Source organism: Trachurus japonicus, chromosome 14, assembly GCF_045865225.1.
Source record: "Trachurus japonicus isolate A0001 chromosome 14, Traja_1.0".
NCBI classification, from domain to species: Eukaryota; Metazoa; Chordata; class Actinopteri; order Carangiformes; family Carangidae; genus Trachurus; species Trachurus japonicus.
The window spans coordinates 17,415,313-17,475,260 of record NC_140920.1 but is presented as its reverse complement, the minus strand read 5'-3'; the positions used below and the strand labels follow the sequence as shown (position 1 = coordinate 17,475,260).

Genomic DNA, 59,948 nt, shown 5'->3' with positions numbered 1-59,948 from the left:
CGAGAAACAAGTTTTGTGGAGGACGGTCTGGAGATGCTCTGTAGCAAGTTTGGTGACAATTGAGCAAAAATTGTGGGAGGAGATACATTTTAAAAGTTTTACAGTTATTGAAAAAAACAGAGTGATGGACTTCATAATTTGTAATAAGTTTAAGTGGACAAAAGTTTCAGCAGTATTGAGGCGACATTGTGGTGAAGTTTCAACACTGTAGCATCTACCGTTGGTTTGGTAGGAATTTTTAAAGTTTTTAAATTTAAACGCTTATTGTGCCCCCCCTAGGAGGGGGGGGCACATGTCCTTGGAGTTGAGTGAATCTGGCATGGGGTCGGATGTTTCTGTGAAGTTTGGTGAGTTTTCGCCCATGGGAAGTATGACTTCCTTGGAAGAAGAAAGAAAGAAAGAAAGAAAGAAGAAGAATTCCTAGGAATACAATAGTGTCCCGGCAGCTTAGCTGCCCGGACCCTAAAAAGGGGAAAACAAGAAAAGAAATAAGAAACTCCATAACAAAGGTGTTAAATGTGAACAATCCAGACTTTAAACTAGAATTCGTCTCAGAGAAATTAAACCACATTTCTAAAAGCTTCTTGATGAGACAAACAGTGCTAAATGGTGTGGAGAACATAGAAAATGTATAAATAATCAAATAAAAAAATGGCTCAGGATTAATTTAGGGGGCAGGCTTAAAGAATGCATCAAAATAACAACAGTTTAACCTGTTTGTAGGAAGTTTCTTGTTCTTTTCTTGATAACTCTCATTTAATAACATTCGAAAATAACACACTACAGTTTTGGTTTTCTTTGTCAATACTGTGAAATAGGAAAATGGTCTCAGACTTTTGGAAACACTGTACCCGTGAAATTTTATTCAATTTCATAATTTTTACTTCCTTTGTCGAAAAAACACAAGTTCTCAAAATGACCAATAGACCAATATTGAGTTTTATCAGTTGCAAAGAATTATATAAATGTTTTCTTGTTATTCAAACTACTTTGAAGAAGACTCATCCTTTCAGCATGGACACACACACACACACACACACACACACACACACTGTAAATTTGCAGTACCCCATTGTTGTTTTATGCAAACAGTCTGAAGCTGGATAGGACGCACAGAGTCATATGCAAATCAGCCTATCAGCCAGTGTGGGGTGAACTGCAGAGGTGAATGTTTCTCCACTTAGGAAAATGCCGATGGGCAGCTGTGGATTTCCAAAAGTTTTTATCCTGACACCAACTTCTTTGTGAATAATCAGGGAGAGCGACAGGAGCTGCAGCAGCACAGACTGTTTACCTGAGGTGAGTCACTCCTCCAAGTCTGAGTTTTTACAGGTGTCACTCTTTCATGTCAGGCTGAGTTTTAATAAGAGCTGCTCATGTGTTGCACCTGACAGAGGCGACTGTGCTGGAGCTTTATGGGACTATCTGCTTCAGCTTATGAATATTACAACTAGGGATTGGGCAGGAGTGTGTATCCAGTTTGTGTGGTGGTGTGTGAAGGGGAGGGCGCATTAGAATAAACTCAAGATCATTTTCCTGGGTGGCCTGAGTGCTTCATTGTCCCGCTAAAGTTACAATCCAGTAGGAAAATCAGCTATATTTATCATTACAGATATTAAGATGAGCGCAGACACGGTGGAACAGTCGGAGGCTCCAGCTGAACAGGCAGGTAAGGATGATCCACCTTCGCTACGATGCACCTTAACGCCGCTGAATAATCTGAACAAGCAGATAAAGTTCAGTGGATGTGAATCAGGAAAAGTGTCTGTGTTTATTCTGCTGTGTTGATTCTGTCGCTGCCACCGATGCCACAGTTTCACAGAGAGTTTGTTGACGTCTTTAAAATCGGAAAAAGGAAGAAGAGTTACATTTATTAGTTTTTATTTTATTAATTGCTTTCTTTATAGAGTCAAAACTTATCACCTTTAACATTAAGGATAACATAGGAAACTTACATGTGTGTCAGTTTATAAAGGATGTTTGGAAAAGTCTGAATTAAAATTGGAAAAAGGAAGAAGCGTTACATTTCTTAGTTTTTATTTGATTAATTGCTTTCTTTATAGAGTCATAACTTGTCAGTTTTAAGGGTAACAGGAAACTTACATATGTGTCAGTTTATAAAGGATGTTTGGAAAAGTCTGAATTATATTTTATAGTCTGGATTATCAGAGGATATTTGGTGATATTTGGTGCAAGTGCTAGTGAAATGAATTAGGAAGGCAATTTTGACAAATGAACGCAGACTGAATTTATGGCAACAGATCATATGAGTGCTCATTGATCTTTATTGTTGTTGTTCACATCAGGTTTTAGAAACATTTTGCACTTTATTCAAATGCAACGTTACACAGATGCTCCATGCAGCATGACTCAGACATTATTCACATCATTCATCACAGTGAGGCCTGATGATGTGGTGCAAATTAAAGATAAAACTGCAGCAGTTCAACTTGCTCCTGCTTCATAGGCAGCCATATGTGTGAGTGTGTGTGTCTGCATGTGTGAGTGTAGACACTCTGGCAGTTGGCTGCTATACCAGGATGCACCTGAGGCTGTTTGCCTGCTGCCCGGGGGCTGAGGACGTAACCAGCAACAAAACAAAACCAGGAACCAGCAACAGAAAATGTGGAACTTTTATTGAGACAATGTGTGAGTGAGAGAAGTGAGCGGCTCCGTTGCATGGAAGTGCTGAATGTCAGTTTTTTGTCAACACGATCGTCAAAAGTTGTTTTGTTAGTTACGTTACACGATCAGGTGGACTGGTACCTGCCACAGGTGCATTTTGCCCGCCATGTATCTTATCATCTTATCAACAACAGTCATGGCATAACCAAGTCTCAGGAGGCCTGTCTGTGTTATTTTAAAGGGTTGAGTCACTCAAATTAAACATATTATTACATTTTTTACCTTACATCTGCAGGTTCAGTTTTATTCTCCCTGTTTGCCACAGACTAATGTAATGGGATATAAACTGTGACATCCCCAAGAATGAAGAATAACATTAAAAGCAATGAATTAATGAAATTCAGCTCCAGAGTTGCAGGTAGAAATCTGCATGGAGCAAAAATCATTAGTGGGAACTGATCCTTTAAAAACACTTTGAAATCAGCAGGGGAAATACTTTCTCTGTCATTGTGTGATAGTTTTTGTTCTGAACATGCCTCATATTACACACAGCTGTGCTCCAGTGTAGACGATCTCAAAATGATTGATTTACATACGTTTTGGAGGTTAAACTCGAATCTATCTTCATTGCGCTGAGTGGTGACTCTTTATATTTCTGTCTCACCACATGGACGTCGCTCAGACACGAGGTGGATGATGGACGGTGACTGTGAACAGAGCAGGACAGTCTGAGTCCTGAGTGTGGACAGATTCAGACAGCAGAAGCACTTTGGGAGGGAAAGTTCATGGTTAAAATTTACACATAATAATAACAATGATAATATTACAGTAATTGTGCTTTAATTCACCTTTCACCTTTTCGGTATTAAATCAAGAAACCATAAACAAGCTGATGCATGTTAAAGTTGGGGGGAACATTTTGCAGATACTGTACATCCATTTTTTTTTTTTTATGTTTCCTGACAACGTTGATAAAAACAGATTAAATTCTCATTTAAATCTGCTATTTGCTGTTGCAAATTAGTCTGATTTAAATATAATTTCTAGGAGGCAGAGTAATATTCATATTCAGGTTAACACCTGTCACATTTTAAATCATCAGCTGAGTTGAGTTGAGTTAAATTCACTGAAAAACAAACAACAAATAGACCAGAGTGGCAGAGTAAATGATCATTACAGACTGAACTGAACTGAACTGAACAATGTAAAGCTAAACCTCTGGTTCTGTTCTTGTGATGTGTTCAGACTTGAATATGGACAAAATTAACTACACTCTGATTTAAAGTTGCTGTTAATGTTCACTAGTGCATGAAGGAATCAAGAGCAGCACATGAAACAGATCATACAGAATCAGATCTCAGAAAACAAAACAAAACAAAAGTATTAAACCTTTACAGAGACTTTGTTTGTTTGTAATGTCTGTTCATTTCACCTGAAAAGACCAAAACCAACACTGTATTGATCCAACTGATTATTACTGTTTATTCCTCTGAGCCACACAACATTAAAAACACATACAGTGGTTTATTTTTGATTCAAGTGTCATCTCCACCTTGTATTGATCCCCTTCTCTTTAGGAAATGACCAAGTCTTTTTGTTTTTAATGAAACAAACATAACTCAGTGTTGAAGCTTATTCTTCCCTGAGCTGATGCCACAGATGTAAATTAAGTCAGAAGTTAATGCATTGTTTATTGAAAATAACAATTTACAGTGATTTTTTTTAATAGCATAACTCCAAAAATAGTAGGCTACTTTTAATAATAATAGTACAGAATTGGAAAACAGCGTCAGTGACTGTTCACAGCAGAAAAGTCACATTGAGCCTTGAAGAAGACGAACTAAAGTCGTAAAGAGATGTTTGACTCAGAGCGATGATGTCACTCAGTGCACTTTACTTGTATTTTGTTCACTTATAGAAAATCTACAGACAGCGTGCATGATGAAATCACTGGTTTGAGAATTTGAATGAAATGCTGTAAACGACTTTTCTTTTTGTGTGTGTGTGTGTGTTTGCTTGTGGCCGTCATTTCCAGTACATGTGCGTGTCAGTGTGTGAGTGTGTTTGCAGCCAGAGCTCTAACACCGGCTTCCTGCACTCTGAGCTGATTTGCATGACTTGGTCATTTCCATACTGGAAGTTTTGGCTGTGAAGCTGGTTGTACTGGGAGAGAAGTACCACAGTGTTGTGGTGGTGGTGATGAGCAGTGTGTGTGTGTGTGTGTGTGTGTGTGTCCAGGTGGGGGTGGGAATGAGGTGGAGTGTGTGGAGGTTATAGGTATATTTGCATTGTGTGTCTCCAGCAGCTCGCTGCCTCTCTCTCATACACACTCTGTCCAAAAAGCCCAATTTGACATTCAAATGATGTGAGCTTTATCCAGCTTTATGAGCTCTCCTCCTCCTCCTCCTCCTCCTCCGTCCTCTGTCCTCCACACACCCCGCACCCGCACCGATACCGTGTCCTGCATTTCAGAGGAAAAACGTCCCCTCTTAAAAAGATGATTGCACACCGTTCTGTGTGAACAAGCTGCTGTGCACGATGAAAACTCCTGTTACTACACTACATATGTTATAATTGTTCATGCATGATAAACAGCCACCCTGACTATCAGGCCAGATCATTATAACAAATGCATTAATATGTAATAAACATTTTACTGCTGGTATTGAGGTTTATCCGGTTTTTTAAATAGCCCTTTTTCATTTATGTTTGTAGTTAATGGCTGTTTTCATTTGGTTATTAAGTTGATTTTCTTTCTGTAATTTTAATTCAACTTTATTGCCACAAGACAAGTTAACATCTTCAAATAGCTAATTTTTTGTCTGATGTCTTAACTTGAGATAAATTAGGCATAAATGCACTTACTGTTATATGTTATCATTTGCCTGCTGCGTTTTGTGAATTTATATAAATAAAGCAAATCAAATGAAGAACATACTGCACATTCAAATAATTTTCAAATGAAGTTAAATGACAATCCACTGATTTCATTGCAGCTTAACCAACAGTATGAACACATGTAGCGAACAGCTGATGCAAACTGACTGAATGTGATCTTTGGATAATTTTCTGAATCTCTTCCTCTTTTTCCACATTTAGACCAAAACGGAATCGACTTCAATCGACAAGTGAGTAACAGAGTTCATTATAACTTCCTTCACTTCCTGTGTTCAAATTCCTGTGAACGAGACTTTCCATGAACAGGAGGTTTTCTGTCATCAGCAGGATTTGGATCTCTCTGTGTAGCAAGTACTGATCTTTTCCTGTTATAGTTACCGCCACATGTGTCTCAGGTGACTATTTGAGATCAGACCTCATTTTCCCGCTTCAAATGCAAATGAAAGCGTGTTGTGCAGATAAAAAGAAGGTTGTGCATCATGTCTGTTTGGAAAAACAGAAATAAAAAGAACAAGAAGCAACATTAATCTCATTGGGCTTTTAATTTTCAGCCAAGTTAGTGAGTATGAATCAGATCACACAAGATGCACATTAATGTCAGATGTGAACAGGACCTTAGACATCATGGATGTCAGGTTCATTTAAATACATTAGATAATAATTAAACCCATGGTGATGTTGCATCGTCTGCCTCACTCAGTTCTTGCATATTTGGCTTTTATTCAGTATAAGAAAGACTCAGTCGCTTATTCCAACAGCTGGATCCTGCTGTTTTTTTTGGACATTTTAATAGTGTCAGTGGCAGATCCATATATATTTGGTGTTTTAGTGTAGCGGTTTCCAAGCCTTTGTTTCATTCGCAGCCAGTTTAACCAAAGGGAGGTATTAATGTGTCGGATTTATTCACTTTTACTAAGCGCTAAAACTGTGCAAGAAATTCATTTTGAAAAACATTTAGGCTCATTGCAACTGTCTCACTTGGCTCATGGGATTTTGTTTCCTCGTGGGATTTATTGAAGATAAGAAAAATGTTGACTATCATGAGACGTTAAGTCTATATTCTTTGGACTTAATAACGAGGCTCAGTTGGAGTATAAACAGCCCAGAGCCATTTGAATGATACTAAACGTACCTTCACCCGAGACGTGAGGTTCAACCGACTTCAGATAACTAACATCCTGAGGATAAACTACCTGCTCGCCCCACAGACTGTCAATAACGACTGCCATCTCTTAACTTAATGAACATCTCAAATAGTTTGCAGCTATTTGGATTCTTCTCCAAACATTGTTCCTGCACCTTTTACTCTCTTCCAGGAAGTGCCCTGGCTGTCGGGGGCTGGGGTGGTGGTGGGAGGGGCGGGAGGGGCAGGGGGAGCGGCAGTGAGGGGGTTGAGTGGGATTTGCATACCGGCTTGCCCAAGGGGAGGGAAGGAGTCATCTCTCTTTGTCGCTCTTTGTATAATGTTTAGTGACCAAACTGGTCCTGGAGCTACTGCATGAGTGAGTGTGTGTGTGTGTGTGCGTGTGTGCGTGTGTGTGTGTGTGTGTGTGGGAGGGTGGGGGTGGCGGGGTCGCAGGATGAGACACGATTTATTGCTAAAAGTTGAACATGAATGTGTATTTGTGTGAGTTTAGTACAAATCAACCACACACACACACACACACACACACACACACTGAACTCTATTGTTTATTGTTTTGATCACTTCCACATGTTATGTTGTTTTATTCTAAGTATGTTTGTGTAATTTTCCATCAGGTTGTCATACAGTACTATTATAATGATGTAGAAAAGTAAAACTACACTCGTTTGTGGAGGCCTGTGTGGTTTTATTGAAGCCTGCACGGTGTTGTTATCAAGTGATTTAATGAAGGTGAATAATAGTGAACTGGACTGTGTGTAATGGCAACTTTTTAAAGACATATGTGTATTTAGCAAAAGTACAAAGTACCAGAAACATTTTGAAGCTAAAAGAAGCCAAAAAAGAAATCATAGAGGTTACAATACACAAATGTCCCATTAAAACCCACTAGGTTTGTACAGTTTCTCTTCCATAAGAAGGAGTTCATGCAGATGGTTGACTGTGCTCTCGATGTCTTAGATAAAGACCGAGGACATCAACGATTCACCTCACACAGCTTCCTCACTGAAGACATGTCACCTGACACAGAGTGCGCAGGTCCACGGTCAGCTGACTGGGGTAAGACTCACTTAACTCTGGGTGTTTGACATCTGAACACAGGAGGGACACAGTCTGAAAGTCGATTATCTTTTACATTTAAAAAAAAAATCTGTCTCTTTTAATCCCTGAAACTTTTTGTGGACATTCAGGACAAAATCTGAAACAAAGACACATGAACACATTATCGGTCATTTGGACGCCATTGTTTCCCTATCCAATAAGATTTAATAATGTGCAAGACATTTGTTGAAATTGTTAAGTATCCTGTATGTGATCTGCTTAACGCAGCATGGCCCTTTCCTTATGTATTGTATATATATTAGATCATAAAGTTGTTATTATTACAGATACATCTTTGTCATCTGTGGTAAAGTTTGATTCACCTCTGCTCCACCCTGAGTCTTCGTCTCCCTGTGCAGGTGAGTTGAGACTAAATGTTGTGTTGCTGTGTGTTGTGTTTCTGCTGCAGGAGCTCACCTCTCTACACACCTTGCAGCAGCTGGTCCTGATGCCTCCGTCTCACCTGTCCTCCCCCTCCTCCTTCCTGCTCTCACAGACCCCCACCAGTCACCAAGGTGGGCTCCTTAAAACAACTGTGTGAATGATTGATCTTTGCAGATATAAAGATAATCTTCTGTTGAAACACACTAGCTTGTTTTCCTGCATTAGGAGGTTGTTAACTAAGCTTAGCATAAAGACTGGACCCATAAAGAAATAGCTTATAATTGTCTAAAGTTAAAGGGATAGTTCAACATTTTGGCAAATTCTCCTATTACCATAATCCCTATAGTCATAGGGGAAGGTTCATTACCTTTAATTGTCAGCGCATGTTGTTTTGAGAGGTGAATGGTACAGGGTCCCCTGTCCCTCAAAACTCATCAAATATACAATCCAACAACTCCAAAACGCTCTTGTGGACAAGTTGCACTTTCACCACGCTATGAAATAATAATGTAACATTATGAGACGGAGTTGTTTTCAAGGCAAATGCAGCTTGTGTCTCTTCCCCATGGATCTCAAAACAACATGCAAAACAAATGAACCTGCTCCTATGACTATAGAGATTATGGCAATAGGCGAATTTGCCAAAATCTTGAACTATCCCTTTAAAAATAAACCTCCACTGACTCTAAACAAAGCTCTGTGTTTTTCAGGCTGTATCTCATTAATTGAATCAATGCAGTCATGAAAACTTTGATGATGCGTCTAAAAAAACAACAACAGGTAACTGATCTGAAACCTGCTGTTTTTCCCTTGGCAGCTCTTCTGCAGCAGAACCTACTGTCTCTTCCCAGCCAGAGCCAAACGAGTCTCCTTCAGCATCAACCTGGCCTCGCTCTCACTCCACAGGTACTGATATTGATTATTGATTATTGACATTATCTGATGTGTCTCTGGCACCTCACCACCAAACAGCAGAATAAAACTGAGTGTTTCTTGTGTTTCCTCTGTGATGTTTGTCCGATCCAGGCCATGAGTCGCTCTGGTCTGGCGGGACCGTCCATGGAGAACCACATGGACATGTCTCATCTGCAGATGCCCAAACACATGTCAGTACCACCGCAGGAGGAACCCAGTGATCTGGAGGAACTGGAACAATTTGCAAAAGCGTTCAAACAAAGACGCATCAAACTGGGCTTCACTCAGGTAATGAGGAGAAAAAAAAAACTCATCTGGTTTTTCTTTTAAAGACTAGTCTGAATACAATCAGCTTTTTAGTGAATGAGGTTTTGTGTTCTCAAATTGGTTTGAGATAGACAGAGCTCAGTGGGGAAATGATGACGTCCATACAGCGATCAGGAAGTGAAAATTTAAAGACAGTCGTGTGGTTTCTGTCTGACGTTGAGAGCGCTGCTAATAAAATATGATCAGACTACATCCACACAGTCCTCATGAAGCAGATGTATGTTCAGACCTTTTATTATCCATACAGTGTGTCCATGGTGGTTCCCTCAGGTTTCAATAAGACCTGGTTTTCTTTACTGAAGAAAGGAAAAAAAGACAATTTAAGAACAAAGAGAATCCTGTAAAATGAATTTTTTTTTTTACATTTTTAAAGATTTTCTTTCTAAAATTAGGCTACATTAGATTTATCAATAAACAGCTTAATCTTATAAATGATTATTCTGTCAGCTTCAGATACAAGGTAAAAATGGTAAATCAACTGTAAAAAGCAAACAAAACAAAACAAACAGTGTATGCCCTATTACATACTGCCAGATTCTTCTCAATTTGTAGTTTTTACATTGCACCACCACAGAATTATTAAAAAAGGTATACTTACAGCATTCATTAACTTTAAACTCTGCCAGATGTCAGACTGATGTTAATCAGGTTTTATAATATACTAAATACTTGTTACCTACATGTGTTTTAAGGATCGACCCCTTTACTCCCCAAATCCACCAATTGTTCCTCTCTCAGTACCGACCGACTGTTGCTACCAGACATGAGAGAGTCAACTGATAAGATAAATGGGGGTCATAAAACGCTTCACTTTATTTATTGCTTTGCTCTTATTTTCATATTTGCCATCATGTGTGAGCCGCGTGCAGATGGTGGTTGCGTTCATGAACACAAGACCATTCCAAAGAAAAATGGTTCAAATTACATGGAAAAAATCGAAATGACTTCATGTTTGCATGAGATTTTAGGATCTATTTAGGGTTTAATTTTTATTCACAAATTTTTGACTGAGTTCAGTCTTGACTCCATCCACAAATGATTGGAAGATGTGGTTATGCTTGTAAATTAACTTTGACTTAATAATTTTATATATTTTTATCGGATTGATCAAATAGGCTTCATTTTGTGATAAGAGGATGATGATGATGGTAAATGTGTGTGTGTGTGTGTGTGTGTGTCCCACCACAGGGAGACGTCGGCCTGGCGATGGGAAAACTCTATGGGAATGATTTCAGTCAGACCACGATCTCTCGCTTCGAGGCTCTGAACCTCAGCTTCAAAAACATGTGCAAGCTCAAACCTCTGCTGGAGAAGTGGCTGAGTGACGCAGGTGCATTTTTACTTACTACTTACTAACCCTCTTCAGGTGAAATGACCTCCTTATCTAAATGAGAACATACGCAAACCTCTCACTGATTTTCAGCGTTATCAATCAGAATGAGGGCATATTATTAGATGTTATTTGATAAAACAGGTCTGGGACAATTTAATTTCTGTCCACACTGTTAAAAATGTGTCTGTTAAAAGTAAGTAGTAAAAAGTATTTGTTATTGCCATCTGGTAAAATTATTTATTCGATGGATTGTGAAGGAATCAATATGATAAGAGAGCCAAAACAAGACACATCATAACTGGACCTATAAATGTCAGATTAATGCAATGAATGGACAGAAAAACAACTTGACACAGATTCTGAGTTAAAGCTGCAACAACAAAGACACTAACTGTGCAGAACAAAAATGATTGCTGTTGAACACTAATGGTTAACATGTGTGTCACATTTATTTCTGCATTAGAGAACTCACCTTCTGACGCCATGACCAACCCCACCACTCTGCCGCCGCTGTTGGAGGGCTACGGCCGCAAACGGAAAAAGAGGACGAGCATCGAAACGAACATCAAACTGACTCTGGAGAAACGTTTCCTCGACGTGAGTTCAAGATGTTTAACAGTGATGCTGCTCTTTTCTTTATAAATTTAATGGACACTAATGATGAAAAACTGGCTGTGTATGTAAATAAATGGAATATCATTAATATCACACAACCACACCTGAAAAACCTTGTTCATAACTAACAAAAAACTTACTGAAAGTGAAACCACTGAATGTGGACTTGTAACATTATAAAGAATATGTTTTAGCCTGTAAAATGGTGAGAAATTATGATTTACTATCAGACTGTTATTAAAATAAAGACTACAAATTTAAAATAAATGCAAATATAACCAAATTATTAGGTGTCCAGTAATCTACACTTATCCTATGAATGAACACATATATTTTATATTATTACAACTATGTTTTACCAGATTGTAATTCAAAGATTCTGTTTACATATCAGCCCCCTCTTAAGTGTGTCCTTATATGACAAATGAATTAACAATTACATCTTATTGATGCAACTTAAAGATGTATTTGAAACCATTTTTACAATGTTAATACACTGTAAATTCTTAATAGAAGGAAATAGAGCACCAATGTTAGAAAATTTTTAATTACAGTAGGCTACTAGTGTTGTCAGCATCTTATTCATGTGTCCATGTCCAAACATGAAGAGGGCTGAGTCGTGAACGTTGTTGTTTTTCCAGAACCCTAAACCCAACTCTGAGGAGATAACGCTGATCTCAGAGCAGCTGGCCATGGAGAAGGAAGTAGTTCGAGTCTGGTTCTGTAATCGACGTCAGAAAGAGAAGAGGATCTACTGTCCTGTGGCCAGTTTACCTGTCAAATCACACAGCTACAACTCCAGAATGGTTTGTTTATCCGACACAGACGCCTCATTCACACAAACTCACAAACACTCACCACCGCTGTTCGACTGTGGCAGGTGTGTGAACGACATAATGTCACATTCATGCATCACTTTGTGTAATTTTACTAATATGCTAATATAAAACTGTAGTGACCTAGAGAGAGATGATGAAAAACAACGATGGAAGAATCAATCCTCCATGAGCTGACATTATGAACATGAAAATTGTTGGTTATCAAGCTTAATATGTTTTGAAGTTTAATTTAATCTCATGTATTTTCACACTGTTTCAGGCCTCAGCATCCAGATCTTACAGTCCCCTGGCTTCAGGCGGAGGTTAGTTCTTTTTCCTGTATTGATTATGATCCTTTAATTATAAGCTGATCAACTTGATTCGATTAACTTCTCTGTGACAGGTACTGGGAGTAACGTATGTGATGAAATGCTTCTCTATATTGAAACAACTTATTTTTACCCTTCAGGGTCAATTTGCACATTAATCCAAATGCATTCGAAAAGTAACTCCGTGTGCTTCACTGCAGAAATATTACGTAAATCAACACAAATATATCATAAAACAAACAACACATAGTAACAAACTAAGCAGATGAATGTATCTGTACATTAATACATGATGCTGAATGCAGCTACACCTGTTTTGGATATAAATATGTATATGTTCTGTTTGTGTGCATATTCAGTAATTTTTTTTTTTACCTTTTCCTTCCAGTTTCTTCAAATTCCTCTCCAAACAGTGTCAGCCGTGAAGCTTCCCCCAACAACCTGTCCTCAGCTGCCGCCTCCTTAACGTCTCAGGCCAACGTGGCTTCCTACAGCACGTCAGGGTAAGAAACGTTCAATCAACTACATCAATCCTCTCTCTTACTGTCAGCAGATTTACCACAGCATGGAGCCTCTCATTTCTGAAGGAATAGTTCAATATCGTTAAATTCATTTCTGTTCTGGGAAAAGTAGTATTGATCTGGTGATCACCTTTTTTTTATACTTAGGTTTCAGTTAACACACGTCAGGTTTCCTGAGCAGATGTGATCCTCTGAAGCAAAAACTACAGTGGAGGACAAAATAGTAAAAATAAAATAGAGTAACAACAATAGAGTCAGTGAGTGAAGCATTAAAACAGGACACAGGCCCAGTGAGAACAGTTGCAGGCAGACAGATTGACATTGCAAGTAATTTCAGTGCATCGCTGCACTAAATAATAATGATAATTTATTTGGTATAGCAAAAAAATTCAAAAATTGCCTCACAACAATAGTCAACATCCTCATCATTGGCCACAAGATAAAACTGTGGAAAGACCACTACAACATTTGTCCATTAGTCTTCACAATGGTGATGACTAATGGCACAATACACAATAAACACAGACAAGACATAATCCACTAATGGAAAAATAGAAAGAGACCCTTAAAACAAATGCCAAATGAATAAATGAGTCTTCAGTTGCTTTTAAAAAGTTTCTAGGGAGACTGCCGACCGTAGACATAAAGGAAGAGAGCTCCAGAGAGTTGGAGCCACTACCTCAAATACATGTACAGTGCAATACAGATACATTATGTAAGGTAAATACAGTCAGCAGCTAGTTATCTTAGCTCTTAGCAGATCTGAAGACTGGAAAAACATCAGACCTGGGTGCAAAAACACCTGATGCAACAGTTTTCATTCATGTTGAAAGAAAAGTGTGGAAATGAGCCAATTAGTGGTTTTACAGGGAGCTTAGTGCCAAACCACATTAGCACATTAGTTTCCAAAAATGTTGCAGTGCTACTTAAGGCCATTTTATCAGGTGTTGACTTTTCTCTCTTTATTATTTTTACTGGGTAAATAATCTGTGACACTCCCTTTTCAGCTCCTGGTACCGCACATGGAATCCTGCAGCGTATCACTGATATAAAAACATGAACTGTATCATATGAAGCTTGTCAAGATTGTTTTTTGTTTGTTTGTTTATTTTTCTTTTTGAGAAGGATGTACACTAAAGATGTGACAGAGTAACACAATGTCCCTGTTAAGAACGGGGGAGAGGAGGTGGGGAGGGGGGGGTACGACCTACGACCACAGGCTCAAACCTTAAATGGACCCGTGAGACAAACCAGGAGCACGAGCAGAGGACGACAACACACCACAAATCTGTCAACAGTGAAGCTCTCACAAAACCTGACGGCCTCGAGCTGTTTGACTTACGTCCATGTGACTCGGCTGCAAAGATGAAGAGCACACAGAGGGGCCGCGCAGTGACAGATAACAGAAACACTGGTGGGTGGGAGGTCTCCCCGTTCACGCCCGTTTGCTCCTGGCTTCGGTTTTTAACTGTCGAGGCTCAAATAATCTGTTTGAATGTTGAAGGATCCAGGTCCCAGATCTGCAGTGATCTCTGTTGTTGCTGTTATGATGTGTTTTTATTGTTCATATTATAGTGTTGTGTTAGAAGTTTAACTCGATGTAATCCTACGCTGCGAACTGCGAAGCCTGTCTAAATAAATCTGCAGTTAAAAACAAAAGGGAGTAAACTGAACTTTCATCCGTATGTTGTTGATGGTGCAAAAAGGTCTTTTATTTAATTTACCACTGGAGTGTACCATCAGTGACCAGATTTGATCATTTTTTTGTTCTTTAAATGATAATTCTAGCTTGTTGCAACATTTTAATAAGCCATACGAACCACAGTTCGAAGTAACACTGAAACACTGAACACTGAAATCTGAGATGCAACAACAAAATGCACTGTAGGCTTTACATCTTAAAGTCAAATCAGATGCATGCTGTATGTTCCCAGATCTCACTGAAGACATCTTAACACTGCAAAAACTCAAAATCTTTCCAAGAATATTCTTTCTTGTCAAAATGTCTCATTACTAGTCAAAACTAATCTCTTTCCACTTAAAATAAGACTCATCACCTAAAAACTTGTTTTTAGATAATTTTCAGTTGTTTCAAACTAATTTTCACTTGTATAAGTATAAAAATCTGCCAGTGAAAGCAAGTTTTTTTGTGCTTGTAATAAGGAAGAAAAACTTGCTCCAGATTTTTCTATACTTACTTTAAGTGAAAATATGCTTGAAAGAAGTAAAACGCGTCTAAAAACAAGCTGCTTTTCAATGTGATGAGTCTTATTTTAAGTATAATTAGATTTGTTTTGACTAGAAATTACATTTTGATTAGAAATAAGACAAATATTCTTGGCAAGATATTTGAGTTTTTGCAGTGAAGGACAGAATTATCATTCTTAGAAAAAGAGGGATATTGCGGAGACATGATGGAGTTGAAGCTGTTTTGGGCAACATTTGAATCAAAACGCAATGACGGTTGTGGGGTTGTTTTCTCTCATTCAAATGTGACCAAACCACACCCACAACAGTCTTCAAGTCAACATCAACTTGCTCTCCAAACTTTAAATTTGTTCATGTCTGTTTTTGTCGAGTCCAAGTTGTTTATAAACTCAAAGCCTGATGTCACGGCCTCCGTTTGGCTTTCTGATCTCTTGGTTGATCATGACTCACTGTTTTGTCTCACTCCTCGAAAGTAATCTCGCACTGATTTGTACACACCTGCTGATTGACAGGTGTTCATGTCCCATTCACGCATTCAACTGGAAACACAAAAGGCTGCCTGTTGTCGTGTTACACAGGTCCAACCTTAAAGTTCAAACTGAGACAAGTTCAAATTTGTGTCATGTGCTGAAGCATCAACCCGCAAACCAACAATCCACCATGCTTGTTCTGCTTTCTGTTTGAATTGTTTATTCAATCCCTGTTTTTGCACCTTGTAAAACCTGCTGAATTGATGCATTAAGTCAAAAAAAAAAGGTTCTTCAGTTCCACTTCTGTCACAGAGGAAGTTTCAGCCTCTGATCAACAAACATTTCAAATGACACACTAAAGACGAAGACTTTTAGCCTAATTCTGCCACTCCAGCAGTGTGGCTCTGAGAAAGCACCAGCCTTTTCAGTTTCCTGGTTAAAGGATAAAACTGGAAACATTCTGTACTTTTATTATTGGCCAAACTACGGATGTTTTAATGGCCCCTGCTGACTTTAGTAAACAAAACATTTTTTAAACAGGAGGAACCTGTGCATTTGTTGGGAGGAATAGTTTCTGTTATATTTAGTGAGTATTTCATGCAAATCAGTGTCGGATTGGTTCAAAACAAACAGCTGTGGTCATATTAGTGTTAATGAATGAACATGCACAACTCATGGGCTCCTTCTTTATAACGTTTTGGACAAAAATGGCTAAGTGGGAGACGATATATCTGGCTTTTATGAAGAATATCTTTGACAATCTTCAGATGTTTCCTTCAATCTGGATGTGAGGATGTGAGTAAAGTCATTTTTTACTGTTGAGCTCTCCTGCAGCCGAAGTCTCGGTTTGTCTTTTATTCTGTTTGTTGTCGCTGTTTAATACAGACGCTCATAAAACTGCCTTTCAGAGCTCAGGTCAAGGTCTGACTGCTCCTGTTTGTTTAGTTGTTTAGTTGCCCTTGTTCAATAAATGTCTGTTTTGAGTGTCTTTTATTTTATTTTAGAGAAATGTTTTGCAGTGGAACTCCAGACTCCGTCCATCAAATGACTCCAATTGTAATTGTAATGTTATAATTTAATGTTACAGAAGGTACTTTTTTAAAGCAGAGTAAAGTTTTCACTGATGTATCTGAAGTTACCATGGTAACAGTTTAAAGTGGTTACAATGCCATGACTCTCTGAGCATCACCTCAAACTCCCGGGACCTTTAATAGGTTGTATTTACCGTCATTAAACAAAATGTGTTTGTCCTGAGTTTTACTTTTTTCCCTTGTACCTAAACCAAGGAGATGTTTCATATTTGTTTGTTTGGTGGCAGGATTGCGCAAAAAAAACCCCTACAAAACCAAGAACCAGCCATTAATGGGAGAAAGGTGTGGATCCAGAAAATGTTTAATCTCTTTTTTGAAAATTGTCTGATTCATTGTTGTTTGACACAAGAGACATGTTTGTGGTGTTTGGATCTATGACAGTACAGTTTAGTGCAGATTCAGATATTAAACCAACACTAAGGAACTTTTCAACCATCATATAATATTTTCATAACTTTTGTGATGGTACATCGACTTACAACAGGTTGAATGACACCTCTGTCATGGCCTGAGGGGGTCTGTATCGCCTTCACTGGCACTAAGCAGCTTTGAGGTGCATGGTAGGAACCCGGCTCTCACTTAAGTTTCACTTTCACTTTCGCGAGTCATGACGAGGAGGGAGCAGCAATGCGGCACCTTTCCGTCGGATTGTGCATGTGTGTTTACTGTGAAATGATCCGCTGGTAACAGAAACTTAGTTTGGACATCTTCTGTTAATTTCCATGCACCGGGAGATCAGGATGTTTACGGCGCTACGCGCTAGTGCTCATGGGAAATGGAGTCTTCCTTCAGGCAAAACACTACCGCTTTGGGCCACTGGCGCCGCCAAACTCAACCAAAACTTAAAGTTCTTTAGTACCGCTTTAATCCAGATCCGACAGATCTGCGGGATTGTTTGGTGAGGATTTCAAAACAAGGATGTTTCCTCTGTAGCTATACAGTGAAAAGCTGTTGTATAACTGGGTTAGAGGACTGCGCTCAGCCACTGTAGCCAAACATGTCTAAAAATAATTGTTTTACTAAATAAAACAGTGAGAGGAGAATAGACATAGTAAAATATTTCCTGAGACGATGAGTGTTGTGAAGATGCAGGTAAGATAGAAGAAGACAAAGTTAAGAAAAGGCACAGAATATACATTTTAATGATAAAAGAATAATAAAAGTCAGTGATCAGATTGTTCATAAAAAAATCTGTGTCTCTATAAAGACACATTTCTCGCTGTATTACAATAAGAAGTTTGTCCGAAAGCTTCAGTCATTTGTTCAGTGACTTGAATCTTCCACTGATGGTCCGATGTCCATTCAGACACAATGGAGACACGTCGTCCACTGTATGAGGTCAGTTTGAGCATTGTTTCCCTCTTTCATGTGTTTGTTGCTCAGTTTGAGTGAGTAATTCAGATTTCTTTGTACCTGCAATGAAACATTGAATTAATAAGAAGTTTTTATTGGTTTTAGTAGGACTGATACAATATCACCGCTTCAGATCTTCAGTTTGTGTTTGGATGGCCAGATGGTTTGAGATATTAAGTTAATAAACTTCCTTTTTTCCTCCTTTGAGGAATAATTTGACATTTTAGGGACTTCACTCATTTCTTTTTTAAGTTGTTGAACACAAATAAATCAGATTTCAGGTAAATAAAATCCTGCAAGCCTGGACAGTTGGTCCAGGTGGCCGGGTCTTAGGTCATGGGTGAGGGAGGCGACTCCTTTGTTGTGACATCACAAAGTTACAGAAGTTCTGGCAGCTCTTTTTCTTTTTTTTAACGGCACAGTTTCTGAATACAGACTGTGTGTATTACTCTGTGACCTGAGTGCTTTAGTTTAAAAGTAAAATCAATCCTTTATAATCATACAAGGAGGTTCGAGGACCATTTTTAATTTTATAGGGAGAAGTTTCTCTGTTTCTCCCACCTCCTCCCTTCCCAACTAAGCGAATGAGGTTATTTCATTAATTATTGAAAAGAGTTTGACAAGTTCCAGAAGAATTTATAGCACTTTCCAACAGTGGCTGAAATCTCCTTTCCAAAGGAAAAATGAATGACATCGTGTTTATAATCACACAAATAAAAAATACATTTCTTAACTTGGGTTTTTATTGTATTGTTAAAATCCTCACCAGCTATTTTTAAACATTTGATAAATATGCAGTAAATAAATATGCAGTTTTTGTCATGGTTTTAATGCCCGGCCAGGAAGTAGTTCGAGGGATTCCCTGAAATTAACGTAAGAAAAGTAAACTTTGAAAAAACACACTAAGGCCATTGTTGTGATTAAAACCTTTGGTGATACTCACCCTCTGACTCGACTAGCACGTCCACACCAACCCTGAGCTTCCTTGTAAACAAGCCTGGACAAAAACTGAAGAAAAGCAAACAACAGGTGTCATTACACAACTACAAGAAGTGGTTTTTGTGTTTAAAGTTTTGTAAATAAAGTTTTGTTTCTTACCAGGCAGGCCAAGACGTCAGCGGAGATGAGCATGTAGAAGACGTTGTTCCAGCCAGAGGGAGAAATGACACCAGCTAACAGAGGACCCAGTGCAGCTCCTGCAGAGATTCATATATTTTAATTTAATTAATAAACTGAATCCTGTCTATTCAGTGTTTGAACATAACATCAAAAACCTAAATACATTACATACCCACTGAACCAGTCCCATCAATAATTGCCGTTACCGTCGACAGCGCCCTGGAGTTTCCTCTCAGACTCTCATGTGTTCCCTGTTACAACAAACACGTCATGTAAGTAGAAGCCGGGCTGTTTACAGTTCACATTTCGATCCACTACATGTGAGTAGGATTACAGAAAAGACTTGTTGTGTATGTTGGATGTTTCTTTAAAGCTTAACAGACTGAAAGGACATAAAACAAAAAAAACTATTTCCCATGATGCCTACCAGGTCAGCAGATACAGCAGTAGTGATGAGGGCGTACGGTCCGTTCACAAGGCCTCCACATACCAGCAGCATAGCTACACATGGACAAACACCTCGAGGTTAAAAAGCTTTAACATTCACCACACATTTTTACCTTTTTTAATTATAAACGTCTTTCCATGTTATCTGGAAATAAACCAACTTTCATTTTAATCCTATAACCTGATATCGTTAGCAACTGCCTCATTTATTAGATTTGATTTGCTGTTTTCCCTGTAAGTTAATGATTCATAATATCTTTTTTAATGGTAACAGTCTTTCTTTGTATCTGGCGGTGAGTAATACAATGTGAGAAGTCATTAACATCAAAAGGTAGATACACTCACCAATTGTTGTACCAAGACTCCTCTGTCCAATGTAATTATAGAGGAAAAGCTAGAACACGAAAAGAACAATCAGCAGACATCACACAGCACTGAGAATCTGTGTTTTTTGTTGATGATCATTGTCGCTATTTATTCTGAGGTGAGGCTCACCATGGGGGCCGCGAGAAGCAGCATGATGCAGCAGGTTGTCGCTCTCCCACCGGTGTAGTCGGACACAACGCCTGCCAAAATGCCTCCTGTATGCACAACACGTAGCCAGTTACAGAATAGCTTCACGCAGTGTTATGATTATAATAAATTGAAATTAAAAGTAAACACAAGACTATGAGATTAATTTTAAATAGAGCTGCAGTTAATGAGAGATTTTGATCATCTTGCTGTCAGAGAGTCTGATTGGGTTCATTTGGGTAAGAGATGAGACACCATATCATCCTCCTGGCTGCTGATAAGAGACTTAGTGCAGACGCGATGGGAATCCTACAGACAACTATATAGTTGGGTTGGGAAATTTAATTAATTAATAATTTAACTGATTTCAATATTTTATTTCCAAACTGTCAGTTTCCGAGTTCAGTCATGTCAAGATTGCTGAAATTGGACTGGTGAAATTCAGACACCTGCTGTCAAGATGGAAATGTATTACGGGTGAGCATTCAGGCATGAAGGGAACCAATCTGTCCAAGTCCTGTCCTGTCAGTCAAACCCAGTAACAGACAGATGGCCGTGTAAGCAACTTATTTCAATGTTTGAATGTAAAACTTACCCATAATTCCTCCGACATCAAACAGTGTCGACATGTCTCCTGCTTCTTTTGCCTCAAAATGTGCTGAAAATGAAAATAAAGACATAAACATCTTGATAAAATACTCAAAATAATGTGAATGAAAATGTTAATATGGGATAAGAATAAAGTCTGTGAGTGAACACTGACCAACATTTGAGATGTAGAGAGGCAGCCAGTACAGGAAGGTGTAGCTGACCAGCTTGGCAAACAGCAGACAGAGAGAGAACTCCATCACTCCCTGTGAGACACGAAGCAGCACAAATCCTCATCTCAACATGTTTTCATTGTTACCATGCAACAATTCTCAGTGAGACAAACAGGGAAGAAAGTAACCTCATGGTTTCACACGGCGTCACTAAAGCTGAGTATCATATGTGACATTCTGAACCCAAGTGAAAATTTGAATCCTGGATCTTCTTCATCGATACCTAATCAATACTTTTTTACATGACCTCTCACTCAGAAGTATGGGAATGATTTGTTTTTTTTGTAAGTATATTTTGGGGGGGGGGTTTGCCTTTATTTGATAGGATATGGGGAGGCAGAGAAAGGGGGTACAGTATGACATGCAGTAAAGGGCCACCCGATGCGGGATTCGAACTGGGGTTGACTGCAGCGAGGACTGTAGCCTCTGCACATGGGGTGCCTGTTCAACCCACGGCACCCCTTAATGAGTTTTTTAAAGATATATTTTTACTCAGTTTAATTTACAATCCTGACATTACAGTGTTGTTCCTGATGACACCACCAGAGGGCGCCATAGTAAAGCAGTTTTTTTTTAAAGTTTATCTTTCAACCTGTTTGAACAGTACAAATTCTGAATATTTTTTATCGATTCAATATTAACTGATGAATTCTAATAAATCAGTAATCACCAGTGGTGACAGGGTTAAAGCAGTTGTTTCTACTCACAGGTATACTGAGAGCCCCACAGAAGCTGATGGCCTCTGTGTGGTCCTCCACAATCGCCGGAGGTTCAGTCAGGATGCTGCCGTTGACACCTTGGTCGACACGATCGACAGTCTCTTCTGTCTTTTCCTGTTCACCCTTATGCACAAACACACAGATATGAGTCCAGGCAGTGTTGTTAAGGGTTAATGAGGGTGATGGATGTTTTTGGTGCAACTCACATGGTGCTGAGGAGTGGTGCAGTTAACGTCTTCAGGTTCTGAATAACACAGAGGAAAAGACGGGATCAGAAATGTTTTTCTAGAGCAACTGAGGACTCAAACACATTGTTTAGGTTTAACAGGAAATTAATGACATACAGTTCTATAGTTATAATGTTGACTGATATTAAAGGGACAACGAGGAGTTTTGGAAAAGCAAAGTGTTTTCACACTACATTTATGAGCCTCCGCGCGCACCGTACATTTCTTTGACCGGCGCAAGACGGACTCATGTTTTCATTCATCAATAATTAAAATCAGAAATTCAAAGAGGTTCACATACCGTCGTAGTTCCGACCATAAACGGCGATTCGGCTGCGTTATTCTCATGACTCGCCACGAAGGAAACGCTGGTCGGCTCGACCAGCATTTCCGCCACCACTAATAATAACAAAATAACGATAGAGACAGAACGATATATTTATCGAAAATGGGCCCATTAACAAGTGTGGGTAGCGGAGATTCATCCACATTAACGTGAGACTTTTTTATAACCGAATAGAAACTCCTCGTTGTCCCTTTAACAGGCAACAGATAAACACAAATCAGCCACAACAACAAAAACATTTATTTGTTTTAAAGTTTGGCTTATCAGTATAAATATGACACATTTTTAATCTTCCAGCTGCTTCAGTGTGGACAGACAGAGCTGAAGACAGCTGAGTTTAAACCATTACAATCCCAAACATAAGGTCAAGCAAGATCCTGCAGCGAGTGTGTTGTGTCTATGATTTGCCCCAGTGGAGTTTGGTGTGTGGGTTAGAAACTAACTCTCAACGAGGAAGAAGAAGCAGAGGATGCCGGTGCAGGCGATGATGATCCCCGGGACAATGAAGGACATTCCCCACGCCGAGGAGACGAACGCCCCCGCGATGAGCGAGCCCAAGATGTTCCCAACAGAGGTGTGAGAGTTCCACACACCCATGATGAACCCACGTCTGTTGATCAAAAGACAAGCACTTAAAGAAGGTGAAGGAGGAGACAGACATGGCTTCAGAAATATGTGTTCGGTTTCAAAAAGCCATTTAATGGACTTTTCCCCCTTGTTTTAATGAAGGGCAAGTGCCTGTTTGAATACAGCAAATGTTTATGATGATGATTAATGAAGTGGTTTGAACACAAACTTCCCCAAACCACAAACTGGCTGTTTTGTTTGTATATGGATTAAACAAATGAAATGTTTTAATTATAAGGCTTTGGAGGTGCAGATAGATGTATTTGTGATTGTGATTTCAAAACATTGAACAAGTCTTTGAACGATCAATACCTGACAGTTTGAAACTTCAAGATATGAATGAAAACAAAAAGCCATACACAGGGTAAAGCTGCAACGCAAAATCTGACCTTTGGACTGAGCAGCTTGACGTAAACAAAGACATTACAGTAACTAGGTTATTGCAGTGCAAGTAAACATGTTGTGTGATTTCTCTGAGTAGCCTGGTTTCTTCTGTGCATGTATACACAGCTGTTGACCAGCCAGAAACAGGGCGGGGCCCGTTCAGACAGGCATGGGAAGTCAAGTGTCTGTGTTTGTACTGTTGTTGTACTTTGTTAAGAACCAGTTTAACCAGCTGTTGAGCTCCCTGGTGCTTATTGAGTAGCAGTTTAGATTCAGGGTATGGATCTGGAGTGAATGGGCTGAGTTCAGTCAAACTTGATTTCACTGTGCTTTCAAAACGTGACAAATGTGCACATGTGTCTGTCACTGAGCAACAGAAAAGGCGTCTAATACTGCACAGTCAGCAGGACTATGCTCCAGTACTTACTTCCCCTTTCCAAACCAGTTGCCGACACAAGCCACCACCGCCGGCCAACCAGTGGTCTGCACCAGCCCGTTCAGGACCTGCAGAGTGAAGCCGACAGAGGGAGAAACCAGCCTGTGTTAATCTATGAATGAAGGTGAAGAACCTCATTAATGGTAAATGTCAAAGCCCTGAGACAAATTCAACATGTAAAGGAGGATGGGAGGAGACCAGTGGTGCAGTGCTTGTTCACATTCCCTCACCAGACTCCTATATAAGCCCAGACTGCATGCCTGCAGTCATATGATGCTGTGGTGAGTCATGTGATATCTGAGTAAAACCTGACTAAGCCCCTGTGAGATCTCTAGACGTTTAAAAGGCAAAAGATGACAAACGAGGTCCGTACTAACCACAAGGCTGAGAGTGATCACACCTGTAATTGGGCAAAAAGATTATTAACAGATACATTAGATAAATGATAGCTAAGGTGCTTCAGTCTTAAATGCATTTTTCTTTAAAAACTTTCCAATGACAGCTCTTACCAGTGAAAGTTTGAGTACATATTATATATAGAATGACTAAAATTTATAATTATAGTTTCTCCAGAGGTTGTGAATTTACGTGTGGAATGTGGCGACAAGAAACAGAGAGCGAGGGAGAGAGGGTCATGTGTTGGTGTGAAGCTAAGTAACATACTTTTCTGGCTGTTGTTCTGTGTTAAGTGTAACTGTAAATTGAGTAACTTTGGGTTTTGTGCTGTGGGTTAGAGAAAACAACCAATTTGCAGACATCCCTTTAACCGGGACTAAACTTCGACTAAATGAGTAAAACAGGAAAATTATCATTAGTTGTAACCTTACTACATAAGATGTGAAAGGAGCCTGTGCCAAATAAATTCCTAACTCTTCTAACTTCCCCCTGAGCTCTTCCACGACTGAAATATGACTGTGAGCTCGATTCCCACCATAAAGTAATAATACACCACAACAGTGCACTCTGTTACTCAGTGCACAGATGGGGGGTTTTATTGGTCGAACAGAAATTAAACAAAAACTGAAGTGAAACAACAACACTCATCTGATAGCGCCTGAAGCACTGAGTGTGTAAGCACACAAAGGGAGAAATGGTCATTTCCTCCACATTTGGTGTTGAGTTAGCAATTAACAGCCAAGCTGATCTCTGTGCTTCCTCTGTCTGTGCTAATGGGATGTTTGGTGCCTGCCAAATGGACGAGGTCAAATCATCTGAATTCTGCACATGGTTAAAAAGGGTTAATGCCTTTCTAAACGTAAACATAATGATGATCCAACTGTCACTCACAAACTTACACTAGTCAAAGATGCAATTTACATAATCAAAAAGAAGCTTTGACATTTTTACACAACATTAGATTGGATTTTTAAATGGTGCTGTGAGTATGTGATTTCATACAAAAGTTTATCCATCCATTGGGCATTTTGTGCAGAGTCTCGGGCTACAGTGCAGGCAGATGTAGTTAGGTGTAGTAAGTGCGGTTCTTTGCTTGAAGACTAAACAGCAAGTCAGTTAATGAGATTGCAAGGTGTTGACAGGTTGTTTTCGAAATTCAGAACAGCTGGATAAAGTTTGCTCACACATCAGAGTTTCAGATCTTTAAACACACCGTATTTTTCTCTACAGTCATATTGGTCATGACCAGAACAGAACAGCGCAGCCAATCAAGAGCTGTTGTTGTGTTTACCTGGATGACGGCGTAGTACCCCAGTGAGTGGATGTTCCAGTAGAAGCCGAGGCCAAACAGACATGTGAACAGTCCACTCGACAGCATCCCAAAACTCAAGTAGTATCGTAGAGGCAGGCGCTCTCCAAATATCCCACTGTGAACGCCACGAGAAAATGATTATGAATCAATGTAGCACATGTACGCAGACAAATATGTGGTAAGGTTTGCCAGCAACACAAATACACAAACCTGAAAAACATGCCGATGGCATATGCAACCAGGAAGCAGTTATCCAAGACCCCGAACAGCGTCTGGTAGTTGTCTTGGTCTAGAGAGGTGACAGAGATTAACTCATTGAGTGCCACTGACGTATATATACGTCAATCAAAATACAACGCTTGGGTGCCATTGACATATACGTCAAACACTGTTTTCTGTCAGCTGTCGGCACACTGTGAGTAATTTTGGGGCTTCTGGGATGCATAGAACGAAGAAGACTGTAGATCAGAGCAAGAAATGAAGAAGAAGAAGACGAGTGCGATTGGAACGGAGATTAAAAAATTGGAAAAAGTTTCTATTTCTAGAGAAAAACGACAGGCAGAGCCTGGAACAAGTGATCGGAGGAGGCAGGAAAGGTAAACTGATCTAGATGATCAGTACCAAAATGCCGAAGTGAAAGCGGATCGCAGAGTCGAGGGGTCAGTTTCACCAGCACACACTGGAAGAACTTAAACTTCTGGTAGGAGAGGGTGAGGGGGCAGCAACTGCAGGGAAGTAGGAGAGCAGGCATCACTCTGCAGAGTAGGACTCCTACTTGTATTTTAGTTGTTTTTTTTGTTTTTTTCATTGTACAATGAAAAAAAGTGTGAAATGAAATTTTCAGATGTCTTACATGTTTTTGAAGCCAAAATTTAAACGTTTCTTGAGAGACTCTCTTTCACATAAATGCATTTTTCTCAGCTTTCTAGAAAAAAAGTGGTCTTTTTGGTGCAACCAGGCTCTATTCAGATAAGATAAATCAAGAATGGAACATGGTACAAACAAATGGTTTTTCCCTAATTAAATAGAGAGTCTTCTCTTTCCTTTGAGCTATTTTGTGTTTTCAGAGTCATAGTACAAAATATTCTGTGGGTCTTGAAATATTACTCAAAATGCCCCGAAACGCTGGCACAAGTCACTGACCATTTTATAAAAGGGCTGGCACTCAATGAGTTAAAGTATCATCTTTACTCCTGGCGAATAAGTGTACAAGACTCTTTTATCATCAAAGTTGTAGTTGTCAACAAGAACAGGACATACCGAACGGCGCCCAATCACACCAGGTAGCATTGTTGGTGATGTTGAGGTCAGCTGGTCGAATGACGTTGGAACAGTTTCTGTGCAGCTCACCCTGAGTATCAGAGAGAAAAACATTAAAGAAACCAGATGAAACAATGTAAACAAAACAATGAGAGACGGGTTTCAGACACATAGTGGACAAGCGTCATGTTTTGTTGTGAAAAGTCAGTGGTTGAAGATGTTCAAAATACAAATGATTGCTTTAATTTGAGTGTTAATGGTTTTATTTTTCTATTACGGTGAAAATATCTGAGTGCCTCTGAGTGTCATGCTGAGCTAAGAACAAAGGAGCAACAAAAGGACAAGACAGACATTTTGGCCTTTTTTCATGATTTCCAAAAGGCAGTGTTTGACCCACACTTCATGCTCCCACAGAAATCCAGTGAAAACTGTAGATAAAAAGGAATTGAATTGTCCCAGTTACCTTCACAATGCTGATAGGTTTCCGTGACAGATGGTAGGCTGTGTAGAAGAGGAAGGTGAGTAGAAGAATGAAGCCACGATACCTGCAAAAGAGAGGGAGGAGATGTGACCGTAGAAATCATCATACTCTTTTTTATGATGTACATTGTAAGAACAAAATAAAGAATAGGGACTGTAAATACAAAAAAAGAAAACTACTACCGATACTAAAAAAAAAAAAAACATGATAGTTTGAAAACATACAAAAAGAAAACGCTATATAAAAAAACTGACTACTTAATTTTTTGCAACACAAAAATCAGAAGCTTCATATTTTCATAACTTCCCATTGACGTAGAAAACATGAATGACTCAGAAGACATCAACACAAACATAAGGAACCAGCTGCACGTCATGGATCATAGTTGGTATTAACAGGGAGTCAATAACTTATAATAATAGTCATGTACTGGTGGAGTTCACAGTACAGACTCATTAAATACTGGAGAAATGTTCATGCCTAAATCATACACATTACATATGCAGCACAGGGTGACACATAAGTAATGACACCTTTCTAATAGCACTGCACTATTACAGAGTGGTGACACTTCTCAGTATCGCACAACAGAGTTTCGTCAACGTATAATAATAATAATCTTCATGTATTGGTGGAGTTCATAGTATACTTATTAAATACCGGTGAAATGTTCACACCTAAAAGGGTGAACTGTGAGTAATGACACCTTTCTAATGAGACTGTACTATTACAGTGGTGACACTTCTCAGTATCAGAGTTTACTCAACTCATCTCTGACATCAGAAAGTAATTAACACACTATAGCCTACTTAAATCTAGTTTGAAGGAAGTTAAGTATTCACATTTTATTTTAGGTTTACACTTATACTACATTAATTTAAGATGGAAATTATTGTACCTTTGTCAGCTATAGTTACATTATAAAATATTTATATTAAAAACATATAGCCTAATGAGCCATCAAATGTCCAGAGGTTTCAGTCCTTACAATAGATGTCAAATTTGCGCCTTTGGTGTTTATTATGTGTTTTCAATTTCACTTTATTTAACCTCGGAGTCTGAACTTCCCCAAAAGTTTCAAAAAAAGTTAACTGTTTAAGACCGAAAAAGAAAAAGAACATCTTAAAAATCACAGGAGAGAAAAGTCCACAATGAATTAGGCTACATAAGTGTGAGTGTGACAGTACTTTGTGACCGTAGAGTCATTGAAACTAGCTCCAGAGAACTGAATATACAATATTATCACAGATATGACTTCCTCAAAAACTGTTTTAGGTTGCATTAGATTACAGGGAGTTCAGAGTTGTAATGACTTGACACTGTCAGCTTTCTCTGGCTTTTCATTATGTTTTTTATCACACAGCCTCAAAACATGACTTGGCATGTGAGAAGGAGTTTCACTTGGATAAACGAAACCCATTTCATTCGTTAGACAGATAGGAAAATGCTTTTCAACACATAGACTGCTGCATTACCACAGAATATGTTTTATAGAAATCACAGGTGTATAATGAGTAATTGAGGATTAATTTAACCGATTAATTTAGAAAATGTGACAAAGCATAGCTAGAATTTACTTGGAATTAATCAAACAATCATTAATAATCCAAATTAAAGATATTGTGAGTTATTTTATCAAATTTCTAATTAATCTGTTTACCAGATTGTGACTGACTTATTCCCCCAGTGTCTGCTGCTCCGCCTATTGCTACTTAACAGAGCTCATTAAAATGAAGTGCCCCGTGTCTCTCCAAATTCCTTAAATGCTGCATTTGTCGATGACCCTATCGACTGGTTGAAGATAAAATCTGAGTCGATAAAGGAGGAAGCTCTGAAATGACACATTTTTAAAAGGGCAGTTTAGTGTGGCCGTAACAGCTGAGCCGCGTGCAAACAACCCAGCGAAAACTAACGAGATCGAACCTGTAATAAAATAATAATGAATTAGGCTATAACACCTAAAGTAACAATATAACGTTAATTAACCTAGTCCGCAGAATGTGTGTTTATCGATGTGTCTCTGACAATCATTCACAGAGGGGAGATAAGTTAACAGACAAACACACACACAGCCCGACTGCTCCCTCTCAGCTCCAACTGTCGTAACGACGGTTCCATTACCGAGCCGATGGAACGGTCGGGGAACAATGGGAGCGTTCGGTCATTCATGGAACTCACCAACTGTCCCGAGAAAAGGACGTGATGAGCCGTATGCCGGGGGCCAGGGCCGATTTCATCTTCTGCTTCTTCGTTGTTGTCGTCGTCTGTTGTTAAACTTGATCCAGGAGAGCTCACAGTTTGTTCCCAGCCGGCATGTCCTCCGAGTTATCGAGGAGTAAAAGGCACTGCTGTGGTGGTTTTGTTATCTTCTTTCCAGCGAACTAACTAACCGAGGGCAGCGAACCGGCCGCGTGTGTGTGTGTTACTAACGGCTGATAAGTGCAGAAACCGGAGCACACCGAGTGGTATGTACCGAAAACTAACCTGATAAAATAACACAGCCACAGCCACAGCCGACGCTATGTGCTGGAGGAGTAAAGCAGCCGCCGTTTAGCTTCGTGGTGAGAGATGCAGTTCGTAAACATCCAGCAGTCCTCCATACTGTGAGCGCTGTGCCAGTTTATATGTACCGCCGCGCGCATGAGAGCCAGCCTACCTCCTCCAACAGCCGCGACACGCGCCCGGCCCAAAAAGGTGCCCGTTATGAATGGAAAACAAGAATTATTATTAGACTAAACTCCGCTTATTCCATAGATATTTTTCCAGACGCAGCCTCCCGGTGGACATGTGACCCGCCCCCTGCGTAACGTAACGCCGAACCCGGAAACAGCTGGAGCACCGGCTGTAAAGGTGTTTGCGTTTGGGACGGACCTGGCTGCGGACAGCTGCGGACAGCTGCAGCCGGTGGTCAGTGTGTGGACATGGCAACCACAGCTCACCTTCCCACAGTTAGGGACCATCTGCAAATTACTGTCAACTTTAGGGACTGAAATAGATAAGAGTTAATGTGAAAAATCATGTAAATTTAGTTCTGACTGTTAAACTTTTGACCTTAGTAGTTTGTGTATAAATAGCATTCGAAGTGTAATACTTGTGTTTTTCATAAATTACTATTTTTCAACTGTGAGTGACCTATTGACCTATTGGTTCAAACAAAGTCCATTCTGGGGTGTGTGACCACAAACATGGCCCACATATGGCTCAGGTTCTTCTGTTGAATATTACTAATTTGCTTGTTCATTAATTACATCTTAATGTGGTGCAATATTCTATTTGTATTTAATTTTCATGGACTTTTAATATTTAGGTCACATTCTTGCAAATAAAATCATACATAATTTAATGTATGATCATTTTGGAGGCTGTAGTTAATGATGCTGTCATTTCCATCTATGAAGCCTAACTTCACTTACATATTTTTTTTTTTTAAATACCCAAGTATTCAGTATATAAAATGACAATACTAGACAATCCCAATGTGGCACATGCTGCTAGAGATAAACATCAAGGCTGTTAAGACTTTCACAATTGTTCTTATTAAGAATGGATTAATAACTTCATTAAAGAGCGTGATAATTTAGTTTATTTTTTAGACTACTATGACCATGGCAGGTTATTTTCACACAATGACCAGCAAATCCTCTAATACAAAAAAAAGAACATTCTCAAGTTTACACATGTACACATACTTACTCCCTGATACTTTACTAATCATGTAAACTTGACTTCACTGAGTAAATGTAAGAAGTATCCTCACAATCACATCCCTTTATTATCAATAAATAAACTAAAAATGAATTCATTTGATGCAGCATAAAACAGATTATATTAAATAACTAAAATCACCCGTGCTAGTGGCTCTGTGAGGTTGTACATGAGAACAGTGATGACTCTTTTTCTTCCAAATGTGCAGTTCATAACTTCCTTTAACGTAAATCCAAACTCTGCATTGTTGAATGTAACGCCTGGACGTATGCTGTGGAAGAGACAAATGTGACTTCAGTTTTTTTTTTTTTTATGTTTTCATGTATAGTTCAAATAAAGCAGAGAGTGAGGAGTGTGTGCAGTACCTTTGGGATTGTTGTAGAAGACACAGTTGTTAGCACAGGTGTTGGGGTGGGAGTCCCAGAATGAGGAGCCACAGCAGCAGAGAGGAGGAAGCTCCAGTTTCTCCTGAGACAGTCGCTCTTTCATCTGAGCTCTCAGAGCCTCAATGAACCTGCCCGGAGTTAAAATCATCCTGTTTATCAGGGCAACTTTTGCTTCAGGAGCCATTACACTTATTTTAGTGTGAACCTGTAGTTTGGGCTATTTGGTGTTTGGCAAAAAAAAAATGAAGCACCTTTATATTTTAGCTCTGGTGTGGTTTGTGTTCATACTGACATTAAAAAATGAGAGTACATGTGACTGGTCTGTAATTGTAAACAAGTGCAACATGAGCCCTAATGATGCAAAATGGTCCAAAGCTGACCAAGATGTAGTGATAACAATTATTATTCTGTAAGACCACAATGTGGTTTAATATATCATATGGTTAATAAATATTTACTTTATATATTTAAGTGTAAAGGATAGTTACTTAATATGTCATAAGCTATATTCCAATTAAAATTTCAAATCAATCCAATTACTTTTTATTGAGGATCTACTGAAATCCAAGCAGTGGACAATTCACTGCATCATATTTTGATACTCAGTATAAAGAGTTCTTCCTTCTTACTTTCACTCTCATCTTATTTTTCACAGAGAAACTTGCAGTAGCGACACATTCAAGCTTTGCCAAATGAACCTCCTGTAATTACCTCGTAGTCACTTTCCCCTTCTCCTCCTTTTTTCTCCTCTGCAGCTCCGCAGCTCTCTCCTCCTCCTCCAGCTTCAGACGCTCCAGAATTAGCAGCTCTCTCTCCTCCAGCCTCTGTCTGGCCTCCGCCAGCTGCCGAACTGCCTCCAACTTTCTCTCTTCCTCCAGACGAATCTGTTCTTTCTCTGCTTTGATCCTTCAGTGAGGACAGGAACATTTGGGAGGAGACTTTCACTGAGGCCGAGTGCTCACATGCAATTTTAGTTTGCAGTCTGCTTGTTAAGCATACAGTACTGGGCCATATTTTAGCAAAAATAATAACAAAGCAACACTCATCACCACTGTTGTATGTTAGAAATGATCAAAAGTGAGCCTGTATTCACACATTTGGGCCATAAAAACATTATAACACATAAGAAGAAGTGATACAGATAAAATTGCTGTGGTCACCTTGCTGTTTTCTTCAGGTGTTTCCTGTGCTGCTTGTTCTCCTTCACCAACTCTCTCTCTATGTTCATGAAGTGACGCCGATGCATCAGGAACTGAGACTGACGCTGCGGAAAAGAGCACACAGCATCTGTAACATCTGGTTTGACAGAGTTTGAAGTCAAAGCGTCATGTAGTCGTCTCATAAGTACCTGTCTTTTCAATTCCTCTTGGTCGGTAAGAGGCCACAGGACGTGGGGCTCGCCAAGGTTGGACTTCAAACCAGGACCAGGGTGTGAGTTGTACGTCTCCCACGGTGCATACTCACTCACCTGAAACATGCATACAACCAGAACAGAGTCAGGAGATTTGGACTAAGTGTTGTGAATACACCTAGCTGCTAACTTGAGCCTTTCCCTTTATCTTTAATTTAATGATCAAATTGTTTTTGATGCTTTAAAACACATCAAAATCACATTTGGGTTTGACTCAACTCAACATTCATAACCAGTCAGCATCCAAGTTAAAGTGTAGCTAAATGAAGCCAGGAATAAACTGCACTGTTTATCGTTTTGGTTCCCTTTGACCTGGATCTGTGAATCACAAGATGTTAGAAGGAAAACGGAAGATGCACTTAGCATTAACCTTGAATACTTCCATGATGTCATAACTCACAACTATGTACAATAAACTCAACAATAATAAAACATGCCCTGGTTTTATATTTCTATTTAGACTCTGTCAGCTGTTTAAGGGCAATATCATAATCATCATCATAACTGTAATGTTTTTAACAATTGGGGTTTATGGGCCCAGTGAACCCAGTTGGAGAATATTTGAGTTTTTCAGCTCTGCTGAGGCCAAAGTTATTAATTGTCCACATTAAATGCCATCTTTGGTATAGAGAAACATCACATGGGCAAAAACACAGCACAGAACTTTTATCTTTTAAGACATTCCTTCACTTTAAGCTTGAGCAGATTTCCCACTGACTATCGTGTCACAGGCTTCAGTGAGCCTTGGGAATTTTCTCACTGAAAGACATCAACAGGGAGTGAACCATGATAAGAAAAAAGTGCCACAGCTGCATCCTGCATATTTATCAACCTTCTGCTGAACGAGGGGACATTCATGTTCACTGGTGAGGAAATTATCATCTCCCTCTTCCTCCTCTTCCTCCCCCTGAGTGTCCTCTTCTTCCAGCTCCTGCTCTGCTCGCAGCATGTGAGATGTAGCCGTCTGTTGAGTGCAGATCCAGTGATTTTTTATATACATTGAACGCGCAACAACATCTACACACACAATTATTAGACTTATAAATTGTAAAAAAAAAAGAGGAACTAGTGTGAGACACAGAAGCTCACATGACTGGTTGAAGAGATGTTCCGTTTGCCTGCAGGAAGGTCTGACGTCATTTCCCCATGTGGGATGGTGCGACAGGCGGCCAGCCTGAGTCTGACCTGCCTCATGCCTTCAGTAGTCTGGACAAGGATGGAAATAAATAACTCTCCAGATTAATCACTGTCACATTATTTTATCACTCACACATGGAAAGAATGGGATCATTCTCATGGCAAAAAAAAACAAAAAACACAACACACACTGCAGAGATTTAAAAGGACCACATAAGGCTGACTGTACATCACAAGGGCACAATAGAGGACGTGTGGGACTGCAGCATGATCCTCAGCAGCCTCGCTCAGTCCCTGGGGAGCATTTAATCAATCACATGAAAGAGGCAAGAGACGAGTACTACAAAATTGCTATGTTAAAGTTATAGAAAAACTGATGGCGTATTTTGATTTAGTGCCAAGACATGTACTGCACTCTCTGGTGGATATATTATGCAAAGGTGACACTGTTTTTAATTACCTTAAATATATCATTAACCGTCCTGAGATGCTACTTCAGGTCATTTATCCGCTATACATTACAACTTCTGTCAACAGAATAGTTAAATACAACTTTCTAAAACCACAGCCACTCATTTCCTGCTGTAGCACCTTTCACTGTTGTGGTTTCAGACCTTTGTCTACACTTTTAAACCCTGCTGCAACGATTTGTTCCTATTCAGACACGAAAGCACTAACAAGGTCAGAGAGTGATGTTGGGTGATAAAGTCTGGTTGACAGTTGGAGTTCCAACTCATCCCAGAGGTGTCGAGTGGGGCTGAGGTCAGAGCTTTGTGCTGGCAAGTCAGCTTCTTTCACATCAAGAAGAGAAAACCATTTCTTTCTTTCTGACTTTGTGCACAGGTTCACTGTCATGTTAACAAAGGAAGCGGCTTCCTCAAACTGTAGCCACATAAAAAACAAGACAGCCAGTCGCTACGATTATTTTCACATAGCACTTTTTGTAGCGCTGCTGCTCTCTCTTAGTCACCAACTTAGTCACCAGCAGTGGACACAGAAGCAGGTGAAATAAAGGTTTAAGGGAGCGAAAGACAGCTGTTACTGAACTTTAATCAAAACAGTAAACAAAACATGATGTTATAATGCCACAGCTTCATTTTTCCAACTATGCTCCAGAGTGAAAATCTGCCTCACCTCTTGAGCGCTCCCCTCCATCACCCGCTGTCGTGAAGGCATCACCCTCTCACCGACAGACACAGGGTGGGTCTGGAAATGATACTGTGGTTGTGGGGTTCTCCTGTCAGATTTGACCTGGACAAAGGTAAACACAGTGATATAGGGTCAACAGCAACATGGACAACTGTCATTTTTAATGTATTTTACATCAACCTAAACCAAATATCTTTACATTTTGGATTGTTGGTTAGAGAAAACAATTTTTATAGGAATAGTATGAGAAACTCTATAGACTAAATGTTTCATAAGTTAATCGAAATCAGTCCAAATAACGTTGCCCCCTTACCATTGTTTCTGTCTGAGGCTGCTGTCTCTTCTTGAAGACTTGGGTTCGCTGTGCCACACGGTGGCGCACTTCATCTTGAAATCGCCGCAGGCTCTCTTCAGTCTCCCTCCTCCTTTCTGCCTGGAGCTCCTCAGTTAACAGAGCAAGAGCCTAAAACCAAGACAGGGAAAAACTGTCTTTGTTACTTAGGAATCAACCAGCAGTCTAAATTAATGTGACTTTGTAGAGTTAGCTCCTTCAACCTGCCCCAATCCTCTGCCAACAGTGATTAGAAGAGACAAACAGTGCAACACGTTTCAACTGGCTGTGTAGATAGATACAAGGGGTGTAACACTAATCCTAATTAATACGATATTAATACGACAATGGCAGGGGCTACTGTCCTGTCCTGTACTGACTATTTCACTTCCTCTATGGTAAGGATATGTCTGATAATATACCTTTGAATTCAAGGACATGTCTGAATAACAGTCCTAGGAGCTCCAATAATTACTCAACTGTCTGACATTTTACTTTAATAGGTACTCATTTTGGTATTCTCATTCCAATGTTATAATTTTTGAAGTGGGACATAAAAACAACCCAAACCATAAAACCTTGAAAAAACAATGATAAGCCAGTCTGTCTTAGTATCTAAAACCAGTCCTTCCCAGTCAAGTCTGAACATGTGGTTAGGGGGATGTTAAAATATCCTGTGACCTGACATGGTTAGTATTTTAATACTGTAATGAGAGCACAGGTGGTGTTTGCATAAGTGCCATCAGAAAGTATTGAATGTCTATTGAAAAATCTGCACTTAATTGTATTGTACATTTCATTTTAAGTGGATAAAACTGTTACCTACCAATCTAAATTTAATAAAAACCCATGATGTCAAACTGAACACTTTCTTCAGTAAAATGTCATTCAATATAATAGATAAAATATCCCAATTTGAAAAGTATTGATATCTCCTCCTTTGTAGAAAGTCCCCCTGGGTCACTCAATACAAGCTCTGCACACCACACCTGCTGGATTTTGACAGTAGTTTCCAGTCATATTTTTTAAACATCTGTCAAAATTAGATGGGAATTACACATTATATGCCCCCGTTAGGTCAATCTACTGTCAACAAAATACTTTTAACAGCTAGTTAACCTGAAAACACACTGACAAATCGTCCTAATCTGATCATCTCCACTAACGTAACCGTCTCTGCGGCGCCTGGCAACAACACGACACAAACCAGCTGGTGATTAGCCTTTAAATCCCAAACTTACCGCCGGATGCTCCAGGAAGTCTCGACCGTCCTCCACCCAGGCTCCCACCGCCACCACCGCCTGGTTCCTCCCGGCCAGCACCTTGTTAGCTCCTCCGGGGGCTCGGTGCTCCCTGCTCCGGGGAGCCGAGGTTTTGTTTCTGCCGTTTGTCGACGCTAACACCCGGCTAGCGCTCATAGCTCGCCTCGCTAACCACCAGCCTGACGTAAAGTAAAGTACCGGTTTAAAACGACTCCTCGCTCCGCTTCTTCCACCGTGTTGTTCACGCTATTCGCTGACTATTAAAATGGAAAAGAAACGGAAAAGAAAAGACAAGTGCCAAGTTTGTTCACGTAAACATAAACACCAACAGGTCTGTTTTTTGAGTTTCGCTCATTTCGTCTTCTTTTACTTTCTGGCGTTTGACAGACGGCTCAGTGGCTCGTTACCGCCCCCACGAGGACAGGAGGCGACACTGCGATAAACCATTAAACCCAATAAGAGTCAATTTTAATGGCCAAGTATGATTGTTTGTGAAATATACAGGAAATTTGACTCTAGTGGCTCTAAATGTATTCCAACACACCACAGAGCAAGGATAATTTAACACAAACATATGACTATGATTTACAGGTCAGTAAAAAAAACACTATAATATGAACAAAGCTGAAATATTACAGTGGGTCTGCCTGCTGAAAAAATGCTTTGGATTCTTATGCTGAATTGGTTCCTGAATATCAGCGATGATAACCAAACACACAATTTAAATGTTATATCAGAGGAAGCAACTTCTAAATAAGCTTCATTCTAAAAAGCATAAGGCTTGTTTGATATTCTGTATTTTCGTTTTAGGAAGGCCATTTGAAAAATAAAGGCAATATAGTATTTTTCTAAAATGGCCGTACACTTGATATCAGCAGGCATGACTCAAACAGGAGTGAGTGGTGCACTTGGTGGGGATAGGACTACTTTCAGGTGAAGATGGATACAGATTTTATGCTCTAGTAAGTTTATAGGAGAGAGATGGAGTTTGCAGGGTTGAATGTACTGAAGCATGTCGCCCAATTTAATGGTCTGTCTCAGAGACAGTTTGTGGACAACAATGAAGCTCTAAAACACAAAGCAATGACAAATATGGCATTAGACAGCTGTTAATCTGTTGAAAGCGAGAATGTTAAAACTGAAAGATTAAGAGCCTAGGAAGGTTGTAGGTTTTGCAGATATTTGATGTTAAACCAAAGTTTTGGGTGGTAACAGTACATTATTCTCTTCTCTACTCTTACTGATGGAAGGACAGCAGTATACATTACATAAACCATAAAGCCACTTTCACTTGAAACAAAAGCTTTTGTTTTCTTAATTTCTTTATTAAAAAATGACAGTATTTTTACTACAGGAAAATAGAAGGAAATTGCATCACTCAGTGTACAAACTGGACATTTTCAGATATAAAGATTACTCTGGATGTCAGTGGTTTTGACAAACTTCCGGAGGACTTCTGTGCTTGGAGACGAGCCCAACTGTGGAGAGAGAGAAAAGCACAAGCTTAAAATATTGAACATCCTTTTTAATGTGATAACAATTCAGGTGTGTAATATGAAATCTCAAGTGTACTTCCAAGAGATCTGGTGAACTATGATGTACGGTACATACACCTGTGTATGCTGTGTATTTTAAGAGCGTACATTAGGTAAGTATCACCCACAGTGTTTGATGTTCAAATGATTAATTTGGTGATTATTGAGGACACTGAGGAACTCATCCAGTACATATTTCATAATTTGCTTAAAAAAACACCTCCTTTTGTGATGTGACAGTAAAAGTTGATGAATGAATGGTCGTTTTTATCCCAATAATTAACGGAGCAGTTGGAGAGAGTGATTTATTGGACTCAGATTTAACAGGAAAAAGCTCCTCACCTGTATGGACTTCCCAAGCTTAGCCAGTGCGGGCTTGTAGGTCTCCATGGTGACAGAGTCAGGGCCGATGACATCACTGTAACACTGGTAAACAACAGCGGCGATCCGGAGGACCTGGCAGTGGTTCAGTACTGATGAAACAGCACGAAGTGGAAGAAAACAGGGTTATGGGACGACGGAGAGAAGAGCAGGCGGTTTGACATGAGATGTGTGACCTGTCAGTCGTCGGCGTCCAAGGCTCAGGGTCTTTATCCTGACCATACATCCTTTTAATTGGACTGTCAATGTCTTTAAGTGCACCAGCATGAAAATGACCAAATCAGGATGCAAGACTATGTGTTGTCGGTGAGTGGTGAGGAGCCTAATGGTGCTGCACTTCATTTAGTTGGCAGACGCTTTTGTACAAAGCCACTTACAGTTTTCCCCCGCACACTCACACCAGGAGCAATCTGAGGTTCAAGGACACTTCAGCAGGAGGAGGAGAGAACCTGGCTGAAGCTGGATTTCTAGCCTGCCTTACTTTGGTTCATTAATTCATAGAAAGGCGAGACCACAGCGAGAAGAGGGTCTGAAGTGTAATGTCTTCTACAAAGAATTAACAAGGTCCACTGATCCAACATTTTTTAATTGGTTGTTGAGGTTAAAACCTTGAAGCACAACACGATGTTGTTTTAGGCATCCCACCTTAAAAGCTCTGAACTGAGACTTCCAGGACTCAAAGCTGTGACACAGCTGTTGGTCCTGTTGTGAAGATAATGTTACCTTAAACAGCCACAGGGAGGGTCTGTCTCTGACTTGTCAAAAATGTGTCGTTATTAAGATAATTTGTTGATTATGTAGCTGCTAATCAGTGGATTGAAAGACTAGTGAGTAATGTCAGGTTTGCACTTGATTTTGTTAAATATGAGTTAATTATATTTGTCTGTTCAAGACCCAAAACAAAAAGTATTATTTTCTTATTGTTCTCTTGAATTCATTTAGAAACAAGTTAAAATTGTGGGACAAACATTTGTTGTTTCAAGGGTACAACTGTAAACACTGCAACTTCACATTTAACATTTAAAAAGCAGCACCAGCAAAGTCTGTCTGTCATGTCTTTGTGTGGGTTTTCAAGTGTGATAAAGTAAAGTAAAAGTAAAAACCTGGCCAGGTACTGTGGGCTTGAGAAGTTGAGACATCAGAATTCATGAGAGTGAATGTGTGTAATATTAGTACCTGCAGCTGGAAGTCCAGTAATTATGTTGGGTTGCTCCAGCGCCCTGCAGACGGGTTGACCACTGAAAGTACCAGTATGCAGAGAGCGCAGGAAGGGAGCAGAGCTGGTGCACAGATAGTCTGCCGTCTTGTAGTCAGCCACAGAGCTGTCTGACAACACTGTCACATTCAGCTCTCTGTGCTGCAGACAGCCGAACACCTACGAGACACACAGAGACACACGGTTACATCACAGGACAATGATGTAACTATGGTCAGGTCTAAATGTCTCTATTTCTTCTCATGACATCATTTAATCAGTGTGTGCCATTGATTTTGTTGTATAAACTCACCTTGTCTGTCCACTGAAACTGCTGGTCCTCCGCTACATAGCAGGTCACTTGGCATATCAAAACCTACGGGGGAAACAACGCAAGAGACGCTAAATTCAACATTTGTGGATCAGAGGCTGGTGTCTGTCTGCGTGGTGTAAGTCGGAGACAGAAAGCTCCATTTTCATGGAGGTCACGAACTACACTTTGTTTTTTTTCCCCCCTGAGCTTGACATTCGCTTTGCCTGTCTGTGTGCTGTTTTCATGTTGTGAAGTGCAGCAGCACCCAAAGCTCAGGAGAAGGTGAGAGTTTTATTCAAATATGACAGCTCAGAGGAAGTTGTTGGATTTTGGTGAAAACTGCTCCAGAGTCATTCAGCTGGTGACCTGGTGAGTCTGTCAACCGTGGAAAAATGAACACGCTACAGTGGAACAATGTCTTTATATATAACCTCAATAAAACATTTAAAAAAATATGTTATAAATATATAAAAACAAATTATCACTCTCTAATTGTGAGGCCTAATTTGCTTGGCTGCACACCATACTTGAGATGCAACGAATAGTTTATTTTTCAATTAGTTTCTTTGTGAATTAATTGTTTATTTAACGAATTACAGAAAAAGCTAAAAAAAATTGCCCATTGCTATGGTTGCAACCAACAATCCCCAACAAGACTAAGATATTAAATCATTATATTATAAGACACAAACACACACCAACCTATCGTGCCATGCATTTAAATCAGTCTTAAAAATGGAGACTATGATGACAGGAATTTCAGCAAATCGGTAATTCATCTGTGAAAGAATGTGTGACTGTCACAGTATCTGCTGCTCAGAGCGGCTCTAGTCTGTATGAAAGTCTTCTCCTTCAGCTCATTAAATCTCTGCAACTGCAGGCAACAGGAGAAGGAATGTGTGATAAATGCGAAGCTTCCTCTGCAGCACGGTGCAATCACACACAGCTGTTCACCGTGTTGATTAAACCACATGCAAATGACACCGGGCTGATAGAAAACAAGCACATACACCTCTCTGCGCGCGTCACACCGGTCAGTTATAACTCTGTATTCTGACAGTTTATCAGAGAAACGCTGAGACGGTGGATTAGCATGGCTCATTAATCCTGCGTGTCATGGCCTACTTTCCAACTTTTAGAGCTGAAGTGGGGTTTCATGTTTTATTCCTGAAATACATCACTGTGCAAACGCTTCTCTATCAAATCGGTTACACTCAATGTGACCATTTATAAAATGAGATACAGCAGACCTGAGACTGGAATAGTGTTGATGGATGTTATCATATAAATGGCTTCAGTGAATGTGTTGCTTCTGTCTGCATTCCTTATGTTTCTCCATGGATGTTGGCTGGCTTTTCCACTGATCTGCTGCATGTATGCAGTATGACAATTAGCTTTTCTTTAAGTGAGAATAACGGTTTTAATGTGTTGAGGAGCAAACACATTAGACTGAATGATAATTGAGTTTACAACAAGCTGGTGCTTCATGTGGGATTACTAACAGACAGATTCTGGAGCGATGTACTCAGGTATTATGCTCACTGTGTTACTCACTGATGGGTTTTCCTTGTGTCTGTAGAAAAGACACGCTGACTCCTCGCTGGTTGATCCAGACACAGCCCGGCTCCTCTCATTCCACACAGATGCGTGTCCCACTGAATCCCAGTTTCCAGAGGCGAGAACATATACCGACAGAAACCCTGTGAAGACAAAGCCGAACAGCGGATTTGTGATTTTTTTTCTTTACTTATTAGGCATGGAGACATTATTCCACTTTCAGTTTTAAAGCAGAAGTAAGTGATATATTTGTGTTAATATAAGTCTTAAATAGTTATATCTTCCGACAGCAATCACTTGCATAGAGTGTTTGGACCGAAACACGGGTCTGTCAGTCACTCTGCTCTGCTCTGAGCCGAGGAGAAAACATTTATCGTATCCTACAGTTTTTATCCAATGAGGAGAGAGAATGGCATGCAGGGCTGTGTGTGCAGCCAAGGAACGCCGTGAATGTGGCGACGTAGGGACGAGGACTGTTATGGTGCGTTCAAGGAAACTCGCATTTTTCCGACCTGTGAAGTCGTACCAGTTCGATCTGGTACGAGTTCACGGGTCGGAAGTTACGAGTGGCCGTTATAGTGACTTTCACCGGTAAAACAGGTCGGAAAAACACGAGTGGGTTGCCTGGAACGCTACAAAGTCCTAAGTTGTGACTTGAAGCTGTAATTTACGATTTCAAAAGCCTGCCTGGAACGCAGCATTAGCGAAAACGACCGGACCACTTACTTCTGCTTTAAGGATTGATTGTGTCAAACATGTTATCACATCTGAACTCCCAGGGAGATCTGTATTAAAGTAACAGACCTTGTCACACCTAGACAATAAACAATATATAACAATAAATTAGTTAATCAACACAAAATCTGTAGGAAATTATCCTACAAATTAAAAAAAAAGCCAATTCATTCATTCATTCATTATTGTCAGCCTTATAAACTACATTCTTCAGCTTTTTTCTGCCATTTGTTTTAGTAAAGTGAACATGTTTGGTTTTGGGAGTGTTACCTGAAGTAATGTCTCATCAATTAACTGAGAAAAGAATCAGCAAATGAATCAAATATGTAAATAATTGATAGTTGCATCTCTCGTCTGGCTGCATTACATTTACAGCGTGTGTGGTGCTCCAGGCCCACATCCTGCTGGTTTACTGACAAACCAGATGGGATGGAGTCATCATCAGTATTCAAAATCACAGCTGTGCTTTTCCTGCTGTGAGACGGCGCTGTAATAACTGCATATCAACAAACACAACCTGAACATAAGCAGTAACAGTGCATATTATCATATGAGAAAAAAAGGGCAAATAAATATTCTGACTCATCAACAGTCCCAAATCCAACAATATTCAGTTTATTATCATGTGTGATGAAGCAATGCATCAAATTCTCACATTTGCTGAGATAGAATAAGCATTTATTCCATAATCACAACAGTTGCCAATCGACCTTCTTTCAACTAATTAATCGATTCATGGGCTGAGCAGCTTTATAGTATATCAATCTCATGTCTATGTGTTAAGTGAGAAGTTGGAGACAGGACATGGTTTGCCTAGCTTAGCCTAACACTCAATGTTCTCCATCTACAATAATATAGTCTCATTGTCTTATATACTTTACTTTCTGCTTCTGAGCAAATTAAACAAATGATATACATGGCTTTATCTTAATTAGCTAGTTGCCAGCTTCATCATCATCTTCTGTTGAGCAGGTACAGTACATTGGGTTTATGTGCAGTGTGCGCTTTAGTGTGTGCTTTTGAAAACAGCAACCTTAAGCTTGGAAAAGAGGCGGATCAACCAAAGCATAAAAGCTGCAGGCCATAAAATGTAGATGTAAGCAAACTGTAAGGTACAAAAATGCTTTTGTGTGGGCTTGTCATAAAGAGCAACAGCCTTCACATTACACACGTTCCAATTATTGCATTTTTGATGCCATCTAGGAATTTAAATTTCACCGTTTCACTCCACTGACCTCCAGGGGCACAACTCTACCACCTGCATCCCCATTAAAACCAAAAGTCTGTATTTAAAAAACAAATTAAATCACACTTACATTTACAATCCAACCTTAAGGAAAAAAATACTCAATGATATGTCTTGACTGAGGACAAGTAAATAAAAAAAGGAGGGACAGGTAATCTTTCAGTGTTGTGGGCTTGAACATGCATCATTTACCACAGGCCCTCTGCTTTGTAAAACCTTCATGAATGTTTTTTGAATGTTAGACATAGAGGATAAATGCCAATAGCTGTAGCAGAAGGGGGTTATTTCTGTAGAAGCATGTTTCTTTTTTTCAGAATCACTGATTAAATAAACACTCACAGAGAGATTGAGAAAAAAAAAACAAAGAGAAAGGGCACTACCATCTAAACCATAAATGTTGAAGATGTAAAATCTAAATATTTATTCATTACTTACTGGCAGCGTTGTGTCCAGCAGCGAGGATGAAGTCTGTACACTGCAACTTGTTTCCAGACTTTAGTGCTTCAGAGACTTCAGAGCTCCAGTGCAGACGAACCTCCCTGATGAATAGTGATGTGGGTTAGAGTGGAGGAAAAGATTCAGAAAACATTGTGCAAATAAAATTTCAAGCGTTTTATTGAAGCTTGAGACATTAAGTAACTGCAGTAACTGGGAGGATGGAGGAGCAGCAGGACGGTGGTACAAAATAAACTATACAGGGGACCAAGCAATCAGTTTGTCTCCTACATCACATACTTCAATGCAGGTCTCTCTGCTGCATTTTTCTGCATATTTCTCTATTTATTTGTATCAAAATCATTAGAGATGCTCCCGTGAGAAAAACAGCTAACATTTTAAATCAAACTTGCATTCATTTTGTATTTGTAATAAAACAGATAATTATAAAATCCTATTCAATCCATATGGCCACAAAAACTAGATCCTACCATAACAAGAGGCATAGGCTACAGTTATTTATACTGGACTTTAATTGGCATATTACACTCGATTGTGTTTCCTTTTTTCACTTTAGCTACTTACTGAACTTTTTTGCTCTTTAATTTTATATATAACAACTACAGTCAACCGTAGATTACCCACTGTATCGTTTGTTTTACATTGTCAGCATCAGTTGCCATGATAACGATGTAAAATGTCATGTGTCATGATGGCTGGCAAGAGCCCCGACACGTCTATAATGGTGAGACGTGTGGTACAAACCCGTTTTTTAAAATCGAAAGGTGTGTGCTGCCTCCAATTTCACCACTTAAAGATAAGTTACAGTTCATTTCCCTGTAAGTTTCAGTGATTTATCTCCTATAAACGCTCCCATGCTTTCTGACGCATCGCTTCCTGGTGCTACATGCTAGCTGGCTAGCTGCTATTTACCTCTTTTCCTCCAGCTCTCTGCGGATTTGTTCATCTTCTTCGTTTTCGTCGAGGTCCTCGTCGTCTTCTTCCACGGCCCGAGAATACGTCGACAAAACTTCACCGAAAAACGTCGCCATGAGCACTGTCTTTGCAGACAAAACCGAAAGTTTGGCCAAGGATTCAGAGGGGACTTACAGTCGTGACGTACATCCGTCACTTCCGCCGTTGGTGGCAACACGCCTTCAGAATAAAAGCCCGACCCCAACCCAGGAATCCTTCAGTATAAATGCGTACACAAGCCTGAACCAGTGCACGAATTTATTGATCACCAAGGTGCATGGAGGAACAAGAGAAAGACCGAGAGGTAAGGCAAGTAATTACCTGAATGGCACAGATTAGAAAAAATAAATAATTTTGCACATTTTTAATGATCTTTGGGGTGCACCTTGTTAACATCCCTTAGCTAAGTCAACAGAATAAGATGATTTATGGCCTAATCACAATTCATGGAGGGGTATGTTCAAGTCTGTGTTAAAACAATATCCACATGCACATTTGAGACCAAGAATAGCTGTTGATTGTTGATAGTTATTAAAAATAATCATAGTATACCCATAGGTGCACTAGTGTATCATAGTAAATAGCAGCAAATAGGCACACAACAACAAAAATTATAATATGACGAAGTGCTGTTGCGGCATATTTGGATTCTGCAGCTCAAAAGTCAGAGACATTCAAATAGTCAGAGTCCATTTAAGCCAATTTATAGACTTTGAGATTCCCTTTTTGTGTTTCACATTTCAGCAAGGAACTACAGTCCAGGGAGACAAGTAGAGAGTTTTGTACTAAAAAGATTGTAAGTTGAGAAATTCAGAAGACAGAAGTTTTCATTAGCTAAGATTGCCTCTCATTACCTTCTGCTGAGCTATAAAAAGCATTTTTACACAAAAGGAGGACTCCGCTCTTAGAGTGAAATCCTAATAAGATGGGATCTGTTCAGGGCTGCGATACATGATGAATTTGAAAGGACGTGAACTTGTCCTTTAAGCATAATTTTCAGCATTATGAAAATAAAAAATAGATCTGACTAAATATTTCAAATGCACAGAACTACCTTCAGCTGAGCAGCTCAAACACACTGTCCATGCATACAGAGAGGTGCAAACACCAGTCGCTTCACACGGTGCCGGTGGGAGGCTCAAAGCCCAGGGCTGCATGCATGAGTACTGCCTGCCTGACATATCTCAGCCTGAGATGTTCACTTAAATCAATGAATGATTCAAGGCCGGGGCTCTCCAGTGGATTCACATTGTGCGTGGTTATACAATGCATATAGGAGCTGGAATATGACTAACAATTACAGCGTAGGACTTCTTGAGGAGATATTTTTGGGCCGCTGTGCCAATCAAGGGTAAACGTGACACCCCACACAACTCCACCAGCTTCTTGCTGATAATACATAATTAATATGAGTGGAAAAATAGGGAAAACATAATTTCTAAAGGATGCTGGCAGATCATCTTCAGTTGTAAAGCCAGCTAGAAACACAAGCCAAGTCATGTTAGGGCAAATTGGCCTCAAGTTGACTGCAGAACATCCATCCCTTCCATTGTGTTGTATAATTCATTTTCCGGTAAGCTGTGCCCTGGGAGATGAGGGACAAACAGAAATGTGATGACATCAGCACGGCCATAAACATTCTTCATTGTCACCAGAAAATGCCTAGTGTTGGAAAGACAAATTGGATTGCAGGGCAAAGCCTGGAGTAGAATAGAGAGTAAGCTCTATTACCAGTGCAGAGCAATAATGTAGCAGGAGGCCATAAAGTAACAGCAGAAAGGCTTCCTGTCACAAAATGGAGCAACATGCTAGGAGGAAGCTTCGGGCTGCTGTTAACATAATTGATAGTAGAGAGAAGGGGAGAGGGAGGACGAGTGTGGGTGGAAAACCTCCAGGCTCAGGACAACAAGAGAGGAATGTCAACAACCGGACAAACAGGGAATGTCGTCACAACACTGACCATTAAAAAGGGGCTCGGGATGAGACTGTCAGAGGACAAAAAGCATCTACAAAGAGCCCGTCTTCTCGTAAACCCAATAACAGTGAAGTCTGAAGATTGTGACAGTCCCTTCGCTCCATCTGTCCGTCTGTCCTACACTTTGGTCGAGAGCAGCAGATCCCTCCTACGGGCCAGACTGCCATGCCGGTTGGGACGTGCACAGACATTTTAATAGCCAGTGTTTCAATTACAAAAAGGGCTGCTTGCTTCTCCCCAACCCTCACCCCCCCCCTCCCCGTCCTCCTCCTCTCATATGATTGATACCGACAGATCACAACCCATCAGTTAAATCATGTGCACAAATTAAGTCGTCCAAGGGCACAATTAGTAATTTGTGCACAACGTTTTGGGAATCTGAAAGCAAATCGAGAAGAATGGATTTTGCAATGACACCTGCCATGTTCTGCAGAGAAGGGATTTTTTATATACAATACATATTTTGTATTTGCTGCACAAAACAGATATTACAGCACACAGAGATATGCAGTAATAGTCAAGCCTGCCTCTAACCTCTTTCCTTTCACAGAGGTCATCCAGGAATGAAAGGAGGTGCTCAGTGAAAAACAGATTAATCTCTGTTTTTATCTTTTAGAAATACAGTGTTAGGTAACAGAACATCCCTACTGTGGGATGTGAAATGCACTCTGTGTAGATATACTCATTAACAAAAGGTTACAGAGGTGTGTGTGTGGCACGAAAGGAGCTTAATTTACACCCACACTATTTATTATCATGTCACCCTCCTCAGTGTATGATTTGAATCGAGCTGTACATGTGGTTTTCTCCCCTGTAATAACTAACACACATAAGGACAAGTTTTAAAAAATATTTTACCAAAATGATGTAGCTTTGTTTCTCCTCCTTTTCCTCTACACTGTTGCCAGCTACCATGTTTTTATCAACTGCACCTACAGAGGAACCAAAGAAGAGAAAACGGGCAGTTGATCAAAAGTTAAAGCGAGAAGATGAGTTCCAAATTTCAGCAGTAGAGAAGCTTTGATTACTGTGGAGTGAATTTGACACTATCGCCTCTATGGGACTGTAGATGTTTTTAAGGAATAACATTTCTTAAACAAACCTGGACGACACTTATATGGCATTGGAAAGAAAGGAGGGAGCATGCATCCTGTTAATCTCCAATATACAGATACATGAAAATCAGGATTGTTATTTTTAAAAAAGCATCATGAGACTTTTGAGGCGTCGATCGCTCCAGCGTTTCTGTCCACATTCGAAGTCGTCACAGATAGATGGAGCATTTCCACGCACACCTTTAGCTATTCACCCATTGTGTCAGACCACCCACCAACACTCACATTCACACAGAGGGGCAATTTAAAATGTGCACTCCAGCTCGGCTGCATGTCAGTGGATTGTGGGAGGAAAGTGGAGCGCCTGGAGGAATCACAGACACGCAGAGAACATGCAAACCCCACACACGGAGAGGATCAGTTGCTTAGGAACAGAATTGTTCATCAACTGTGGGTGTGATCACTTCTGAGCAAGGTGTGGGTTTTTTATTCATATTGGAGTTGTGTTTAACGGGAAGCGGGGCTCTGATGAAGCTTCATGGTGCCTCGAGGTGGGTGGAAAAGGTGAACTGATGTTGATGTGCCCTGCACCAGCTGAAGAAAAGATCGATATCACATAAGTGAGCAAACAGCAAAGAGAAGGATGCTTATAGACATTGTGTGTTATCAAATCAATATAAATGCATTACTATTTATATAGCACCTTTCTTTACATAGTTAGATGCTTGTACAGCTTTAAAAAAAAAATGAAGATACATTAAAGCAGCTGTATATGTAATAACTGTAGGCCTACGTAACATAATTTCTTCTATATTTGGTCACTGCTCACCACTGGACTGATATATTCTGTATATTTTTCTTTCCTTTTTACTTATTTGTGCTCTGCATTCCTTTGGCTGCTGCAACATTGTAAATTTGCCTAGCGTGGGGCGCATAAAGGAAAATCTGATCTTATCTTATCTTGAAAAAAAAGAAAACCGTGACAAACAAACACAACCAAAGAAAAATAAAATAAGAGTAATATCCTGTGATGGTATTTAAAAGCCAAACACAAAAAAATTCATGTATCTGATTAAATAATTCAACAATTAATAATCAAAACATTGATTGATCATAGGCTATAGCACATTCCTCACAGTAAATGAATCGGTTCATCAAAAAAAAAAACACTAAGCTGCATCCAAAACAGACAATAACAAAAAAGTGCAACAATACGATGATCTAATAATTGTGCTTCATCTCCATGTGATTCATGACATTCTTGTCATTATATTTTGCTTTAAACCTTTAATCACTGTTTTTGTTTGCTTGTGTGTTTTGGCCTTTTAGATGCAGCAGAAACACACGTGTAAACACAATTATGTACTTTGACAGTGATGTGCATAACGTCTTTGTGTGATTTTTAAAAATCCAGAAACACCCATCACATCAGTCATGTTTCCAATCACCTGGCGAGTCTAAATTCAATGTTGAGCGTCTGTTTTCAGTTTCCATTCACTTCTTTACCTAATATTTGCTCCACTGTGCTGATCTGCTTGTTGCTCACAGCGTCTGTCTGCCGTTCGGTGCTGAGCAGGTGTTTTACAGTGAGGTTTGCTGTCACTAAACAGCAGCCTGCTGTGGCCAATAACAACACTGTGGGAGCCAGCGAGGGGGAAGTAAAACAGGAAATTTATGGAGTGGACAGCTAAAAACTGAGCCGGGAGCTGCTGATTCAGGTGGTAATTGACTGGTTCTTCACTATGAGTGACTCCTTTCATGATGCCACGTTGTAAATTTCATACGTCCTCATCGTTATAAAAATACCAACTGTTTCTGCTTGAAGATTTGAATAAAACACCTTTTGTGACAACTGCTGGGATTTCTGTAGGTGCATAGTAAAACGGCTTTATATGACAATGAGTCGTGTGACTCATGTTGGAGCTCAGCAGGATGAGTGGATACTGTCACATGTGTGAAAAACCTGGTTGCATGACTATATCAATTGTTTATTAAGAGAACTGTGTAGAGAAGTGTTGAAGAAGTGAATCCAGGACTGAGAAATGTGTATAAACATTTAACTATCAACAATATCAAGTAGGTTTGCATAATGAGACATCGTCCTATGTGAGTGAACTCGGACTCATGTTAAATAATCGGTCAGTTATCAGTGTCAGACCGGAGGCAGTTGGAGTAGGTAGTAAACTAACCAGCTGCTACTGTGATTTAAAATGTCCCTAAAACTAATGCACCAATGGATCAGCAGCAATTTTATTGCAGCTCTGGTCAATCTACTGAAGATCAACACGTCATTTCCTGAAGGTTCCTTTATTTGGCCTACTTCTGTGTGCGTTTTTTATTTAAAGGGATAGTTCAACATTTGGCAAATTGACCCATTGCCATAATCCCTATAGTCTTTGCAGTAGGTTCATTACCTTTAAAGGTGTACAGAAAAGAAAATTGAATTTGAGCCCACTCTGGGTCATAAAATTAGTGTAATAACTCATCTATCAGACGATGTAGGCCAAACTTTGTGCAAAATTCTATTTTTGAGTAAATCCGTGATGAAAGTGTGTATTTTAGTGTAGTTTTTTTTTCGTATTAGATAATGCAGGCGCACGGATTATACGTCAGCCTGTACACGATTCACTAGCCACTGATATTGGATCCGTCATCCGTCATTCAAACGTCTGAGACACGCACACACACACGGAGCTCGGGCTCGCCCCAAACTTTGAATATCCCGCCCGCTCAATAACGACCAATCAAATTCATTTTCCTTACTCGGGTAAACTCGTGTTGCAGCTCGTGACAACTCGGCGCGACAAACGGGACAAACGGCCATTTCTGTACACCTTTAATTGTTGGAGCAGAGCCACAAGCTGCTCAGAGCTACACTATGGAGGCTAATGGGATTTCTTGGTTTCCCTCATCAAACTCATCAAATACACAATGCAAAACCTCCAAAACGCTCTTGTGGACAAGTTGTGACTTGCACATTCACCACGCTATGAGATAATAACGGAACGTTATGAGACAGAGTTGTTTTTGAGATAAATTCATGCAACCAGAAATCCCATGAGCCTCTGTAGCGTAGCTCTGGGCAGCTAGCGGTTCAGCTCCGCCGTTCTAAAAACAGCTTGCACCGACAATTTAAGGTAACGAACCTACTCCTAAAGCTATAGGGATTATGGCAATGGGCCAATTTTCCAAAATGTTGAATTATCCCTTTAAGTGTGAATACAGATAGAAGAAAACTATTAAACATCATTAAAATGTCTCTTTCTTTTAGAGGATCTTGTGTCCCAACCAGTGTGGAGACCAAACCTACGCCCTGACTCGATACTGAATTCAATCACCACGTGTCAGACACACACACACTTTGGCAAAATCCCAGTAATCTAGAGAAATCCAATTTAGGTTCATGTAAGAATCTGGATCATATGCAGTGACCACTACATGAATTTGGAGGTTTTCTTTTAAAGGACAGCTTGTAGTGTTGTGATCAGAACCTGTCCAGTCCAGATTTAATCATATATGGGGTCATAGTTTGAAATATGTGGGCGACTACATCTCCAGAGTCTGGGGTATTTTGTGCAGCGACAGTTGACAGACGGTCTATATTAAAAGACACAGTCACATGCCTGTAAATATGTAGGGAAACATCCCTCCTGTCCACACTGGCTGTAAAGAGATCCAGTGTGATAAGTGTGTGGCAAAAACGTAAACCTTGGTTTGGGAACAACTTAACATTCCCTCTGTACGTTTCCTATTTTCTCTCACCACTGCTGCTCTCATTACTGTCCAGTAAAAGCCAAAGTAAATCTAGAAAACTAAATGGTCAACATCAATTTCTGTCAAGTAACTGACCCTCATTTCCAAGAGGGGCCATCCAGGGAGCTTGTGTGTCTTCATTTAGAATGCAAAAATGTAAAAATCCTCATAATAAATGCACACAGTTCATCAAACAGTACTGCTTGGGGACAGGGTAATCATTAAGAACAAAGAAAAATCAATTTATGGAAGACATTTCCTCTTGTCGTGCACAAGAGCCTCATTCAATCTTTCCTAAAGCCATTTCTGTTGTGCACAAAAGGAAAGTTGGTCTGTGTCTGTTTGTGTGTGCGTGTATGTGAGTATGTGTGTGTGTGTGTGCATGCATGAGTGCATGCATGGTAAACCGGCTTTTGTGCAATTCATTAGAAATTCTGCTGACAGAGACTTGCAGAGAAAGCAGTGGTGTGTGTGTGTGTGGAAGGAATATTAAGAGGATTGCTTCTGCCTGGAGATGGCCTGCAGCTTTAAAGATATCGGCTCCTTCATAAGACGCATAACGTCACATACACAAACACACACACACAGTGGACAGCAGTGTGTACATCAATATATGTTTAGCATTTGGGCCCACAAACCTTTCTCATTACAGTTAATAACCCTGATTAACACCAGCTGCAGTCAGAGCAGCCTGGCACTGGGAGAGAGGCTCAATAATAGTCAGACACATAATGTACAATGTCATTCAGAGAGAGAATGTGGTTTGGTTTTACAATGACGCTGTTAATCATCCAAACTTGAGGGATTTACAAACTTTTTTTCTTATTTAAAGAATCCTGTGGAGATCCATAAGAAGTGCTACAATCAATATTTTTATATTATCAATCGATCAAATCACTGAGTAATGTGAAAATAGATGCTCGTAGTGGTAAAGCCACAGAGAATTACGACTCAACTCCGCAGCGCTCCAGAGTGTTTTAGCATCTTTCAACTCATTGTTTTGGTTTTATGGTCCACAGCCTTACTGTTGGGCGGTTCACTCTTTCATCAACCTTACTTCCTGCCCCAGCAGGCAGTGAAAAAAGCGCTGATAAACCAACTGCTGTTTGGCGCTGGGCGGGTAGTGTACAGTGTGCAGAGGTGTGAAATTGGACGAGGTTTAAACTTCTCCTCTCAAGCTGTTTTTCCCCTCTTTTCTTCACACAACTACTGCATCACTTTTTTTGCGAGTGTTAACACCATGAAAAAGCCTTAAAGGAGAGACTCTCGGAGTGTGTGCATCATTATCTCCATTTGTACGATTCATCACGTTGAGACTGAAATGATGCACAAAAGACACTGAGTTCTTTGAAGCCGCAAATCCCGACTTTCCCTCCAACTACCTCCAAGTCAGCAGACATAAATACTTTTATCTCGAGATGTGCCTGCATTACTACGCTACATGCATTTTCAGAGGCCTTGGACTCTGTCTGTGCTTCTACGCCGATGATCTCCGCCACAGCTGCAAACTAAAACTCACCAGAAAATGAATCAACTTGTTTTCTGTATCTTTTTTTCCTCCCTTTAAATCTCTTTTTGAGCTCATTTGCCCTCAAGGCTCAAGAAAATGGCTTTGGTTTGAAAAATTCATATAAAAATGATTTCATTTATTTGTAGGTTATGAAAATGAATACCAGTGGCTCCTTGGTGTTCAGCCTGCAATCTAATATGGGTCCGTTTGACCAGGGCAACCGAGTGGACGTGTATGAATATTAAAATAAGTGCTATAATCACTCTCCATTTAACAGCCCTCAAACATATGCCCCGCTTTAAACTGTGCATGAATAGTTGTATAAATCTTTCAGTATGCACTCATCTACAGTGAGTTCATCATCCAGGGACCCTCATTCCCTCTAAGGCTATTCATTTTTCATGGAGGCCCGCTGGTGATGGAGCATGTCCACAAGTAGGACTGGGAAATTACTGTGAGAATCTCAGATGCTTTTTGGTGCGAATGTAAAACAGCACAGAGACCTTTATCTGATTAAATGTTCCTCTTTGCTCTCGTCTGTTATTACTTCTCACCTCCATAAATATGCAGAGTATTTTAGACAGCATGCTGCATTGTAATCGGCTCTGATTGAGGCTCGACGTGGCCAAATCTTTTCAATCTGGAGACCACTCTGGTAAAAATCTGAACTTTTTTAAGATTTAGGGCTAAATCTTTGAGTAATGTTTCAGTTTTTTGCTGAGCTGCACTGCAGGCAGCTCCAGACTGTTACAAAGAGTGTTGGATTCTGATTAAAAAATGATTTGATTTCTTATTTTAATATGTAAATTAAGATAATTACTGAGATTGATATAATAACTTGTTTTTTTATACATAAGAAATTAAAAAATTATACATGAATATATTAGAAAATGTCTAATTTATCAAACTTAACATGGTTTAACAATGCATTCAGTGAACATAATTTCAGCAGGAGGCTATATTCAGAGTTGCAGGTTTGTCGAGTGGTGTGGGATGAATCACCCGCTGCTCAAGATCTCTCAGACTAAGTAGCCGGCGGTCGACTCCTCTGTTCCCCGTCTGATGCAGAAGTGGTCGACAACTGCAAATGCCTGAAGTCCACCTGGACAACAGATTGGACTGGAGCTGGTTTATAAGAACAACAAAGCCCTCAAACACTTCACTTCACCTTGGAGAACACAGCTGATACCATCAGGCTCAGGACGGCCTGCTCTGTCCACAGGATGAGGCGTTCAGGTGCTACAATATCTCTCACCTTGGATGGGCACAGGAGGAGGAGGAGAGCGACAGACGATCCTCCTGGACAGAGCTGGTCACCAACGTTAGAAGACTTTAAGACTTTGTAGAGATAGTAATTGTCTCCAGAGGATCACACTATCCCATTGTCCTGCAGCGAAACAATGGAAGAGGTTGTGTCAATGGGACCGTGTTGCTTCAGGGTTTCAAGACATTCAGATGTCAAAACAATAAAACAAGAGGAAAGAGGCTCAGGAGGCAACATAACAACAATATAACAATAAAGAGCAGGATAGTGATGCCAGAGAGACACAGCACAGACACAATGTGAGCTTACAGAGAAAAAAGACAAAACAATATTCTTCAATAAAGTGTAAACCAAGTGGTTTTTAGATCATGAAAAACAGAAATAATAAAAAAAAACAATAAATAGACTTTTCAATTTTGTAGCTTTCCACAAATGTTTTGAATGGTTTGGAAAGTCGTCGCAGAAGCAATCATTTTATCCATCAGTGTGGAAATCACAATAGAGATTGTGTAATGATTTTGCATTGCACTGCAGCAAAAGTATAAAAGTTTATTGAACATTTCTGGCAGCTCAATACAAAAAAAAAATCAAATGTATTTTTTTAGTATGGCCTTTTTTAACTATTACTCCTTGTGCATAAACACACTATACACCACCAGCACGACGACTGGAATAACACTGAGACACTCAGCTGCTGCAGACATCATCAATCATAAACGGTGAAAATGGAAAATGGAAAAGTATTTCCAGCTAAGTGGCACCAGTGCTTTGAAAGCCTCAGTAGGTCAAGGTGTGGCCTCATTGTAGAAACGTCTCCTTCACCCGCACTTCTATATTTGGACTCCATGTCACGCTGCCTGCAGTTATCTTCCAGAGAGGGAGGAGCTGCTCTCAGTTTAGTGCTGATCTAAATTACTGGTTTTCAACATTATTTTAAGTGATTTTTCTTTTGGTTGTTGTTGGCAAAAAAGATCGAATGTCTTCAGACTAAAAGTAAAAGAGAGGGTGTGAGTATGAGTGGTTTTAGTGTGAAAACCAAGTTTAAATTAAGCCTCATAGAACATTTTATTGATCCCACACTAATTTCATGACTGTTGAAAAAAAAAAAAAAATTCTGATCTGATCTGGTAGAAGGTTTATTGGTGGAGAGGAGGTGTCAAATATAAAGAAGCTTTTTCAGACTCTATAGAGGAACTGAGACTGTTTGAATGAAGTTTAAGGCTGAGATTTTGTGGCTGCTTCAGGTTGACAAAAGTTGGCCTGCTCTGACAAATAAAGGGCAATAACGGTCAATTTAAAAGTTTAAGCAATTTCAGCTGCAAATTTGTGATAAATCTACCCCGATTTATCCCATCCTTTGATTATCTGATTCTGGGGTAAATGCAAATAATTAACACTTTGATGTTTATTTTTTGTGTATGTTCGGTAGGCATTATCTACAACCTTCTTAATGAGGCTTAAATGCTTCAAATCATGTAGGTTTGCAGCATCTGACTGACCACACCCACAGGAATGCCAGTTGTTACCGATCAGGGTGCAATACTGAAAGTAATTTACCAGTAGATAATCGATTTAAGTAGAAATTGATAAGCTTCTATGAAGGCTGCCATTAAAAGGAGGTATAGGCAGGCTGCTCTGGTGTGTGAGTGACACATAGACTACATCTGAAGAAAGAAAAAAAAACACACAGCCCTGCCAGCTGACTGGTATACGGGACCTTTAATGCAGCTACAGCTCTTCATTCAGATGCTGAGTGGAGCAGCGGTGACCGGAGGAGGAGACGGAGCGTTTCTAGGAAAACCAGAACACAGCTCTGCTCTAATCGCCTTTTCTCTTCTCTTTTCTTTTTTGGAAAACCCACTTTGGCACACATTGGGGGGATTTTCCTTCCCATTCGCTTCCAGCATCCACCTGAGAAAGTGCTGTTTCGGATGCAGACTGAGCGGATTGCGGCATTCAAAGCGTCCTGGATGATCGGAGCTCAGCAGCAGCAGCAGCAGCAGCAGCAGCAGCATCACATTGTATGAAAGACGTCACCGCGATCCAGTTTTCCCATTTACACTTATCGTCTCTGCCCTCGCGGACTGTTCCCCGTGCTGACTATTTCATCAGGTAAGAATTCATGATTTTCCTACATTTATTCAGCTCTTTGGTCTGTTTGGGCTGGAGATGTAAGAAACGCAGCCATTATCCTCTGCGTAAAGCTCACATTATCATCCCAAACGCTGCTGCGTGGAGAGTAGCAAAGAATGGCTTCTGTTAGGTTAAATTTTGAAGGCCTACGCATTAGGCTATAATAGATGGTGAAGCCTATTGTCTTTTTTATTTAGAGCCCATCTCACATTCATAGCAACGTCCGTTTATAAGCTGATCCAGAGGATGAGGTTTGTAACGTTGTGTGATTTAGTGTCAGATGGCGCGTATTTCTTCCCTAATTGTTTCAGATTAGTCTTATGGAAGTGGCCTGGACCAGTTAATGAGACACTGTGGGCGGGTTTCTGCTGGTTCTGGTGGGCAGCCTCCTCTGGAGCTGGATGAGCGGCTCTCATGTGTCTTCTTTTGGGTGCAGGTAACCACATGCGCGGGCCGGTGTCACCGCGCTGAGCCCGGAGAGCACAAAGGGTACTGGGGTCAGAGTGACAGACGTGGACCGGGGAAGGTGGACCGGATGACAGCCAGAACCGCTGAGGCCGCGGGACTGTCGGTGCCTCCGCCGCACCGCTGTAACGGGGCTCTCCAGGCCAACAACGGCACCTGCGCGGAGCAGCTCAGCCTCTTTCCGCCCTTCTCCTCCACCCTCGCGCTCCTCGTGCTGGTGGCCGTGCTCGTGGGGATCATCCTCGTTTCCCTGGCAACGTTCCACTTCCACAAGAGGAAGCTCCGGAACAGGAAGATCCAGCGCGCGCAGGAGGAATACGAGCGCGACCGTCGCAGCCCCGTGCGCGCCGGGGCGAGCGGGGAGCCCGCGAGGCCGTGCGTCATCGTCCGACCGGTGAGATGTGAGGAGAAGCTCTCGAGCCAGAGCACGGACAGCAGCGGGGACGGGGACGTCACCGCAGCGGCGGCGGAGGAGGACAAACAGGCGCTGCACGAGACGGTTCCTCTGGACTGTTAACTATTAGTGCAACTTCAGGGAATGAGACTGTGGAATAAACAGGAAAAGCAATAAGGCACAAAGAACTCCCACACCCATCTCTGCTGCTTGTAGACTTAGAAACAGCAGGAAAAAAATAGATGCAGAACAGTAGGCCTAGAGGTAACACTAGTACTACAGTGGCACATACAAACAGACGGGTGACAAACTAAAGGAAAAACCTGAACAAATGATTGGAGACACAAATAAGAAATGCAGATGCTTCCACAAAGGTGCACTTCATGGTACAAGTCACTCACTAACATCTGATCCAGCTCTGTGGCAGGTGCAGAGCGTCAGTCAGGGTGGACGTCAATAAACAGGGTTGGAAACTGTGGTCGACAGCGCACGTTAGAGGAACGTGATGCTCGTGCTTTAGTGCAGCATGTGAGGAAAAACAGAAGAGCAACTCTTCCTCAGGTGACTGAGATTGTCAATGCAGGACGTGGTCGGACTGTGTCAGCAAGAAGAGTCTGTCGACAGCTATGTAGGGAGGGAAACAGCGAGGTTGCAGTGCATAAACCCCTCGTTACCAAGACGAATGCACATCTGAGAGTTCAGTGGTGCAAAAACCATCAGCACTGGTCGACAGAGATGTGGAAAAAAGCAATATGGTTAGATGAGTCATCCCTCACCACGTTGTCCCCAAGTGGACGAGTGAATGAGTGGCAATCACCAGGAGAGAGGTACAGGCCAGAGCTGCTGGTGCCCACTGAGGGGGGGGGGGCTCTGTTATCAAGTGGGGGGCATTTTGCTGGCACGGTTTGGATCCACTCGTCACCTTAGAGGGTGCAGTCACTGAAAATCAACACAGAGTTGTTCTGAACGACCACCTTTGTCCTCTGATGAAACATTTCTACCCTGATGGGAGTGGTCTCCTGCAGGTTGACGATGCCACTCACAGGACACAGGGGGTCATGATAGAACGGCTCGATTGGCACGAAAAAGACGTGAATCACATGCTCTGGCCCCCACAGTCACCAGATCTCAACCCAACTGAACAGCTTTTGGAGATTTTGGAGCGACTTGTTAGACGGCGCTCTCCACCGCCATCATCCCAACACCAAACGAGGGACCATATTTTGGAATAAAGACCTCCAGAGACTTATTGAATCAATGCCGAGGCGCATTGAGGCTGTTCTGGCTGCACATGGAGGCCCAACAACTTACTGAGACACTCTGAGTTGGTTTTTCCTCTTCTTTGTCACCCGTCTGTAGGTTAGCTATGTGGTCACACTCCTTCCTCTTACACTATATTTAGCCAACCGATAACTCCTTATGGGACTGTATAAAGTATTTGCCTGCTTCGACTTTTGGACCTCTTCTTCCTTCCAAGCCTAAAACGTTGTTTAAACCTCAAAGATGTTCAAACTTTAAATCCTCCCTGGGATGTGACACACAGTTGTGTTAAATTATTAAGAGCTGACGACACAATACAGACCATAATGGCTCGCTGATCTGCCTTGGCATGTCCTCTGACACACTACCAGTATGTAGTTAGACTATAATGGATGTTGTGGTGCTGTTAGGCAGTGCAAAGCTGCATATAGGCTATAGAAATAGCTTATTTGTTTGCATAGTATTTTTTCCTTCAATTAAGTGACTTAGCATATTTGCATAAAGTACTGTCCTCCAATGTCAGTTAGACATCTGTAGGTAGCTCTAGTTAGCCTGACAGGATGCAAGACTTTTTTGCTGTAGTTATGCACATAACATTTTTTTCCTTAACGTGTCAGATAGTACGTTTTTGCGCTAATACAGTATTTTCATTTTTGAGTATTTTTAATGTATTCTCTGAAAATGTAATAAATTGAGAATCCTTCCAACAGAGGGCTTCAGTTCAAGCCAATCTTTTTATTTCTATTATGATGATCCTTCATATTGCATCATAGTGGGCCTAATAGAAAATCAATGTCATTAATAATATGAGTTCACTGTAAATGTATGCCATTATGAGAGCTGGAATGTTTTACAGTAACATCATCTTTCTGGAGTTCATATAATCTGCCTTATCAAAGGAAAATATGTAATATTCAAAGTTTATAAATAAATACTTACATTATGTTAATCCTTTGATTGTGTCAGTAGCCTGCTCTTAAACACTCGTCACCTCTGGACCATTAACCAATAAATCAGAACACTACCACCAGGTAACTGTGCAGCTGAAGTGACTGCTAAAATGTTTTGGATGGAAACTAATTTCACCACCAACCACCTAATAGACAAGTACAAATGATCTTCCCATTGGAAACCCATAGAAATAGTCTCTAAATACCCTGAAGCTA

General features: G+C 40.3%; 5 protein-coding genes across 7 annotated transcripts; 2 read left to right on the top strand and 3 right to left on the bottom strand.

The window, feature by feature from the left end:
- The first annotated feature begins 1,159 nt into the window (after positions 1 to 1,159).
- Positions 1,160 to 14,673, top strand: pou2f3 (POU class 2 homeobox 3). 2 transcript variants are annotated; one of them, XM_085796842.1, is made up of 13 exons: positions 1,160 to 1,299; positions 1,613 to 1,669; positions 5,725 to 5,753; positions 7,628 to 7,726; positions 8,178 to 8,283; positions 8,970 to 9,058; positions 9,179 to 9,355; positions 10,583 to 10,724; positions 11,191 to 11,324; positions 11,984 to 12,148; positions 12,441 to 12,483; positions 12,878 to 12,992; positions 14,018 to 14,673. In XM_085796842.1, exons 2-13 carry the CDS (start codon positions 1,621 to 1,623, stop codon positions 14,055 to 14,057), a joined length of 1,188 nt encoding a protein of 395 aa, XP_085652968.1. In that variant the 5' UTR covers positions 1,160 to 1,299; positions 1,613 to 1,620; the 3' UTR covers positions 14,058 to 14,673. The 2 variants fall into 2 exon arrangements, with proteins under 2 accessions (XP_085652968.1, XP_085652969.1); XM_085796843.1 differs by lacking the exon at positions 1,160 to 1,299 and having other exon boundaries at positions 1,468 to 1,669; positions 14,018 to 14,201.
- A 3,230-nt stretch (positions 14,674 to 17,903) lies between these two features.
- slc37a2 (solute carrier family 37 member 2) lies at positions 17,904 to 30,021 on the bottom strand. 2 transcript variants are annotated; one of them, XM_085798186.1, is made up of 18 exons: positions 29,399 to 30,021; positions 27,203 to 27,284; positions 26,740 to 26,830; positions 25,690 to 25,768; positions 25,459 to 25,594; positions 23,763 to 23,839; positions 22,768 to 22,934; positions 21,958 to 21,995; positions 21,740 to 21,874; positions 20,975 to 21,065; positions 20,807 to 20,869; positions 20,194 to 20,279; positions 20,044 to 20,092; positions 19,679 to 19,752; positions 19,424 to 19,502; positions 19,231 to 19,328; positions 19,076 to 19,140; positions 17,904 to 18,192 (listed from the first exon to the last, which is right to left on the bottom strand). In XM_085798186.1, exons 1-18 carry the CDS (start codon positions 29,455 to 29,457, stop codon positions 18,177 to 18,179), a joined length of 1,485 nt encoding a protein of 494 aa, XP_085654312.1. In that variant the 5' UTR covers positions 29,458 to 30,021; the 3' UTR covers positions 17,904 to 18,176. The 2 variants fall into 2 exon arrangements, with proteins under 2 accessions (XP_085654312.1, XP_085654314.1); XM_085798188.1 differs by lacking the exon at positions 17,904 to 18,192 and having other exon boundaries at positions 19,072 to 19,140.
- A 778-nt stretch (positions 30,022 to 30,799) lies between these two features.
- Positions 30,800 to 37,008, bottom strand: ccdc15 (coiled-coil domain containing 15). The gene is made up of 10 exons (XM_085798185.1): positions 36,581 to 37,008; positions 35,322 to 35,471; positions 34,994 to 35,110; positions 33,812 to 33,928; positions 33,555 to 33,686; positions 32,660 to 32,779; positions 32,472 to 32,575; positions 32,023 to 32,217; positions 31,291 to 31,439; positions 30,800 to 31,196 (listed from the first exon to the last, which is right to left on the bottom strand). The coding sequence occupies exons 1-10, from the start codon at positions 36,755 to 36,757 to the stop codon at positions 31,147 to 31,149; spliced, it is 1,311 nt and encodes a 436-aa protein (XP_085654311.1). The 5' UTR covers positions 36,758 to 37,008; the 3' UTR covers positions 30,800 to 31,146.
- Positions 37,009 to 37,905: 897 nt separating this feature from the next.
- On the bottom strand, positions 37,906 to 45,170 carry psmg1 (proteasome (prosome, macropain) assembly chaperone 1). Its single transcript, XM_085798184.1, has 7 exons — positions 44,932 to 45,170; positions 43,999 to 44,102; positions 41,580 to 41,725; positions 40,026 to 40,088; positions 39,694 to 39,892; positions 38,479 to 38,609; positions 37,906 to 38,079 (listed from the first exon to the last, which is right to left on the bottom strand). The coding sequence occupies exons 1-7, from the start codon at positions 45,048 to 45,050 to the stop codon at positions 38,002 to 38,004; spliced, it is 840 nt and encodes a 279-aa protein (XP_085654310.1). The 5' UTR covers positions 45,051 to 45,170; the 3' UTR covers positions 37,906 to 38,001.
- An 11,088-nt stretch (positions 45,171 to 56,258) lies between these two features.
- LOC146974631 (uncharacterized protein C11orf87 homolog) lies at positions 56,259 to 59,731 on the top strand. Its single transcript, XM_085798183.1, has 2 exons — positions 56,259 to 56,642; positions 57,100 to 59,731. Exon 2 carries the CDS (start codon positions 57,199 to 57,201, stop codon positions 57,643 to 57,645), a length of 447 nt encoding a protein of 148 aa, XP_085654309.1. The 5' UTR covers positions 56,259 to 56,642; positions 57,100 to 57,198; the 3' UTR covers positions 57,646 to 59,731.
- Positions 59,732 to 59,948: the final 217 nt, after the last annotated feature.

Bases quoted from the DNA above. Each gene is read 5' to 3' on its own strand.
- slc37a2 (XM_085798186.1), bottom strand. From the start codon at position 29,457: ATGAAATCGGCCCTGGCCCCCGGCATACGGCTCATCACGTCCTTTTCT. The intron at 25,595-25,689 runs GTTTGTGTATTT...TGGCGTTCACAG, and splicing joins GCCATCGGCATGTTTTTCAG to TGGGATATTTGGAGAGCGCC. The intron at 23,840-25,458 runs GTAAACACAACA...TTCACTCTGCAG, and splicing joins GGTACTACGCCGTCATCCAG to GTCCTGAACGGGCTGGTGCA.
- ccdc15 (XM_085798185.1), bottom strand. From the start codon at position 36,757: ATGAGCGCTAGCCGGGTGTTAGCGTCGACAAACGGCAGAAACAAAACC. The intron at 33,929-34,993 runs GTGAGGCAGATT...ATCCTTGTCCAG, and splicing joins TGGAGGGGAGCGCTCAAGAG to ACTACTGAAGGCATGAGGCA. The intron at 31,197-31,290 runs GTACTGCACACA...TCTCTTCCACAG, and splicing joins CTTCTACAACAATCCCAAAG to CATACGTCCAGGCGTTACAT.
- LOC146974631 (XM_085798183.1), top strand. From the start codon at position 57,199: ATGACAGCCAGAACCGCTGAGGCCGCGGGACTGTCGGTGCCTCCGCCG.
- pou2f3 (XM_085796842.1), top strand. From the start codon at position 1,621: ATGAGCGCAGACACGGTGGAACAGTCGGAGGCTCCAGCTGAACAGGCA. The intron at 1,670-5,724 runs GTAAGGATGATC...TTCCACATTTAG, and splicing joins GGCTCCAGCTGAACAGGCAG to ACCAAAACGGAATCGACTTC. The intron at 9,356-10,582 runs GTAATGAGGAGA...GTCCCACCACAG, and splicing joins TCAAACTGGGCTTCACTCAG to GGAGACGTCGGCCTGGCGAT.
- psmg1 (XM_085798184.1), bottom strand. From the start codon at position 45,050: ATGGCGACGTTTTTCGGTGAAGTTTTGTCGACGTATTCTCGGGCCGTG. The intron at 40,089-41,579 runs GTGAGTAACACA...TTTCCCCCGTAG, and splicing joins GACACAAGGAAAACCCATCA to GTTTTGATATGCCAAGTGAC. The intron at 39,893-40,025 runs GTGAGTTTATAC...TGTGTCTCGTAG, and splicing joins AGTTTCAGTGGACAGACAAG to GTGTTCGGCTGTCTGCAGCA.